Here is a 72089-nt window from a genome sequence, read left to right as displayed (position 1 = left end):
ATTAAGCAAAAGGCACTAGAAGCAGGTCACAGCAGAAAAGATCCAGCACAGTTAACTTAGGAGGATTTTGGGTCTTAGAATTAGAAGGCTTCATTTTAAAATATTAGACCTCCAAAATAATCTGGATAGTCTGCACAAAATGTTAGAAACTTTAGTGGGGGAAGAGGCCCATAATAAGATCACAAAGTTCATAGTTAAAATTCAAATGGCTGAGCATTTAAAAAGTAAGGAGCGGCAAATCAGGAAGTTTCACAACCTTTTAGTGCAGAAAAGGCGTACGTTCAGTGGGAGTATTTTTAAAGATACACCCAGACTAATTAGTGACAACAGGGAAAATTGGGTAAAGAATCTCTCCAACGGGGTTCTTACACAGACAGTCTTTTGTTCATGGTAATGAGTCATTCACGTCATCAAGGGAGCCATCAGAAAGGCATCCATCCCATCATTAGAGGGACAGCTGTCCTGTCATTAGGTGTGCTAACTAGAGCACAATAGTTGGTAACTAGAGCTATTGTTTAGTCACTAGCCTATAGCAGTCTGCCTCTCAGTAGGAGTGGTCTGGTTAGGTTTAAAACTCCAGCTTTTGTTGGCTTCTGTTTTATTCTTCTCTACAAGAGTCAGACAGAAGTCAGACTTCCAGAGCAAGAATTTTAGCTGAGGAAGCTTCTGTGATTTGAAGCGAAACGTCCTCGCATCAAGCAACCCAGTCCAGTTGAAGATTCAAGCTTCTCTACTTCCATGGAGAGTGGTACCAAGCACATGACGCACCACTTCTCCCAGGTATTGAGAACATAGCCCACAGGATAGGTTACATCTGGGCACGCAGGGTCACCCAGCCCTGATTTCCTTGTTAAAAACATGGTGTCAATAATGTGGTTCTTCAAAAAAAAAAAGTTCAAATAATTCATAGTCTGGTGAAGTTGGGACTTCTGAAGGTTGAGGCAGAGATAGAAAAACACAGAAACACAGGAGCAGCTGCCCTGCCACTCCTGGGTCTCATCTCGCACCTTCCCTGGTTTGGGGACCACCAGGCGGGGTGGCTCGTCCATCTGAATGAGCCACACTACCGGGATGGCTCGTCCATATCCGGCTGCCTGGCCCCCTGTCCTCCCCCACTGGTTTGTTCTTCCCCTGGGCTTCCGGTGCTCCTCCAGGACTGCCCGCCTCCCCCTGTCTCGTGGTTTCCCTGGTGCCTCTGCTGGGTCTGGGAGTGGGACACAGGGCCCTGTGGGCCCGGTGTGTATGGCCCGCACCCTGCATCGTGCCTCTAAATTCCGTTGGCTACTTGGGGTTGGGCCTCACATGCCACACCCTTTTAATGCACTTCACCAGCTAGTAGATGCACACACATGATATTAGTTATAAGTAGCACATTATAGGGTTCATATAGATTTGCGGTCAGGTGTTGGGGATGGGTTTGCAGGGCAGTCTGTGGCACAGCTGTGCGCTGCAGCCTCCCACAGCAATCTCCATCTGCCAGTCCTGCCCTGCCATTTTAATGCACATACTTTATTTCCACACATTTAGTAAACACATTCACTAATTTAGAGTCGGGGTCACAAGGCAGTGGTGAGTTTGCAGGGCAGGCTGTGGTGCAGCGGTGGGCCACAGCCTCCCACAGCAGTCTGCCACCTGCCGTCTCCTGCCCTGATTTTAATGCAACACTTTATCTTTGCTCATTTAGGGGGTTGCACACATCAAGGGAGATTAATTATAACAACTATGGTGGGGTTGGTAAGTAAGGTGAGTGTGGCATGTGGGGTTGGCCGTGGGTGGCTGGGGATGTCTGGGGCTCTGGCATGGGGTGTCTGCCTTGCTGGTTCTGCTGTGGTCTCGGGGCCCTATTATGGGGCTTGTAGGGCCCAGGGTCCCGTGGGCCACGGGGGAGGGTGGAGGATGCGGTGGGGCGTGGGTATTGGCACTGGGGGGTGGATGGCTGCTGAAGGGTTGGGGCCATGGTTTCCGTGGGGTGGAGTGTTGCCCCGCCTCACTTGGGCAGTCTCCTGATCTTGGGCTTTGGTGTTTTGGGTGGAGTCCAGGGTGGGGGGGTGGATTGGGGGCTGGGAAGAGTTTGGGGTGTCCTGCTGGCTGTGCTGGGGGAGTCTTAGGTGTTGGGGGAGCCTTGTGGGCTTCCTGGCCCCGGGTATTGGGTCTTGCATCTTGTCTGGGGGCCGGACCCCACTCTCATATGGCTTGGTGGTCCCTGCCCATGATTTGGGTTTAGTTGCAATGGCTCCTTTGGCCCCCATCCATACCATTGCTCGCTCCTCCCTTTGTGGGTTGTGGTCTGGGTGGTGTGGTTCTGGGGTTCCCTCTTTTTGTGGGCCCATGTTGCCATGCTGTGTGGTTCCCTTGGGTATGGTGTTGCTTCCCGTGCCTCTGTGGGGGGGGGCAGTTGTTGTCCGGACAGCCAGGTTGTTACGCAATAGCTCTAAAATCAGAAAGGTCTTGTCTCAGAGTGATGCTGAAAAACTAATTCATGCATTTATTTCCTCTAGGCTGGATTATTGTAATTCATTATTATCAGGTTGTCCTAAAAGTTCCCTAAAAAGCCTTCAGTTAATTCAAAATGCTGCAGCTAGAGTACTGACGGGGACTAGAAGGAGAGAGCATATCTCACCCATATTGGCCTCTCTTCATTGGCTTCCTGTTAATTCTAGAATAGAATTTAAAATTCTTCTTCTTACTTATAAGGTAATAATCAGGTCCCATCTTATCTTAGGGACCTCGTAGTACCATATCACCCCAATAGAGCGCTTCGCTCTCAGACTGCAGGCTTACTTGTAGTTCCTAGGGTTTGTAAGAGTAGAATGGGAGGCAGAGCCTTCAGCTTTCAGGCTCCTCTCCTGTGGAACCAGCTCCCAATTCAGATCAGGGAGACAGACACCCTCTCTACTTTTAAGATTAGGCTTAAAACTTTCCTTTTTGCTAAAGCTTATAGTTAGGGCTGGATCAGGTGACCCTGAACCATCCCTTAGTTATGCTGCTATAGACGTAGACTGCTGGGGGGTTCCCATGATGCACTGTTTCTTTCTCTTTTTGCTCTGTATGCACCACTCTGCATTTAATCATTAGTGATCGATCTCTGCTCCCCTCCACAGCATGTCTTTTTCCTGGTTCTCTCCCTCAGCCCCAACCAGTCCCAGCAGAAGACTGCCCCTCCCTGAGCCTGGTTCTGCTGGAGGTTTCTTCCTGTTAAAAGGGAGTTTTTCCTTCCCACTGTAGCCAAGTGCTTGCTCACAGGGGGTCGTTTTGACCGTTGGGGTTTTACATAATTATTGTATGGCCTTGCCTTACAATATAAAGCGCCTTGGGGCAACTGTTTGTTGTGATTTGGCGCTATATAAAAAAATTGATTGATTGATTGATTGATTGATTCGTTGGGCTGCCCGGGTGGCTCTGGTGGCTGCCTTTTCTGGCCCCTATGCCCTTCCGCTGCCCTTTCTCTCCTGGTTTCTCCTGGGGCCCTGCACCCTGGACCCATTTCTGTCTGTTGCATGCAGTCAGCCGTATGGCTTCTGACATGCCAGAGTGGTCATATGATTAGGTTCTCTACTTTTGTCTTGGCTCACCACACCAGCCACAGTAGTGATTGGATATTTAGCTGTGATCTGGGTCTCTGTGTGTGGATGGTTGTGTGTTTGTGGCCATCACCACAATTCAGTTTTGGGTGCTCTCAAGGGGATCAAGACTCTGGTGTTCTAGATTAAGGTATGGATGCTCACTAATTAGACAACAGACTGTTGCTGTCACTACTTGTTCATGTGTGGTTGTTTGTCCTGGTAAGTTGCATGGTTGGGGCCCCCTCTCCTCGGTGTCTTACTTCTCATCACTTCACAGTTATTGCCTTCACCACTTCACACATTCTTGTCTGTCTTTGTGTTGTTTTGGTGGTCAGCCCTTCCTGATAGAAGTTGTCAGTTGGCTTTGAGTAGGATGGTGTAGGCTGATTGGGAAGGGTGGATGAGGGTCACACACGCACACCATATTCACTCACACATTACATACCTTCTGTCTTGCAAGAATAAATTGCATATATGTGTATTAATGTACATAAATGGTTCTGCAAGTGTGGCATTTACCATTACTATACAACCCCAATTCCAATGAAGTTGGGACATTGTGAAATGTAAATAAAAACAGAATACAACCTATATTCAACTGAATACACCGCAAAGACAAGATATTAAATATTCAAACTGATAAACTTTATTCTTTTTGTGCAAATATTTGCTCATTTTGAAATAGATGTCTGCAACACGTTTCAAAAAAGTTGGGACAAAACACTGAGAACACTGATGAATGCTCAAAGAACACCTGTTTGGAGCATTCCACAGGTGAGCACGTTAATTGGAAACAGGTCAGTGTCATGATTGGGTATAAAAGGAGCATCCCCAAAAGGCTCAGCCTTTCACAAGAAAAGATGGTGTGAGGATCACCGCTTTGTGAACAACTGCGTGAAAAAATAGTCCAACAGTTTATGAACAATGTTTCTCAATGTTCAGTTGCAAGGAATTTAGGGATTCCATCATCTATAGTCCATAATATAATCAGAAGATTCGGAGAATCTGGGAGAACTTTCTACATGTAAGCGGCAAGGCCAAAAACCAACACTGAATGCCCGTGACCTTCGATCCCTCAGGCACCACTGCATTAAAAACCGACATCATTGTGTAAAGGATCTTACCTCGTAGGCTCAGGAACACTTCAGAAAACCATTGTCAGTTAACACAGTTCATCGCTACATCTACAAGTGCAAGTTAAAAGTCTACCATGCAAAGCGAAAGCCATAGATCAACAAAATCGAGAAATGCCGCCACCTTCTCTGGGCCTGAGCTCATTTGAAATGGACAGACACAAAGTGGAAAAGTGTGCTGTCGTCTGATGAGTCCACACTTCAAATTGTTTTTGGAAATCATGGACGTCGTGTCCTCCGGACAAAAGAGGAAAAAGACCATCCAGATTGTTACCAGTGCAAAGTTGAAAAGCCAGCATCTGTGATGGTATGGGGATGTGTTAGTGCCCATGGCATGGACAAGTTACACATCTGTGATGGCACCATCGATGCTGAAAGGTACATCCAGGTTTTGGAGCAACACATGCTGCCATTCAAACGTCTTTTTCAGGGACATTCCTGCTTATTTTAGCAAGACAATGCCAAGCCACATTCTGCAAGTGTTACAACAGCGTGGCTTCATAGTAAAAGAGTGCGTGTACTAGACTGACCTGCCTGCAGTCCAGACCTGTCGCCCATTGAAAATGTGTAGCACATTATGAAGTGCAAAATACAACAACAGAGACCCCGGACTGTTGAACAACTGAAGTCGTACATCAAGCAGGAATGGGAAAGAATTCCACCTACAAAGCTTCAACAATTAGTGTCCTCAGTTCCCAAACGCTTATTGAGTGTTGTTAGAAGGAAAGGTGATGTAACACAGTGGTAAACATACCACTGTCCCAACTTTTTTGAAACATGTTGCAGGCATCCATGTCAAAATGAGGAAATATTTACACAAAAACAACAAAGTTTATCAGTTTGAACATTAAATATCTTGTCTTTGTGGTATATTCAATTGAATATAGGTTGAAGAGGATTTGCAAATCATTGTTTTCTGTTTTTATTTACATTTTACACAACGTCCCAACTTCATTGGAATTGGATCTCTTCCCCTGACACCAGTTGCTAGAGGAACTGGATTGCTTTCTTTAAAACTTTACAATGGGGGGGCTTAATGCCATGTTGTCACATGTAGCAGAACAGAACACTTGTCTGAGATGTTACATGTCTTCATCAATTTTTTGGCATAACAAGACATTATCCAAATATGGCACACAGCACTCATCTCTAATTCCCTTTAAGACTCCCTCCATACATTTCTGAAAAGCAGGTGGTGTATTTGTCAACCCAAATGGGATCCTCACCCATTCTTAAAAGCTTTTCGATGTCTTGACACTGTCCAACAGATCCTGAACTTGTGGCAGTGGGAGGTGATCTAATATTGTCTTGTGGTTGAGCTCGCGGAAATCAACACACGGGCGCAGAGTGTTGTCTTTTTCACACACAGAAACGCACACACACACACACACACACACACACTACTGGAGAGGAATGGGTTGACACTAATTTTTTGATCCATCCTCTGTCCAAGAGGTTTTGAACGTACTCTTTTACCTCTATACAGGGACCTTGGAATGCAGTTGTATCTTTTCTGAACTGGTGTGTTTTCAGTTGTGTTGATTTTTAGCCATAGCCCAGGAATGCATACAATATCTCCTTCCTCATGGGCAAACAAGTCCGACTGTTCATAAAGCATCTGTTGTACTGGCCCTTGATCATGTTCTCGCAGTTGGTCTAAACTGACATTCAGGGATTGTTAAGTTTCTTTTCCCTCACTGGGTCCATCAACAGCAGAGTTCATGTGAGTGGAGAAGTGGAGAGGACTATTATGTTAGTCTACTGGCTTCTCAATGGTTGGGAGAATCTTTAGAGGGTTCCTTTCTGAAATTACTTCAGTGAGTCCAAGTACAGTTTATGGATGCAAGAAAATGTCATGCTTTATTGAGTTCTGATCAGCATTTTTACTAGTTTGGAAGCACCAGCAGGCACACTGAGAAGCGCTGGGAACAACTCCAATCCATCCAATAAGTTGCATTTTACAGCACCAATGTAACCTGCATCACTTTGCCCCATTTTGGGCTCAAACTCAGTCCTCCGAATGGGAGGCAGGCACTCTAACCATAAGATTAAAGCCCATGGGCTCTACTGTTTGCTGCCAGAGCATCTTTTAGCCTTGGGGAGTGAGTTTTACTTAAGTTCTTCTGCACAGCACCACCTGCCAGTGTCCGTTACATAAGGGTCCTATCCCACTGGGCTGCGACTACTTGCGACCAGCATTTGCAATCGCAAGATTTCACAGGATTCTCGTGGATTGATGCCAACTTCTCGCATGAGTCACTAGGTGTCATTTGCTTGTCACTTGAATTTTTAACAGTTCAATGTTGGCGACAAAGCCCCTCGGGAGTACTCGGGAACTCATCGCAGGTGTTGCAAAGCCCCCTGATGAAGTCAAAGAATGATAAGAGAACTTTGTGAGGGGTTGACAATGCATTAAACTACATTTTGAGTGATTGGAGACAAAATGATGATCTGACATTACTTGTGGGAGTCATGCACGAGCGGCACTGGGAGCACACCAAAATAGCAGAGATGATCGGAGAGAGACAGTGCTTCTAAAAGTACAGAGGAAGTCCGACAGCCACTGCTTAACTGCTAACTCATATTTATGTGTGATCGGGGCTGGACACACCTGTCCACAGCAGCTGGGATAGTTAACACAGCCAACGATAGTTAAACTATAACTTTTTGGAATCTATCACCAGACAAATAATGTGGTGCACTTTTCAACATAATTAGAGGATGTTTATGTTTTGACCCCTGTATAATGCTTCACTGACCCTTTACCTGGCTACAGCTACCACTTTAGGATGGCCATCATACATTTTTGTGTATGCCATGGTATACTGAGGCTAAATTGTAAGTGGTGTTTTGCCACCTTAAATTTTAAACATTACAGAAGAAAAAGAGTTTATTATAAGTCCATTGGCCATTGTAATCCACAGTTTATCTCAAATGATTGTCATTGTGATAACAAGGAGTACTTACAAAAAAAGGGGGAGGGGTAACTGTAAAGGACATTTATGTTGATTTGTTTGCTACATAAGGAAATTTTAACAGTGTAGCAGTATAAATCTGAATATAAGAGTAGCAGAGGTAACCTTGAAGATACCCCACAGTCTTAATCATCTGAAAGTAAATAATAAGAACACTGACTGTGTTCATCACACTGAGAAGGACAATTATGATGAATAATCAAATAACTGATGCTGTTGGAATCTTGTGTGATAGCGATGAGAACATTCTGCACACTAAACTTGGAATGTAAAAGTTTTTAAATCACATCCAGCGATTTCCATTGAATGTTTACTAACCCAGCATGAGTTCTTGGTTTGTACGAGGTCTGTCCAAAAAGTAACGGACCTTTTTATTTTTTTCAAAAACTATATGGATTTGAATCATGGAACTGCTCATGGCGCGGGCAAAAAAAAAAAAAAAAAAACACCTCCCTGTTGGAAACCATTCAGAAGATTCAGACGGCTTTCGATAGCTTTCAGTCGAGTGAGTATCCGAGAAATTGTGTAACAGCTGGACATGCCACAACATGTCCTGTGAGACTTCCAACACAGAGGTGTTTTTTTGTTGTGCGCCATGAGCGGCTCCGTGCCGACGCGCGAAATCCTCCGCACGTCTTTCATTACAACATCTCCTGTAACAGTGGAATGTGCCGCAAAATTGCTATGTCCAGCTCTCTTGCAATTTCTGTGGTAGTCACACGATGTCCCGGATGAACACAGCGTTCAGTTTAGAAATGATCTGGTCGTTCCAGCCTGTCGATGTCCGCTCTGTGCGCCGCGCGCCCTCCACCATTGTGGGCCGTCTTTAAAAAGGTTTTAACAGTCCTTAATCCGCGTGATGCCGACAGAATCTTCACCGATATCCATCTGAATCTTTCAAATGGTTTCCAACTGGCTGTCTCTAACAGTTTCTGAAAAAAAATTTCATGGAGCAAAGCAGCAGTCTCTCAGCCATTTCCCAGACAAAACAAATCCGACAAGGGGGGTGGACCAGTGCTCACTCAAAGCCTGCCCACAGGCGAATGACAACCAACAGGCGTGAAAAAACTCACGCATGCGCACGAAGGTTCAAGCTTGGCTGATGCAATCACACGTGAGTCAAATCCATATAGTTTTAGAAAAAAATAAAAAGGTCCGTTACTTTTTGGACAGACCTCGTACATTGCACAATGTGCACTGGCTGTCAAGTTTAGGTATCTTGGGGTCTTGATTCTAAACTGCCTACATTATCCCAAATATTTGCTCGCCAAGTAAGATTCCAAGCAGGTAGTCCATATTTGAAAAGAAACCCTGTTATTTAGAAATCCACTCTTGGTCATCACTGTCATGGGGTCATGGGTCATGTTTTGGTGTTTAAGATGGATAGAATAGAAGAATAGAGCCATTAATATCATTGTACGTATATACACTCAACAAAAATATAAATGCAACTCTTTTGGTTTTGCTCCCATTTTGTATGAGATGAACTCAAAGATCTAAAACTTTTTCCACATACACAATATCACCATTTCCCTCAAATATTGTTCACAAACCAGTCTACATCTGTAATAGTGAGCACTTCTTTGCTGAGATAATCCATCCCACCTCACAGGTGTGCCATATCAAGATGCTGATTAGACACCATGATTAGTGCACAGGTGTGCCTTAGACTGTCCACAATAAAAGGCCACTCTGAAAGGTGCAGTTTTATCACACAGCACAATGCCACAGATGTCGCAAGATTTGAGGGAGCGTGCAATTGGCATGCTGACAGCAGGAATGTCAACCAGAGCTGTTGCTCGTGTATTGAATGTTCATTTCTCTACCATAAGCCGTCTCCAAAGGCGTTTCAGAGAATTTGGCAGTACATCCAACCAGCCTCACAACCGCAGACCACGTGTAACCACACCAGCCCAGGACCTCCACATACAGCATGTTCACCTCCAAGATCGTCTGAGACCAGCCACTCGGACAGCTGCTGAAACAATCGGTTTGCATAACCAAAGAATTTCTGCACAAACTGTCAGAAACCGTCTCAGGGAAGCTCATCTGCATGCTCGTCGTCCTCATCGGGTCTCGACCTGACTCCAGTTCATCGTCATAACTGACTTGAGTGGGCAAATGCTCACATTCGCTGGCGTTTGGCACGTTGGAGAGGTGTTCTCTTCACGGATGAATCCTGGTTCACACTGTTCAGGGCAGATGGCAGACAGCGTGTGTGGCGTGGTGTGGTTGAGCGGTTTTCTGATGTCAGTGTTGTGGATCGAGTGGCCCATGGTGGCAGTGGGGTTATGGTATGGGCAGGCGTCTGTTATGGACGAAGAACACAGGTGCATTTTATTGATGGCATTTTGAATGCACAGAGATACCGTGACGAGATCCTGAGGCCCATTGTTGTGCCATAAATCCAAGAACATCACCTCATGTTGCAGCAGGATAATGCACGGCCCCATGTTGCAAGGATCTGTACACAATTCTTGGAAACTGAAAATGTCCCATTTCTTGCATGGCCGGCATACTCACCGGACATGTCACCCATTGAGCATGTTTGGGATGCTCTGGACCGGCGTATACGACAGCGTGTACCAGTTCCTGCCAATATCCAGCAACTTCACACAGCCATTGAAGAGGAGTGGACCAACATTCCACAGGCCACAACTGACAACCTGATCAACTCGATGCGAAGGAGATGTGTTGCACTGCATGAGGCAAATGGTGGTCACACCAGATACTGACTGGTATCCCCCCCCCCCAATAAAACAAAACTGCATCTTTCAGAGTGGCCTTTTATTGTGGGCAGTCTAAGGCACACCTGTGCACTAATCATGGTGTCTAATCAGCATCTTGGTATGGCACACCTGTGAGGTGGGATGGATTATCTCAGCAAAGGAGAAGTGCTCACTATCACAGATTTAGACTGGTTTGTGAACAATATTTGAGGGAAATGGTGATATTGTGTATGTGGAAAAAGTTTTAGATCTTTGAGTTCATCTCATACAAAATGGGAGCAAAACCAAAAGTGTTGCGTTTATATTTTTGTTGAGTGGACATATAACAAAATTTGTCCTCTGCATCCTAATTACAGTTAGACACAATCCAGCCACTACGAGCAGTGGGCAGCCACAGTCCTGTGCCCGAGGACCAACACCAGATGTAGAGATGCTGCCTTGGTCAGGGGCCAAGAAATGAGCAGACCCTAAATAAACATGTTTTTTGGTTGTGGGAGGAAACCAGAGTGCCCGGAGGATTATTCTGACATTCCTTCCATGTTCATTTCATGTAGCTTAATTTCCTGTTCCTGGCCTCCTGGATTCACTTGTCTCTGAATGTCCGTGTTTGAATGTACAGTAGTGTTCAGAATAATAGTAGTGCTATGGGACTAAAAAGATTAATCCAGGTTTTGAGTATATTTCTTATTGTTACATGGGAAACAAGGTACCAGTAGATACTCACAAATCCAACAACACCAAGCATTCATGATATGCACACTCTTAAGGCTATGAAATTGGGCTTTTAGTAAAAAAAAAAAAGTAGAAAAGGGGGTGTTCACAATAATACAACCCCTGGCAATAATTATGGAATCACCAGCCTCGGAGGATGTTCATTCAGTTGTTTAATTTTGTAGAAAAAAAAAGCAGATCACAGACATGACACAAAACTAAAGTCATTTCAAATGGCAACTTTCTGGCTTTAAGAAACACTATAAGAAATCAGGAAAAAAAAATTGTGGCAGTCAGTAACGGTTACTTTTTTAGACCAAGCAGAGGGGAAAAAAATATGGACTCACTCAATTCTGAGGAATAAATTATGGAATGACCCTGTAAATTTTTATCCCCAAAACTAACACCTGCATCAAATCAGATCTGCTTCTTAGTCTGCATCTAAAAAGGAGTGATCACACCTTGGAGAGCTGTTTCACCAAGTGGACTGACATGAATCATGGCTCCAACACGAGATGTCAGTTGAAACAAAGGAGAGGATTATCAAACTCTTAAAAGAGGGTAAATCATCACGCAATGTTGCAAAAGATGTTGGTTGTTCACAGTCAGCTGTGTCTAAACTCTGGACCAAATACAAACAACATGGGAAGGTTGTTAAAGGCAAACATACTGGTAGACCAAGGAAGACATCAAAGCGTCAAGACAGAAAACTTAAAGCAATATGTTTCAAAAATTGAAAATGCACAACAAAACAAATGAGGAACGAATGGGAGGAAACTGGAGTCAACGTCTGTGACCGAATTGTAAGAAACCGCCTAAAGGAAATGGGATTTACATACAGAAAAGCTAAACGAAAGCCATCATTAACACCTACACAGAAAAAAACAAGGTTACAATGGGCTAAGGAAAAGCAGTCGCGGACTGTGGATGACTGGATGAAAGTCATATTCAGTGATGAATCTCGAATCTGCATTGGGCAACGTGATGATGCTGAAACTTTTGTTTGGTGCTGTTCCAATGAGATTTATAAAGATGACTGCCTGAAGAGAACATGTAAATTTACATCATCAATAAATGCACAAGTTTACGCTGATATTTTGGACACTTTTCTTATCCCATCAATTGAAAGGATGTTTGGGGATGATGAAATCATTTTTCAAGATGATAATGCATCTTGCCATAGAGCAAAAACTGTGAAAACATTCCTTGCAAAAAGACAGGGTCAATGTCATGGCCTGCAAATAGTCCAGATCTTAATCCAATTTAAAATCTTTGGTGGAAGTTGAAGAAAATGGTCCAGGACAAGGCTCCAACCTGCAAAGCTGATCTGGCAACAGCAATCAGAGAAAGTTGGAGCCAGATTGATAAAGAGTACTGTTTGTCACTCATTAAGTCCATGCCTCAGAGACTGCAAGCTGTTATAAAAGCCAGAGGTGGTGCAACAAAATACTAGTGATGTGTTGGAGCGTTCTTTTGTTTTTCATGATTCCATAATTTTTTTCCTCAGAATTGAGTGATTCCATATTTTTTTCCCTCTGCTTGGTCTAAAAAAGTAACCGTTACTGACTGATTTTTGCCAGGGGTTGTAGTAGTGTGGCATTCAGTCAGTGAGTTTGTCAATTTTGTGGAACAAACAAGTGTGAATCAGGTGTCCCCTATTTAAAGATGAAACCAGCACCTGTTGAACATGCTTTTCTCTTTGAAAGCCTGAGTAAAATGGGACGTTCAAGACATTGTTCAGAAGAACAGCGTAGTTTGATTCAAAAGTTGACTGGAGAGGGGAAAACTTATAAGCAGGTGGAAAAAATGACAGGCTCTTCATCTACAATGATCTCCAATGCTTTAAAATGGACAAAAAACCAGAGACGCGTGGAAAAAAACAGAAAACCATCAAAATGGATAGAAGAATAACAAGAATGGCAAAGGCTCACCCACTGATCAGCTCCAGGATGATCAAAGACAGTCTGGAGTTACCTGTAAGTGATGTGACAGTTAGAAGACGCCTGTGTGAAGCTAATTTATTTGCAAGAATCCCCCACAAAGTCCCTCTGTTAAATAAAAGACATGTGCAGAAGAGGTTACAATTTGCCATAGAACACATCAACTGGCCTAAAGAGAAATGGAGGAATATTTTGTAGACTGATGAGAGTAAAATTGTTCTTTTTGGGTCCAAGGGCCGCAGACAGTTTGTGAGATGACCCCCAAACTCTGAATTCAAGCCACAGTTCACAGTGAAGACAGTGAAGCATGGTGGTGCAAGCATCATGATATGGGCATGTTTCTCCTACTATGGTGTTGGGCCTATATATCACATACCAGGTATCATGGATCAGTTTGGATATGTCAAAATACTTGAAGAGGTCATGTTGCCTTATGCTGAAGAGGACATACCCTTGAAATGGGTGTTTCAACAAGACAATGACCACAAGCACACTAGTAAACGAGCAAAATCTTGGTTCCAAACCAACAAAATTAATGCCTCACAGATGTGAAGAAATCATGAAAAACTGTGGTTATACAACTAAATAATAGTTTAGTGATTCACAGGATTGCTAAAAAAAAAGCAGTTTGAACATAATAGTTTTGAGTTTGTAGCGTCAACAGCAGATGCTACTATTATTGTGAACACCCAATTTTCTACTTTTTTTTTTACTAATAGCCCAATTTCATAGCCTTAAGAGTGTACATATCATGAATGCTTGGTCTTGTTGGATTTGTGAATCTGAATCTACTGGTACCTTCTTTCCCATGTAACAATAAGAAATATACTCAAAACCTGGATTAATCTTTTTAGTCACATAGCACTACTATTATTCTGAACACTACTGTATACCTTTATAACCTCCATTAGAACATTCTCCCTTGTCAGATTCTTTCGGTTTATAAATGCTTTAGGGCCCCTTCACACATAGTGTGAATTTTGGATGAAGTGCACACTTGGTGCGCATGATGCAGGAATCGTGTGCAAACCATGTAATGTCGTCCCTGTCGCCAACGCCTCATACACTTGTTGCTACAACTATTTGTGTACACAAGCACCTGAAAGACAAAGTGTGCGCTGTGTGAACCCATCGCACCCTCTCACAGCGCGTGCATGAACTCTCACACTGAGTTCGTGCACTCCTACCCATCGGCGCGATGTTTCATGCACTAATTTTGAACTGTTTTGAGCTGCTTTGCTGTTTTCATCCAAACACTGTCCAAACTTCGCACTATGTGTGAAGAGGCCATTACGCTTGTATAAACACATGCTTAAACACTTGGGATTCCAGCGAAGGCAGTCACATCTTCTCCTCTCTCCTCTCCTTTTGTGTTTTTCTCTATCTCTGCCCCAACCTTCAAAAGTCCCAACTTCACCAGACTGTGTATTCTTCAAACTACATTTGGAATAACCATGGAATTGATAAGCTGGTCTCGCAATGCAATTGACTCCATTTTTGTCAACAAGGAATCAGGGCTGGGCGAGCCTGAATGCCAAGATGGAACCTATCCTGTGGGCTATGTTCTCGACCCCTGGGAGAAGTGGCACATCGCGTGCTTGGTACCACTCTCCATGGAAGACGTTGAGGATTTATTCTTATTTGCCTTTACGGTAGGTGGTCTTTTGCTGCCCTGGCCTACTAGAAAAATTGGCAAGACGGCTGCTACCAAAACCACAACCCCGCATCTGTCCATCATGATTAATGAGGTGGGCAAGGCAGTACAATCTCAGACTGCATTAACTTTTGAACTTAAACACAAGTGGAACCCATCTTGGAGCAATTTGTCTGCCCTGCAAAGGAATTAATGTTGGAGACCAGTGAATATTCACAACTGATTTGATCGTTTATTTAGTCCCCATTAGTCCCCATAGTCAATTGGATCTAGACGGTATAGAGAGGCCGTATTGGAATTCTGTCTTTCTCTGCCAAACACAGCAGCCTTATCAGCTATCGAAGGTCAAAATGCCCCGCTGTTTTCCTCCAGAAGGATTTCAATGGCCTTGGTGAAGCATTTGGCTCCCTCTCCATTTGCCCTCCCCTAAAGACTCTAAACACACACGGACAGAGACTGATATGAGCTCATCTACACACATGATGCATGCCCCCCACCCTTATCCCTCCTTTATGTTTCTGTCCCTACCCCTGCCCCACCCTGGCCTCCGCTCTACCACTCCGGGAGGCCATGCAGCATAGCTGCAGCGCCCCCCCCCCCAGCTCAGCTGTGTGAGACTCTGCTGTGGCCTACACTCACTTTGCCTCAATTCAGATGACGGACTGCTTCAAACTTTATCGTACAGAAACAAATCAAATGTATATGTGCGGTTGTTTTAATTCTGATATGTGCCATTATTACGTTCAACCAGTAATAATTGTGGATTAATTGCTGTATTTCTGCGGTAATTGGGTGTGAAGATAATTTTGTTGCACTTGTAATGACAATAAATCATCATTCATTCATGCTTTCTCGCACTTAGATTTCCAGTATATTAAATCTTTGTTTCAGACCCTCATTGCCAATTCAAAGCACCTGGGTTTTTGCCTTTCATCTTGGATTTGTTTGCCTGGTATCTTAAATCTGTAGTGACCTACTGTGGTGACTCTTATATTGTAAATAATATTTGGTCCAAATAAAAGGAGTAGCACCACAGGTCAGGTCAGAGCCAACCATTAAGTCAGATAACCAGTCCATCCACACCTCTCAAAAGTAACCATCTATCTTCTGTAGGTAAGTAATATATGGGCTTCCCTTTCGCCTTCAGCATCACAATACGTATAAAATATCTTAGTTTACTTTACAACAAACAGACATCTGTATGATCTCATTCTTCTGATTTGTTTTAAGGTATAGCTATGTGGTATGTCCAGGAGAGAGAATTAAAGGGAAAGAGAGACTATCTAAAGTAAAACAAAAGGTTATTATACAGTTTCTCTTGAGAAACGTTAAGGCCCCTTCACACCTAAGTAGGAATCAGGGTGAATCACGGCGAAACAGTCCGAATGAGCAAACCCCAAAAACACTGAGCTGATGTCGGGAGGAACACACGGTCGGGAAGGCGTGAACGATCCCGCTGCGACGGAACACAGTGCAAGCAGCTGCAACGTGTGGAACCACATCACGCCGCTGATGTGGAGAAAAATAAAAATAAAAACCATCTGGAACATGTGGAACTACATCGCGCACTGCTGTGGAGAAACAAAAAATAAAAACTCCACACCATAAAAAACCACGGCAATGTCCAATTTTTAATCCCTCTTATCGAGTGGACAATACAAGTATTATCCCTCTGTGCCTCTGTATATGACCCATGGTCACAGACGTACAGTCATGAAATGACATGAATGAAGGAGTGCACTCTCATTATGTCCAGCCAGGTATATACGATGTACTCGTATTATATACTCATATAATTACTACAATCACCGGACACTAATAGATTAGATATTGGTGTATAGTGAGAATCACTGGGTTGATATAAATAATAAATAAAAGGGGACTCAATACAGAACCCTGCGGTAAATAACGGTGGTTAAATAAAAATACATGGCACTCGTGGGGTTCAAACCTGCAGTTTACAAAAGTTCTGATTAACAGACAGAAACTTTACCACTGTGCTACCATCGTTGTCTTATAACAGGAGCGTAAAATGCCTAAAAACAAAAAGGATATAAATGTTTTTTTTAACAAGAGAAATTGGACAATGTAGACCAAGAGGAAGTTTTTGTCATCTTTTATTACGGCGAAAAAAGTGCCGTAATAACTGACAAAACAGCATTTGTTACGGCGTATTTTTGGTGATACGTGACTGAAAGTGGTGTATTTGTTGCACTGTTGACTTGTAGTCCTGTGGCGTGCTGCTCATAGGACAGTCATGTCGGGCCAGACACACATGTCCTGTCAGACAGATGTGACATTCAGATCACTTGCTGCGTGACCACATGATCTGATGCTCCGTTTCACCTGGGATAGACTGTCAATGTGCGCGCCGTGCGCTCGTTCACTGCAGCCCATCGGAAAAGCAATATATGTTTTTATGTATGTCCACGTGAGGACAGCAAGCAGACACATGTACGTCACAGTGGACAGTTGTAAGGCCATGTCCGTCAAAACACAGTGCATGTTCCCCAGCCGTGACGTCCAGAACTGGAGATCTCAACAACTGCTGCTGTTGGCAGCCACACCCCCTGTCCGTTCAGTGCAAAGACCAACGTGTCACTCTCTGTTTATGTTATGTTTATGTGTTATGTGATCATTTTGGGTTATTTTGTTATGTAATTGTGTATGTAGTTATTGTAGTACTTTTTATATACCTGTCCTGGCAGTGGTCTCTGTGTTTTTAATGTGACATGTCGTGTGCACTGAGCCGTCATTTGCAGCTGTTAGTGAGTCTCTGGCTGGCGATCAGCTGTGAGGTGGCTCACTGTGCTGTGTGCTCGCAGACGTGGCTGGCCAGTCCCCATCTGTAAGTGCCCCCCACCCCCACCCCCAGCACACCACGTGTGTTGCAGGAGGGGGGTGCACAAAATACACGCATGACACGTGTTGTGGGGCACGCAACGCACGTACGGCACCATGTGTTGAAGGGGGAGCCGATACTCTGGCAAGCCACATGTGTGTTGCTTTGCAAGGCCACGAATTTCGCATCCAGCTCAAAAGTAGTCCTCTGCTCTCTATTTTGATACTAACAGTGCGAATGGCACCACATTTTCTAAGTGTCCAGCGAGCGCTGTTGGATGTTTGCATGTGTAACCTGGAATTTGGCCGACACCTGCTGTGAGAGGGATCGAACGGGCTCTCACAGGGCATGCTGTCTTTCGGCCACTGGTGTGCACAAATAGTTGTAGAGACAGGTGTACGAGGCGTTAGAAGTAGCTTAGATTTTTCATGAATGGCATGCAATTCCTCCTTTGTGCGCTCGTCGGCTTCACTCGTGTTATGTGTGAAGGGGCCCTAAAGTCTGCTTGTCTCCAGAAAACAAGTAAACTTTGTTTCTGATCTGGATGGCTGAGAACCTATTTAAAATACACACTAAAATTTTAAACCGGTGAGATGACAAGTTGTATAAATTAAGCAGATGTATGCCCTTTAATAACTGCTTTTCTACTTGAATACATTTTTAAAAAGATAATATCATCCTAATATTACTAGTGTAATCTAGTTTTAAAGTGTAAAATTCAATACCTCAAATTGTGAGTCACAATTTGAGCTTCTGAATGAATGAAAGAATAAATTGTTAGATGTTTACTCTCCAGTTCTGATTCATAATTTTTTGTGAATTCATATCAATGCCAGAATTTAATTTTTGCAAATTCTATGAACAGGCTCTCAAACACTAATAATAAGAGGAATGTTGTGAAAGTGTCGTGACACGGACCCACAACAGGGGGCGTTAATGAACGGACAATGGATAAGCCAAAAAGTAACAATTTAATGTTGTGAATCGCACAACAACGTACAGACAATAACAATATGGTGGACTGTCAATCATACACCAGGTGACGTGTGGGCAGGCTCGACGATAGAAGACGCCTGGAGAGAGAAGAGCTGGATCCCCACACAGCTTCCAACACCAACGGAGCTGAAGAACACCGGAGCCGCCAAGCCCTGCGCCCCAGGTGGCCGCTGTCTTCAGCAGTCAGACCCGGTACTGCTGGCAGAGAACAGAGACAGTCCAGATGAGTGTGAGTTCGCACACTCAGTAATCCCACAGTCTGTATTAAGTAAAGGAGGGAAAACCTCCACCTCCAATCACACACACTCGTGCAGCTCCTGGTCAACCACTTATCTGAGTTGGGGTGTGAGGCGAAGCCGTCGCTGTCACACCAAACGCCAATCCTCCAGATAAGGCAACACTCCAGGAAAACAGCTGCAATAGAAGTTCAAGTTATTACACACACAGTGTTAGTCAGCAGAGAAATTACCTGAATGGTAGTTGATTTCTCGGCGAGGAGGTGGAGTTGCAGTCCGGTCTTTGTAGTGGTGGTGATGGGTGACAGCTTGTGTTGATTAATGACAACTGTCACCTCCAGCAAAGCCAACGCCCTCTCGTGCTTGAAGCCCGCACTTCAAGCAGGGCGCCATCTTGTGGTGGTGGGCCAGCAGTACCTCCTCTTCAGCGGCCCACACAACAAGGAATGTCAGAGAACGACACAGCACTCTCCATTTACATGCTATTCAAAGAACAAGTGGAGTGAGGGAACATATCCTGATATGCCCACTTCAGTTGGCACACATATGCTGCCAACAGTTGAACTAATACTATTGCATTCACTTAAAAGGACCATTTATCATCTCATAAAAACAGTTTAGGATGTATTTGCTGTGCATTTTAACAGGTACACATCAGAAAGCATGTACTGGTGGCTAATGTCACCTTATCCATCCCACTACCAAACTGTCTTGAATCCTAGTTGGCCCATCCCCACCTCCTGGTCTTTTCCAGTTGCCGGCGTCTTCAGCACTGGGCCCCCTGCAAGTGTATCATGATCATAGATGTGTGGCACGGCTCCCATACTCTCCCTAATTAACATTTGCTTAACAAAAAGGCACTCCAACAGTATCCAAAGAGCCTCCAAAGAGACATAGGACCAATGACAGTCAACTCTTTAGGTAACTGGTCAAAGCAGTCAGACTTTAAAGATTTCAATCTTCAACAAAGTTATCAGCATTGTGAAATGCCTTTGTTCTTCCCAGGCATTTCCTAATTTCAGAAACTGAGGAACCAGAGACATGAGTGTCATTACTATGAGATGTGAATCTTTCAACAACTTTGACACTTTCAGTGCATATGCACTTGTGACTGCTGAGCCTTGGAGGTTGTGGAATGTCTGGACCTTAGTCTTGATGCAGGACAATTGCAAAAACAGACATTACAGCTTTTCACACAGCTTCTCAATTGCCACAAACAGGGCATCTACTGATTCCACAAAGATCACAGCATCTTTCACAAGGTCAAGGTCAGGGAATGTGTCCTCACTGACAATGACACCTAAGTTGCTGAATGCCAAAACACCTACCCAATACTGAGTCCATGATCAGTGGACTGATCAAAGAAGAAACCAGAACATATCCCTGATGAACACCAGAATCAAACTGGAAATGTCAGAGAGTCTACCTTTTACACTGTGCTGCACTCACAGTACCTGATATCCAGCAACGTACTGCAAATTCCTAAAATTCTCAGAAAGTGCTACAGGGTAGCTCTAGGCAACCAAATCAAAGTTGCATCATCAGCTCAAACAGCTGTCACAAAACAGCACCTAAGCAAAAAGTCTGCAAAATAAAATATGAAAAAGTGCTTTCATCTGATGGTGGTGTGATACAACCACAGAAGGGTAACAAAAACACCCTGTGACTGAGAAATCATTGCGGCATAGCACTAATCTTTTGTAATGAATAAATGTCTGAACAGAAAACTGGATCACACGTGAATGATGATTTGTAAATATATAAATGTCAGTGTGTGTGTGTGTGTGTGTGCATACAGAAGTAATGCAATAAAATTGACAGTAAGAAATTAAATTCTGATTTTTTTTTTTCTCATTACCACTTGACCATATCAGGTTCCACTTGATTGAAAAATGTGTGCATGCATGTTCTGAAGTATTTGTGAGGTATTTCCATTTCTCACTGCACATTCTTCCAGTATAAACATCACTTAATTTGTGTGCGAAAGTGCATAGATTTTTTTTTACCGTGATTTATAAATGAGGAGCCAGCCAAAGTTATTGTCTTCCCAAAATGCTTATTCTAACTCCATTAAGAAGATTTACATTTGACCTGTGTTGTGCTGTTTGCACCCAAGATTACCCACAATCCTCTAAGAGTTTTAACATACCTTGGGCAGAGGTCAAGAAGGAAGTAAAATTTTGGTGCAGATCCAGATGTAGAGCAGTTAATTATAAGCAGGGCTCCCCTCCACATACACACACACACTTTCATCAACATGGCGAGATGGAATATTTTCAGCATTTTCATCTATGTATTTCTCATAAAATAGTAGCTACTCTCACACAGAGGGGATATCTATGGCAAGTTAGTGTCAGCCATTGCCATGCTATGCTTGCCACTCACATGCCTGTACTCACTGCCAGAACCAGCGACTGCTGGCATGTTGATCTCATGGTGATCAGTTGATTACTTTTCATAGTCGACTAGTCAGGTGCAGCTGATATAAGTTAAAGCAATATTTAATTAAATATGAAATTTAAATAAATAAATACCTTAAAAGGGGCACCACTTGTATACTGCAGGAACTTAGTCATGTTATGATCGATATTAATCAGTCTTTGATCTGAAAGTCATAAGTTCTGGGTACAACTGATTAATCATCTGTCTTTAACTGGGCATGAGACAAACAACTGGCATAATATTTACAGATGTAAATGGACTACATTTATATAGCACTTTTCCATCTGCATCAGATGCTCAAAACGCTTTACAATAATGCCTCACATTCACCACATTGTCAGGGTGCTGCCATACAAGGCGCTCACTACACACCGGGAGCAACTAGGGGATTAAGGACCTTGCCCAAGGGCCCTTAGTGATTTTCCAGTCAGGCTGGGATTTGAACCAAAGTCTCAAGTCTCAAGCTTAATCACTAGACCATCACAGATGTACAGGTATGAAGAAATGTGACTGAGATTATTACTGAGACAATATGTTGATCATGAGACATGAAAAAAGTGAGAAATAAAATGAAATATAGCACTAAATATTGAAAGTATTTAAATATAGAATGTATATAATATTGAATATTAGTAGGAATAAACCTGGTTGGAATTTAGCAGTGAATTTTGGGTTCACAAGTTATTGTTATTATTATTAAGAAAATTAACAAAGACAGCCACTTTGCATCACTGACAGCAAAGACAATTGGAACACTTGAAGGTTCACTTATCTGTGTCCTTTGGATTGGGTGTAGTGGAAAGGTCCGGTCTGGTTTCCTGATCAGCCTTTTCTGGCCTTCTTTGATTGACCTGCATTGAAGTAATCCCACCCTGTCTCCCAGATGACTACAAGGTGTGGATCTGGCTTGTTTTCCAAGCAGGACCAAATGTGATAGTTTGGCGGTTCCTTAGAAGTTTGGTTCCCCGACTGACCCAGGATGAAGGTTTTGGTGTTTGCTATCAGAAATGCTTTGACAGCTTCCAAAACATGTGGAAGATCAATGATCAATTTAAAAAGTCTTTGTAAAACTTCTGAAAAAGTTCAAGGCTTTGCAAAGAAAGTTGTGGAGCAAAATTAAAGCTAACGGAAAATACATTTGTAGACTTGTATATTTGCTCTTAATTTGAAAAACTGAGCTTGGAAGTTGTCTTCAACATGCAGAGGACTTGACTCGTGCTTTAAAAGTTATTAAAAACTGGTGCATCAAACAACAAAAGTTAAGGCACAAAAAGAAACACAATGAAACAAAAGCCACGAGCTACGACTAAGGACTTAGAAATGATTGAATAGAGGAAGAGTGGAGTGATTAGTGTTTTGAAAAATTAATGTCACCTGGGCAATTCCAGAACTTAATATATGTGTGCCAAGCAGGGGTGGTGGCCAAGTGGTTAATGCGCTTGGTTTCAGTTCAGAAGGTTCTGGGTTCAAATCCCACCCCTGCCACATTTCTCCATGTAATGTGGAGTTGCGTCAGGAAGGGCATCCGGCATAAAACCTGTGCCAAATCAACATGCAGATCCATCTTGGATTTGCTGTGGCGACCCCGAGTGCAAACAAGGGAGCAGCCGAAGGGACTTACTTTAACAATATATGTGTGCCACATTTGGTGGATATTCATTCCTTCATTTTCTTTTCCCGCTTACGGCAATTAAGAGTCATTTCAGCAGACATCGGGTGAGTACACCCTAGACAGGATGCCTGTCTATCACAGGGCCACATATAGACTCAAACTCATCCACACTCGTACACCTACGGTTAATTCAAAGTTTCCACTTCACTTAACCTGCATGTCTTTAAAAGTGGGAGGAAGCCACAGCACACTGAGGGAACCTATGCGACCATGGAGAGAACATGCATACTCCACATAGACAGGACCAGGCGGGAAGCGATCTCAGGACCTTCTTGGTGGAAGGCAACAGTGCTAACCACTAAGCCACTGTGCTACCTGATGAATGGATAATGGATTGGAAAAAAAAAAAATCTTAATTTTGACCTTTGACCCCAGTGACCTTGCCTTTATCCAAAATATACTCTTTAAGGACAATTCTGTGGTCATCCATTATGCATACAGTAAGTATGGTGGAAACTGGCTCAAGCACTTTGGAGGACTCGTGGAGCAAACAAACACAAACAGAGAAATATTTCTCAAAATTATACTATGATGCCAACATGGCTCAAAATAAAATTCACTCATCCTTATCTGTATCTGTCAGAGCCCAGAATTCCAGAATTGAATATGCAGTAGCTTTTCCAGAGTTATGTAAATTTTGGGGGCTGAAAGACTCCTGACTGACTCCATTAATTCTATGCATGCCCAATGGATGCTCACTTCTGGGAAAACTTGTAGTCCAATTTTTCTTTGCTTTGGTGACTTTGATTCTCATTCATCAAAGAACTGTTCAGTCCACTGGAGCATCCTTCACAAAGGTACACTCATTTGATGGCCAATGGAAGAGTGAGGAACAATGAAAGAATAGCATTTGAATATAGCCAATAACAAGCTTAGAGTGATGAAAATCCACCTCTTCATCACTGCTGTCATACAGGGGACAGCCGTATGGAAACTGTCACTTCACAGCTTGCTACTCTCACAGCACCCGGTAGGCATCGCCTTGCTCCTGAAATTAAAAAAGAGCCTTTGTGCACGATGTGTGGCCCTCCTGTGACATTGAGCTGTCTGACAGCAAAAACATCTCAACAGATTTGAGTTTTTTCCAGGCAAGTGACTCACAGGTTTGATCTCAGGAGGGTGAGCTCACACCATGGGCCTTCGAGCTCAATTCTGAACTGCCTCTGCCACAGGATATGATTTGTGAGATTTCTATTCATATCTCTTCTGGGATGTACCCCAAATCTGCTGCTGATATGAAGTGACAGTGGAGGGGAAAAAACAGGCTCACAAAGAACAACAAAACAACATCTGTTTTAGTCACTACAGTCACTTCTGCTCTTCGCAGGTATCCATTTCACTTCACTTTTCACACAAATTATAGGAATGGAAGCATGGAAATGTTTGGCAGAGATGGCAGTGGAGTTTTTAAACAGATTGTTTATGTTGTATGACAGACTGGGAAGTGAAACAGACTCACAATGCAATGAGGCAAGTTTAAAGAAAAAAGCTAACAGATTTATTGTAATGTGCAGCTGTTGTGAATGAGGTGGAGACCTGCAGGAAAAGACACTAGAGGACGGGCCACAGGTGCAGAAATCCAGGTGAACCAGCGGAGCAATTGGCAACTGGGGACTGTTTTTCTTTTCATGCACCCAGGGGCACCACAGGGATTTTGGGCCCCATGAAAAGAAATTTTACTGGGCCACTCTCCATATTATTTAGTCAGTATAATAACTGTATTAGGGGCCTCTCTGGGTCCCTGTCAATCATGGGTCCTTAGAATCTTTCTCCTTATTCTCCTCTTTTCGGCACCCCTGTGTACCCCCATCACAAAAAGCGCCCAATTTTCGTGACAGTTTTTTATTTTGCTATTCATAAATATTCCCCTTCTGCTAACTCTAACCATAACCATAGTGTTAGTGTCTACCCTCACCTAACCATAACCCCCCAGACCCCCATCACCCCACATTTTGTGTCCCCCATCATGAAAGTGCCCCATTTTTAGCCACCCCCCGAACCCATAGATTAATGTACTTTTCATAAGCCAGTGTCACGTCAGTTCATGAGACTGGGTTGGGAAAAATACAGGGATGAGCAAAATCAAAGAATAAGCCAGACTCAGAAAATGACAACATGAGGCCAGGTTACCACTTATGATGATGGGCATCGAGTCTCTTAGCATTCTGTATATAAGTGATGTTCGTGTGGTCGGTCCAAATAATGAATAGTAGTGTAGAACCCTCCAACCAGTGCCATCACTCCTCCACGGCCTCCTTGATAGTTAACAGTTCCCAGTTGCCAACGACGTCATTAGTCTCAGTTTGGGTCAGGTGGCGAGAAAAGAATGCACAAGGATGTAATTTGTTATCAACCTCACTCTGTGAAAGAACCACCCTAATCCCGCAATCTGGGTCTGGCTGAACGAGAATGGGGGTGGTGGTGAACAGATGTTTGAGTGGTGTGAAGGTCTGAGCAGCAGCAGGTGTCCAACTAAAAGGTGACTTGGGAGATGTAAGAGCGGTGAGTGGCAAGGCTACCTGACTAATTACAAATTAATTTCCAGTTGAAGTTGGCAAACCAAGTGTCATGGAGACCATCCATGACATCCAGATCCTTTTCAGGATCTGGTTGGATTTGCCCGTGTGCTATGATAAATCCTAAGAATGAAACAGAGGGAAAATGGAAAGCACATTTCTAATTTCAATTCAATTTATTTCATTTATATAGTGCCAAATCACAACAAAGTTGCCTCAAGGTGCTTCCCACAAGGAAGATCTAACCTTACCAACCCCTAGAGCAAGCACGCAGACGAAAGTGGTAAGGAAAAACTCTGATGATTTGAGGAAGAAATCTCAAGCAGACCAGACTCAAAGGGGTGACCCTCTGCTTGGGCCATGCTACAGACACTGTTGACAATACTAATATACAGGAAATTTTGGGAGTCCATGCTGGTGCACAGGGCGGGAGGACTGCAGAAGAAGACACCTACCCCTTCTCTGGATGGAGCCGCACCTCAAACAGAGAGAAAAAAAACAGAATCAGGCAGCAGAAAGACAACAAATACAGTATAATTTGTCAGCATTAAGCAACAAGAAAAACAGAAGCAATACTAAGATGATCACCGGCCACTAGCTCTAAGCTTCACTAAAAGACCAAGACTTTAAATATAGCTGAGGTCGTGGCCTGCTCTGTTTCCTAATAAAATGAATTTGAAGGGTAGAAAGCATAGTAACATACTATGCCATTATGCTAGCCATACAAAAGGGAAAATAAGTGCGTCTTAAGTCTGAACTTGAAAGTCTTTACAGAATGTGACTTTATTGACACAGGGAGATCGTTCCACAAAGTAGGTGCACGATAAGAGAAAGCAGACTTTTTATTCACCCTAGGGACACAAAGTAGTCCTGCACCATGAGAACGCAGAGCCCGGGCTGGTACGTAGGGTTTAATTAGGTCAGCCACGTAGGGAGGTGCCAGTCTGTGAATAATTTTATAGGTTAGTAACAGAACCTTAAAATCTGAACTCACAAGGACAGGAAACCAGTGAAGAGATGCCAAAATGGGTGTAATGCTGCCAACCTTTTGCTTCCTGTCAAAAGTCTGGCAGCAGCATTTTGAACCAATTGGAGACCCCTAATGTTGGACTGCAGTAAACCAGAAAATAGAACATTGCAGTACTCCAGTCTAGAAGAAACAAATGCATGAATCAGGGTCTTAGCATCAAATAGACAGGATGGGATGCATCTTTGCTATGTTTTGCAGGTGGTAGAAAGCAGTCCTCATAAAATCTGTAATGTGGAGGTCAAAAGACAACATGGATCAAAAATTACCCCAAATTTCATCATTTTGTCAGTGTGATGTACGACACACGAGCCTAGGCTAAGTGTTACCTGGTCAAATTGATGCCGATGTCTCACTGGACCAAGAACCATCATTTCAGTCTTATCAGAATTTAAAAGTAGGACATTGCTAGACATCCAGCTTTTCACTGATGCAAGGCAATCTAAGGATTTTATGTGGATGAGATTACCAGCAGTTATTGGCATGTATAACAGCGTCATCAGCAAAGTAATGAAAGGTAATCCCATAACACCACAATATGTGTCCAAGGGGTGCTATATAAAGGGAGAAAAGGAGAGGGCCTAAGATGGACCCCTGTGGAACCCCAAATTTCATCTCACTAAGGTTAGAGGTCGTGTTATTGTACAAAGCACAGCATGAATGACTGGTCAGGTATGACGTCAACCATGCAAGGGCATTCCCAATAATCCTAAAATGATTCTCCAGCCTTTCGAGTAGAATATGGTGATCCATGGTATCAAATGCAGCACTGAGATCTAACAGCACCAGAAGCATAGTGGTGTTCAAATGCATTGCAAGTAGAAGATCATTCACCACTTTAGTGAGAGCTGTCTCTGTGGAATGATATTTTCTAAAAGCAGACTGCAGTGGCTCAAAAAGATTATTCGCAGTAAGGTGGTCCACGAGCTGCTGTGAAACCACCTTTTCCAGAATTTTAGAGCAAAATGATAGATTTGATATCAGCCTATAGTTTTTATACAAGGGTCAAAATTAGACTTCTTAAGTAATGGTTTAATCACTGCAGATTTGAAACATTTAGCAACTGATCAAGATGTTAATGAGAGATTAATAATTTCCAGCACAGTTGGCCCAAGAGTGGGGCACAGGTCCTTAAACAGTTTTGTTGGTATAGGATCAAATAAGCAGGTTGTGCTTTTTGTAGATGTTATGAGTTTCATCCGCACGCCTAGTGAGATACTATCAAATTCTGTAAATCTATGTAATACCTCAGTGATGGCACCCACCTCAATAGCAGGGTGTAGTGGTTGAGTTAAGGTATGCTGGGATATGCTTAACCAAATGTCATCTATTTTCTTCTCGAAGTAATCCAAGAAATCTTGTGTTGTAAAAGGAGAGCAACTTACAGGTGGTTGTCCATGTATAAGTGTTGCCACCATATTGAACAAGAACTTTGAGTTATGCTTGTTTTTGTTGATCAAATCAGAGTAATAAGTCCACTTTGTAGCCAGTAGTGCACACTTATAGTCTAAGATAGCATCACACCACGCAAGGTGGAATACTTCTAATTTTTAACTGTACGCCATTTTCGTTCTCGACCTCTAGTCTTATGCTTGAGGTCACGCAAATAATCATTGAACCAAGGTGACCATGTGGTTTTAATATATAGTTCCTTCACTATCTTGTCCATTTCGTCAATCGCTCCTGGATTCAGCAGGTATTGTAGCACTGGTGGATGTACTCCTCCCTCAATAACGTCGACATATTTAGCCCCTAAATCCCCATAGTCATTTTTTAAACCATGCCACATTAGCTTTAGCTATTATCACCCTTAGCTTCTCCTTTCCTGCCATGAAAAAAAAAAAAAAAAAAAAATCACTCTTGGATCTTTTGCTCCATGGTTGGTATGTCCACCTCCTTATACCAGCCGGATGAAGTTGCCACATTTGGGGCTGTGGCTGTTTCTATCTGTACGGCTCTTGCTTGTAATTCATCCAGGTGACATCTCACTGATCATTGTACTCTTTTGGCCGAATGTACTTCTCTTATTGTTATTAAATTATAGGGGCCTTTCACCCATACCACTCCCTTCCATATTCAGAATGGCATCTTTTCCGTAGATCCGTTGGCTAACAGAACCTTTAGGTGTCCTTTTGTCTCAAAGCATCTGCAGGTCATTGACACCTCTGCCCCTGAGTCTACCAGGTTCCCCATCCACCTGAGTGTAGATGTCGTCTCCCACCCAGTAGACATGTTCCAGGGTGACCTGCGCCTTTGATGCCATTACTTTTTCTGTCCTCCAGCTGCAGCCTGGCAAACCTCCTGGAGGGTTTTCTTTTGCTCTGGTGTTAACTTGCTGTTCTCTACGCTAGGTAGAAACCCACCATCTCTGGGTGTAGGCATGGGTGCTGGTCTTGATTGTGGGGTGCTTTGCGGGTTTCTCGGCTGTGGGTTCCATGAGACCTCTGGAGCTCTTTGGGGATTTCCTTGCAGTGTCCGGTATTGCTGGGGAGGTGGTTTAGGGGTCTTGTTCAGGAATTCCAACTCTCTTCTCACCTGATCTTTCTCCTGCTCCCTGCTGGTAACCACCATGATCTCCTGTACCAGAGCCCCATATGGGGGTGCGCATGTGTAGGTTTCTTCCCATGGCATATTTCCGGACCATAATCCATCAATGCACATTACTATCCATCAGAGTTGGTTCTCTCTGGCCTGGTCTACTGCCTTGCCCAGGGCCCTCAGCATTCTCTCTGTGTATCCTGAAGACTTATGCTTTCCCGGATAACTTTGGATAGGCACATGGAGGATCATGTGATAGGGGAGATTTGCACGACTCAATATCCTCACTCGCCTCTTCTCTTCTGACTCCCCATCTTCTCTTTGTTCCTTCAGGTAATGTATTTCCTCTTTATAGTCCTTACTTGCTCTTCCTTTGAGTTCTGCTTGGAATTTTTGGTTCGCAATCTTTAATTTCTGATTAATGAAGAGAATGAGCCCATTGCCATCGATCTCCCATAGACTCCCATAATAGTGGTATGCCCGGCATCCCACTTGCATTGTCATCCTTTGAGTCCCTTCAGGGATGGGTCTCAATACTTTCATCCAGTCCAATTGTTCTAGCCTGAATTTGTTGGTTTTTGACTTAGCCTTTGGTTTGTGTTCTATACTCTCCCATAATTGTCCCTCACTTTTGGGGCAATTATCTGGGTTTTCATCGGGCTTTTCAGTCCTGAGATGGCTCAACTTCCTGCGCACGTTAGGCAATAGACCTTGCAGACGGAAGGGTCAGCCATTGGTAACCAAAGCTCATTTGCATTTGACCAGAGCTGTCAAACCCTTGCCCCTTCTTGGGCCGATCCTCATCCGAGTGATCTGATTTCAGGTTTGACAGGTTCTCTGCACTTGGTCCAGGTCGTGACTCTCCTCCGTCTCTCTCCGATCCACTTGCAAGCTCAGTTTTCTCTTCAGCACTGCTTAGATCATCCTCTGTATTTTGGCTCATGGTCCTGTTCTCATCTGCTTTGGGTTTACTCTGAGGTTTTTCCCCAGTTCTTTCAGCTGATTTGCCACGCATTTAATCTCCTTATACTGGCTAGTTGCATCTATTTTCAGCAACCCTGCTGTCATCTTTACTATGGAATCATAGTTCTTTCCTGGGCTTATCAGGGCAGTTATCCTGCCTTCTTGCCACCTTTCTAGTTCCTCACACCACCATTCAAGCCACTCCTCTATAGCCTTTGGTTTTTGGGCTCGTGGGCACTTCAGGACTATCAGCATCTGCCCCTGTACCTTGAGACCAGAGTGGAAGAATCCTGATTTTGTCATCACCTCACATATCCCTTTCTTCAAGAGCTCCTCAGTCATTCCCACAGCATGGCTTTTGACATACCTCTGGACAGGATCCGTCTAGGTGTTGTATCCATCTCCGCACAGCACAATTCTGTGGGGTAGCCAGAGGGCTGACAATGTTGGCCAAGAATCCCCTGCTTCTTCTCCTGGCTCTCACTAGTCATCGGGGTTCTACATTTGACCTGATCCTCCCTCAGCGTCAGGCAAGGTCTGAGCGGTCACTGCGGAACCTTCCTCCATGGCAAGTTTACTGGTAGTTCCTTCTTTTCTTCAGTAGTCCTCAGCATTCACACAGTTGCTGAGTTGGTCGTTGATGCTGCCACTGGCCTTATCACCCACACAGCTACGGTCTCTGTCATCTCGAGTCGTCTGTCCCTCAAAGTCTCTCACAGTACCTGGAGTTAGGGATGAGTGACAGACTAGTTGACTATTCAACACCAATCTCAGGATTCAGCTTGACTGTCCCTTCTCAGTCACTCCTTTTCCCACTTCTCCTTGGAGACTCTCACGGGGCTGGTGACAGTGTCCTCGCAGATCACCACACAGCACTGCTTCCCTCACAGAGCTGTCTTCCTTCTGACACTCCAGCAGTCATCTTCTGCTTCACCTCCACTTTGCTGGGGTGGTTCCACATGACCGGCAATACTTCTCTGCCAGGGTTCTTCTGTAGACCCAACGATCTACAGAAGGGTTCCTGTTTGGGCGCCATGTGTCAGGTCCCCGAGTGTCACCCCTGTTACAGGAAGCACTGGACCAGCTCTCCATCTAAAGGGTCTGACCCTCAATCCCTTGCGGGTATCACCCGGGAGGGTTTAGACTGAGGGCTGTTTAAGCTGGTGGTGAGGAGACTCATCTAGCTGCTCACTGCCTTCATTCAGACGTCAATTCCCGCTTACGCCAACCTTGCACCCTGGCCTTAAAAACAACCAGTTCTCCCACAGCCTCTGAAGAACCTGACAAATGTGCATCGGGTGTTCCTCTTTGTTTTTGGAAAAATATAAGGATGTTGTCTTTGTAGAGGACCACAAATTGGACCAAGAACTCACGCAAGTTTCTGGAGTGTTGGTAAGCCTGAAGACAAAAAAAAGTATAATGCCTGGAAAAAATTTGAATCTGTTGAGATGTTTTTGATGTCAATCTATGCTTTGTGAGCCATGATGGATCCAGAACAATCGCTCGGATACCAATCGTCCCCTGTTCGAACACTTTGCAAAGTTCCCTGTATAACTCCTCATACGAAGTTAGGATCAAGGACCTGCCCTTCAACAGAGCTGTGATCTATGCCAACATCTCCCTCCAGAGCAAACTTGTAAGGTAAGCAACTTTACTGTGGTCTGTACTGAATTTTGAGGGATGTTGAGAAAAAAAAAAAACAAAAAAAAAACTTTTGAGCATTGCAGTAAAATGGATGAACAGGTGGCAAACCTGCCTGAAAAGAGTTCATGCTGGCAGACAAGGGAATCAGGTGGAGGTGTGGTTGGTGTGCTCATGGTGACTGTTTGTGGGGTGCTGGAGCTGTCGCTGGTGCTGGGTGTTGGAAAGGCTTTGGCTAATTGTTCCGTGAGTGCTGTGAATTGTGTGCATAACTGTTACCTAACTGTGTTAGCTATTGGTTGCTGTCGCAATGTTCTGAGATTTGTTGCTGGTGTTGATTAAGTAAGCTCCCCTGGGAGGAGAGTGCATGGTGGATCGATCCTGCCCCAGCTGAGTCCATGTGCTGTCCTACTCCGCATATCTTTCTGCTGTTTGACAAACTGGGAACTGAAACAGACTCACAATGCAATGAGGCAGGTTTAAAGAAAAAAGGTAATAGATGTAATGGTGCAGATAATGTGAATGAGGTGGAGACCAGGAGGTGAAGACACTGATGGGCCACAGGTGCAGGAAACCAGGCGAGCCAGTGTTTTGGGTGGTGGCTGTGAACTGCAAGAGAGGGGAAAAACACAGCGATGAGCAAAATCAACAAATTATCCAGACTTGGAGAGAAAAAAAATGCAATACCAGAAAATGGCAATGCGAGGCCAGGTTACCACTTCTGATAACAGAAAGATCTGGTGGCATCCTTCTGTTCAGCCAGGGCTTAACTAGGACACGGCTATTTGATGCAGGTGTGTCACAGCCACAGGTGTAAATGATCATCTCCATTGACAGAGAAACACGGGATGGAGGGGAAACAACACAACAGAGCCAGACAGATTCACCAGACCACAACAGTTTAATCAAATCTGGGAAAGTTAGAGGATGCCTGAGGTGTGGATGAGTGTATTTATTCTGATTTTGAAGAACAGGGTGATGTGAAGAGCTGCAGTAGTTAGAGGGGATAAACTTCATCAGCCAAAGCATGACATTATGGGTGAAGATCTGTGAGCCCCAATATGGCTTCATGCAGAGAAAGAGTACTGCAGATGCAATGTTTGTTCTAAGAGTGCTGATGGAGAAATAAAGAGAATAAAGAGAAAGAGTTGCATTTTGTGTTTGTGGATTAAGTGACAGAGCATTAACAGAAGAGTTGTGGTATTGTATAAGGGAGTCTGGAGTGGCAGAGAAGTATGTGAGGACAGTGCAGGATATGTACAAGGATAGTTGACAGCTGTGAGATGAGCAGTAGGAATGACAGATGTGTTCAAGGTGGAGGTGGGATTACAGTAAGGACCAGCTCTGAGTTATTTCTTGTTTGTAATAGTGATAGACAGGTTGAGGAATGAGATCTAATGGAGTATGATGTCTGCTGACATTGTGATCTGTAATGAGAGTAGAGAGCAGGTTGAAATGAGCTTAGAGAGATGGAGATATGATCTGGAGAGAAAAGGAATGAAAGTCAGTAAGAGCAAGACTGAGTACATGTCTGTGAATGAGAGGGAGCCCCATGAAATAGTGCACTTACAATGAGTAGAAATAGTGACGGTAGATCAGTTTAAATACTTCAGCTCAGGTACCCAAAATAATGGAGAGTGTGGTAGAGAGGTGAAGAAGAGAGTGTAGGCAGGGTGGAGTGGGTGGAGAAAGGTAACAGAAGTTATTTGTGACAAAAGGGTATCTGCAAGATTGAAAAAGGGAAAGATTATAAGACAGTAGTGAGACCAGGTACATTGACAGGAGGCAGAACTGGAGGTGGCAGAGCTGAAGACCCAATGTATTTTGCGTCAAGGATGAAAGCTGCCAAAATCAAATCAAATCAATTTCATTTATATAGCGCCAAATCGCAACAAACAGTTGCCCCAAGGCGCTTCATATTGCAAGGCAAAGCCATACAATAATTACAGAAAAACCCCAACTGTCAAAACGACCCCCTGTGAGCAAGCACTTGGCGACAGTGGGAAGGAAAAACTCCCTTTTAACAGGAAGAAACCTCCAGCAGAACCAGGCTCAGGGAGGGGCAGTCTTCTGCTGGGACTGGTTGGGGCTGAGGGAGAGAATCAGGAAAAAGACATGCTGTGGAGGTGAGCAGAGATCGATCACTAATGATTAAATGCAGAGTGGTGCTTACAGAGCAAAAAGAGAAAGAAACAGTGCATCATGGGAACCCCCCAGCAGTCTACGTCTATAGCAGCATAACTAAGGGATGGTTCAGGGTCACCTGATCCAGCCCTAACTATAAGCTTTAGCAAAAAGGAAAGTTTTAAGCCTAATCTTAAAAGTAGAGAGGGTGTCTGTCTCCCTGATCCAAATTGGGAGCTGGTTCCACAGGAGAGGAGCCTGAAAGCTGAAGGCTCTGCCTCCCATTCTACTCTTACAAACCCTAGGAACTACAAGTAAGCCTGCAGTCTGAGAGCGAAGCGCTCTATTGGGGTGATATGGTACTACGAGGTCCCTAAGATAAGATGGGACCTGATTATTCAAAACCTTATAAGTAAGAAGAAGAATTTTAAATTCTATTCTAGAATTAACAGGAAGCCAATGAAGAGAGGCCAATATGGGTGAGATATGTTCTCTCCTTCTAGTCCCTGTCAGTACTCTAGCTGCAGCATTTTGAATTAACTGAAGGCTTTTCAGGGAACTTTTAGGACAACCTGATAATAATGAATTACAGTAGTCCAGCCTAGAGGAAATAAATGCATGAATTAGAGATATTGCGCAAATGCAAAAAAGCAGTCCTACATATTTGTTTAATATGCGCATTGAATGACATATCCTGATCAAAAATGACTCCAAGATTTCTCACAGTATTACTAGAGGTCAGGGTAATGCCATCCAGAGTAAGGATCTGGTTAGACACCATGTTTCTAAGATTTGTGGGGCCAAGTACAAAAACTTCAGTTTTATCTGAGTTTAAAAGCAGGAAATTAGAGGTCATCCATGTCTTTATGTCTGTAAGACAATCCTGCAGTTTAGCTAATTAGTGTGTGTCCTCTGGCTTCATGGATAGATAAAGCTGGGTATCATCTGCGTAACAATGAAAATTTAAGCAATGCTGTCTAATAATACTGCCTAAGGGAAGCATGTATAAAGTGAATAAAATTGGTCCTAGCACAGAACCTTGTGGAACTCAATAATTAACCTTAGTCTGTGAAGAAGATTCCCCATTTACATGAACAAATTGTAATCTATTAGATAAATATGATTCAAACCACCACAACGCAGTGCCTTTAATACCTATGGCATGCTCTAATCTCTGTTATAAAATTTTATGGTCAACAGTATCAAAAGCAGCACTGAGGTCTAACAGAACAAGCACAGAGATGAGTCCACTGTCTGAGGCCATAAGATCATTTGTAACCTTCACTAATGCTGTTTCTGTACTATGATGAATTCTAAACCCTGACTGAAACTCTTCAAATAGACAATTCCTCTGCAGATGATCAGTTAGCTGTGTTACAACTACCCTTTCAAGAATTTTTGAGAGAAAAGGAAGGTTGGAGATTGGCCTATAATTAGCTAAGATAGCTGGGTCAAGTGATGGCTTTTTAAGTAATGGTTTAATTACTGCCACCTTAAAAGCCTGTGGTACATAGCCAACTAATAAAGACAGATTGATCATATTTAAGATCGAAGCATTAAATAATGGTAGGGCTTCCTTGAGCAGCCTGGTAGGAATGGGGTATAATAGACATGTTGATGGTTTGGAGGAAGTAACTAATGAAAATAACTCAGACAGAACAATCGGAGAGAAAGAGTCTAACCAAATACCGGCATCACTGAAAGCAGCCAAAAAGAACGATATGTCTTTCTCTCTCTAATAGTTAAAATTTTATTAGCAAAGAAAGTCATGAAGTCATTACTAGTTAAAGTTAAAGGAATACTCGGCTCAATAGAGCTCTGACTCTGTCAGCCTGGCTACAGTGCTGAAAAGAAACCTGGGGTTGTTCTTATTTTCTTCAATTAGTGATGAGTAGTAAGATGTCCTAGCTTAACGGAGGGCTTTTTATAGAGCAACAGACTCTTTTTCCAGGCTAAATGAAGATCTTCTAAATTAGTGAGACGCCATTTCCTCTCCAACTTACGGGTTATCTGCTTTAAGCTGTGAGTTATACCACGGAGTCAGGCACTTCTGATTTAAGGCTCTCTTTTTCAGAGGAGCTACAGCATCCAAAATTGTCCTCAATGAGGATATAAAACTATTGACGAGATAATCTATCTCACTCACAGAGTTTAGGTAGCTACTCTGCCCTGTGTTGGTATATGACATTGGAGAACATAAAGAAGGAATCATATCCTTAAATGTAGTTACAGCGCTTTCTGAAAGACACCTACTGTAATGAAACTTATTCCCCACTACTGGGTAGTCCATCAGAGTAAATGTAAATGTTATTAAGAAATGATCAGACAGAAGGGGGTTTTCAGGGAATACTGTTAAGTCTTCAATTTCCATACCATAAGTCAGAACAAGATCTAAGGTATGATTAAAGTGGTGGGTGAACTCATTTACATTTTGAGCAAAGCCAATCGAGTCTAACAATAGATTAAATGCAGTGTTGAGGCTGTCATTCTCAGCATCTGTGTGGATGTTAAAATCGCCCACTATAATTATCTTATCTGAGCTAAGCACTAAGTCAGACAAAAGGTCCGAAAATTCACAGAGAAACTCACAGTAATGACCAGGAGGATGATCGATAACAAATAAAACTGGTTTTTGGGACTTCCAATTTGGATGGACAAGACTAAGAGACAAGCTTTCAAATGAATTAAAGCTCTGTCTGGGTTTTTGATTAATTAATAAGCTGGAGTGGAAGATTGCTGCTAATCCTCCGCCTCGCCCGTGCTACGAGCATTCTGGCAGTTAGTGTGACTCGGAGAGTTGACTCATTTAAACTAACATATTCATCCTGCTGTAACCAGGTTTCTGTAAGGCAGAATAAATCAATATGTTGATCCATTATTATATCAAAACAGAATGTTGATAGGACTAACATTTTTGGAGAAGTTACAGATATTAGCTAACAACAATGAAGAATGGACACTGCAGTGGCGACTGGCCCATAGGGGGCACTAGGGCGCTGCCCTCCTAGATGTGGAGGGGAAAAGTCATAATATATATATATTTAAAAAGTATTATCAGTGTCAGTTTTACTTAATAGTATGTGCCTACATGTAATATGAATGATTCAAACAACACTTCCTCCAACTGACTCTCATTCAACAGTGCATTTCCACCGACGGAAGCAGAGAACCTATCATTCCTCGTCTTGGGCGGTTATTCAAAGCGCCCTTGAAGTGCAGCGAAATAACCAATTGTATGTAGTTGCTAGGGAAAATTAATAAATATTTGGCAAATCAACATTGCCAAAATTAGTGGCTTTGGGGCGCCGGAATTTTAGTCCTTGCTACAAAAATGCGGGAACGTTAGCTTACAGTCAGTGATATATGTGACGCTGCAGCTGCTGCTGACAGTCAGTCAGGAAGAGATGATGGTGACGATGACGTTTGGGTTATATTTATTTATTTTTATTTTGTCTCCGTGTGTTTTGCTGGAGTAAGTTGAAGAACTCTTCGGAGGTTTAAAACGGGACAAAACTAATCAAATCAATGACACCAAAGGTTGGCGGGGAGCCTTTTGGAGGCGCATGGAGGTGCGCACATCAGATCTTTCTCGTGGTTTAATGACAGTTGCACATCCCGGTTGGAGGAGAGACATTTGTCTGACTCGTTATAAACCGTGTCAGGCTTCATTCACACTGTCAGCGCGCACACGTCACGGAGGCAGCTGCTCGGATTTATTACCGAATGTTGCTCCTGGTGTGGAAACGAGGATGAAAATTTAAGATAAAACGAATGAGTGATTTTTTTTTTGTTTTTGTTTTTGTTTTTTTAGGGGGTCAAAGCTGTGATCTTTTTTGGGACAGAAGACCAGTTATAATGGTAATAGGGGAGGCTGGGGCTGTTTGTAACAGTGTTCAAAGCTGCAGCCATGCTGGTATTTTGATTTCATGTTACACGTTATGAGGATCAGTTCACAGAAGTGAAATATTCTTTGGAGTATTCCACAGTCTAAAACAAATTATTTGCTCAGTTTAAAAACAAAACAAAACCCTAAAATAGCAATTTGCATGTTTTTTTTAAAGAAATTCTAATTCAGCCACTGAGTACACACAAGACATTTATAGTAAGACAAACCCAGGTTTAGCAACGCATTTAATTAAGTGATTTTGTATACTTAATTTGCTTTGTCCTCTACACTGTTAATTGATTTTAACCAATTTAATTTAAAGGTTTTGGTGTTATTAGTTAGTCAAGTTATTTAATTTAAGTTTTTCTAGCTTCTTTAGTTTGCCTCCATTCCACTCAGTAATGTTCATGCAAAATATTACCTTAATTTTCTCTCACACACACACACACACTCTCTCTCTCTCACACGCTCTCTCTGTCTCTCTCACACACGAACACTTTCTCTCTTTCTCTCTTGCTCTCTCTCTCACACACACACACAAACATTCTCTCTCTCTCTGAAGGTGGTGTGAACATTGTCTTATGTACATAATGTTCTTTTGTCAATTGAAGAATTTTTCCATATTTTGAAAGAGTGTAAATTTGGTGATATTTTCTATTCTGTTATGGTCGGTGTCATTGTGAACCCCAGGATCTGTTTGTCTGAAGATAATGGCAGTGCAGTACAGTTTGTGTACTATGTGTGTAATTGGTGACAAATGGTGAAATGTTCTTTGCTCAAGAACTTGAGTGTTGTATTTGATATTGTTCCTTTCCAAAGTAGAAATGGGGCCTAATATAGCTGTAAATGGTTAACTTTATCTGTGAAACTGCTGATTTTGAGAAGGACATGAAATGATTATTGTGGAATTATAGTAATTTTCCAACTGTTCACTTGAATGCCTGTACTGGACAAGGCAAGGGAATCTATCGGCACAGCAGCCCCACCAAGACTGTTTTTCACCAGCCGCCACTGGGACATTGATAATTACATTCAGATGCCATTCCTACAGGGGGTGGTAAATCATCAATATACTAAAAGTGTGTGCATGATTTTATTTAGTAAGATCAATGTAAGTACATAATATAATTGTAAATATGTTAAAAATACATGGATGACCCAATAAACTGAAAACACTTATTTCCATTGTGGCCCATTTAAAAATCAAATGAAAAAATAGAAGCAATAAGAACCTAAATATTATGATAGTAAATTAACAGGAAATAAAAGGGTTGAGCTCCTTTTCTAAAAACTGTTGATGTCTAAGGTTCTAAAAATATTCTAGACTCAAAAGCCATTCCAAATCATTATACAAGTTTTTATTAATTTATTACCACCCTTGAAAAATGTCCACTACCGATTTTATAAACACTACCCGATCTAGAGCCCGTGGATCCCCACAGGCAACACGCTAGTATAACACAAACATCTCCCTCCAAAAACATTCTCTTGTCATTATGACGAGGATGCTTCAATGTTTCGTTTTGATTCCGATTTGTTGCAGATCAAGGCTGACTTTACACTCTGTGAACTGGAATTGTATGAGAATGTATTATTGAGCTCACTGAGTCTGACTCTGTAAAATATTAAAGTGACAGGGATCTCATCTGTGTGCGTGCTGCAGCACTGTTATGTGATTTAATACAAAAAATACTCAGGTGGCACAGTGGGGAAAAATGTGATAAAATGTGATCAGTGTGGTGCTAAATTCACTCGCTTTGGATCAGAATGAAGGAATTTCTATCATGTTGTACGTTTGCTGCACTGATCTGTCTTGACATAACTCCTATTTTAAATTAAGGCTTTGGGTTGGTTACCGGGTGGGACGGGCAGAGCTTGACAGCCAATGTTGGAAGGATTTAACAGGAACACCTGAGGTGCATTCAGCGTGAAACAGCTCTCACCATTTTTAAAACTCCTTGGTATCACACAGATGGCAACTTTTTGCAGAAGCCTGAGATATTTGGCTCCTTTTTAGTTGGTATGATGTGGATGGATGAGATTTATTGTCATTGTCATTACAAGTGCAACAACAATGAGATTTCATCCACACTCACATTTCCACAGGCAAGATACAGCAATTAATCCACAATTATTACTTGTTTACCGTAACAATGGCACACATCAGAATTAAGACAACACGTATACATTTGGCATTGTTTATGTGCACTAAACTTGAAACAGTCCCGTTTTCCAAATTGAGGCGATGTGAGTGTGTGGTAGCCACTGCAACAGGAGTCGCACCGCCGTTAGCTTGGGGAGAATGGGGACCTGCCACAGCTAAAACTGCGCAGCCTCCAGAGGGGAAAAGGAGTGGTGTGAGCGGTGGCTGGGATGGGGTGTGTGATGGGGGGCAGGAGGGGAGGTAGGAGGGAAAGTGGAGCATGCTTCAGTCTGTCTGTCCTTGAGTACTGGAGTAAGAGAGATAAGGAGGCAGCCAATCTTCCCAAGGCCGTAGAGATTCTTCTGGAGGAAAAACAGTGGGCATTTTATCCTTGAGAGGCTGATAAGCCTGCCGTGTTTGTGGTTGAGCAGTGAAAAACACTTTTCCAGCTTCACATGAACAAACCAGATCTCAATTATGAAAATTCCCTGGCCTCTGAAATCTTCACCTTCTCCTGCAAGGCACGCATTTGCTCCAAGATGTTATCCAATTTGCGTCTGAGTTCAAGGGTTAACACAGTCTGAGAATGCATCGCCTTGCCCAACTTTTGTGGTTATAATACTAAAATACACTATATAAACATAACAGACAAATCAGAACCACACACTGACCATGGAGTCGCTGCACCACCACGTTCATATTACAGTACCAGAAACAGCAGCACTTTGATTTGGGCTTTCCTTATTGTTTTCTCACACTGTCAGTTATGTGCAGTTGTGGGCACAGTTATGCTAATCTGCTAACTACTAATTAGCAAAGCTAAATTTTTGTTTGCAGATTAGCTTTTCAGCTAACTTTGGAAACCATCAGCAGACCAATTTGACAAATTTAGTTCCACTAACTTTCAGCCCGCTAACTTTTTGCTGGCATAGTGAGTAAAGTTTTACAGTCTAAAACATTTGGAAACACTAAAATCATACATAGTTGATTTAGTTAGTTAGTTACTGTCTGTTGCACGTTTTGCAACAGTCAGACTGCTGTGAGGAGCTCAGTCCTCCCCCAGCAGAAGGGGAAGGGCCAGCTTCCCCCCCCCCCCCATCAAAATGCATAGAACACTGCCATCTACTGGATGGGACTGTGACCAACACACATTACTGTAATGTGTGTGATGGTTTTTACAAATAAATAAACCAATCAACCAGTGATTGAGAGGAGACTCATTTCCCATAATGCCTTTTGGAATGTGTGTTGGTTAATGCTCAAACCTTCAGAGTCAGTGCAATACTTTAAGATATGTGCGATATTTTCACTTTGTAAAAATGGCAGAATTGCCATTAATGTCAATAAACTGTCTTGAATTAGTTTTGTTTATAAATGAAACCATGAGTTATTTTGTCAAAGTGCCTTGATTTTCATGTTTCCTGCCACACGTCTGTGTCATTGCATGTGGAACGTAAACAACACTTCGTTACAGCAGCGAGCAGGGTGCATAAACACAGAGGCTCTGGCTCGTTGTTTGTTTTGTGTTTGTGATGTCTTGCCAACCACTGGTTATGTGTAACTGACAAAAAGAAAAAAAAACTCTCATTTCGACCTGTGCATAACTTCAAAATCTCACAGATGTTGAGAGAGACAAAGACAGAAGAAGTGTCTGCTTTTGCAACATTCATACAAAATCCTTTACACTGGGTTGTGTGTACGTCTGACTGTGATATTTGACTTATGTCATGTAACCACTGTTAAACAATCATAAAATAATTTAATCTCTGATTTTGAGTGAAAGTCTCTCTCACAGATGCCAATAACTCAGTACGTCACTCTACCATCTCCCTCGTTCTCATCTTTCATGACTAAATAAATAAAAACTTCTTTCTGCAGGGTTGTGTGGCATTATTATCATGTTAATTGAGTTCTGGAAGTGCACAGTGTGAAACATTCAGAAAGTAATCGTTAGCTTCTCTGATTTATCATATTTCTGTGCAAAAACAGTCTCTTTCACACTGACAACCACACCTGCTCCCAATCCATCATTAATCCATCATCCACTAACAAACCAGGAGATGGCACACGCATCTGGGTGATTCTTAGACTACGGGCACTTATTATGACCTTTGATCATATTGTATGAAAAACAGAAAAAAGGGGAAATTTCACACTTTGAGTTATCTTTACAATGAAAGTGTGTTAAGAAATTTGTTCTAGTAGTCTATGATGACTTTTTCACCTTTTTTCAGCATCATTATATGCAAATATTGCCGTTTTGTGTTTGTCCCACACCCAGACTTTTGATCTTCAATGATAAAAATGAATGGTAAAGAAACGTTTTTTCTAATGTTTTAAAATATCAGTAAAATAATCAAAACATAATTGGGGTATTCAATGTCATAGAACTGTTGTGATTTTTTTAAACAAAATGTAGTTGTCCCACACTATTGCCGTAATTTCCACCACAACACTGTAATGTCCCTTTAAACAGCTTGTATGAAAGATTGTTTGGGTAGTTTCTATGGAGATAAACAGTGACATCAGAGCACATGTATATAGCGCCAAATCACAATAAACAGTTGCCCCAAGGCAATGGTGTGGTGGAAATTACATTTACAAGGCCAATAGTGCCCGTAGTTAAAGAATCACTCATCTATGGAATATTATATCAGCAAATCACAGTTGTTTCTCCTTGTTAAGTGCCCTTTTAATCTGGTCAGTTACAAGATGGCATCATTCTGTGTCCTTTATTTATTTACTTATTGCCTTGTTGTGTTAACAAACTGGAGTTGGACTCAACTACCTATCTGTTCAGTCACTGCACTGTATATGTCCAAGATCTGAAAAAGCCTCTGTAGGCACTCTGGACAGCCACAGGCCTATCCTCAACTCACAAACGTACCTATCTATCTGTCATAACAAGGAGATACATGCGTGTCCATTTGGCCTTTTCCATTTGGCAGAAAGCATAAAAGATTGACTAACTAGCAAATTCAAACAACTAAGCCACATTAAAAAGTGATGTTTTCCTTGTGGTGATGTTTCCATAATCTGGTGCTGCAGTAGCATATTGAATATGGAGCTGGATTAATCTATCTATCACTTCCCATTTATCAATAATTTCAGGTTAAGTCAGGGAGCATGCACTGGTACCATGCACAGATGCATCCACTACACCACAAAACTGACTGGGGTCTAGGATGGCAACTACTCAAGCAAACAGCTGGTCCATCCCCACCTGTTGAAATGGACTATCTACTGTATCTGCCACAGCCAGCTGAAACACAGATATCACCTTGGATTTCGCCAGCCACTGTGGTCCACAACACTGACACACCTATGTACTGGATCAGGCCCAGAGAACCACGGCAAATGTCCAAAATGTCATAGCTGACATTACCTCACAATATAACTGGCACAAAGTCATTCCAGAGGTACCCAAGGAACCTCCAAAGAGACCTGAATAATAATAATAAAAATAACCTGGATTTCTATAGCACCTTTCATGATATTCAAGGTCACTTCACAAGAGTGGGAGGAGGGAGGTAGAGCGCGGTGAGAGGGGGATTTGGAGATAGGCAAGAGAGAAGAAGTGTGTTTTGAGGTGCTTTTGGAACTGTGTCAGAGAAGTGGCAGAACGGATGGGAGGGGCAGGCTATTCCAGAGGGTAGAGGTAGTTACAGAAAAAGCCCTATCTCCAAAAGTTCTGAGTCTGGTACAGGGAATGGAGAGTAGGTCCTTGCTGGTGAAGCACAGGGACCGTAACTGGGAGTAGGGGTAAAGAAGGTCAGTGGTGTACTTGGGTGCCAGTGAATGGCGTGATTTGTATGTAAGGAGGAGGATTTTGTAGCTGATGCGTTCTTTGACTGGGAGTCAGTGAAGTTTCTTGAGGATGGGAGTGATGTGCTGCCAGGGCTTGGTGTAATTTTGCACCCCAGCAGCTGAGTTCTGGACATACTGCAATCTGTCTAGGGCCTTGTTAGGCAGCCCTGACAGGACGCCATTGCAGTAGTCCAGATGGGAGGTGAGGAAGGTACGGATGAGTATTTCGGTGACTGAGTCGGTAAGTGACGGTTGGAGTCTTGAAGTGTTGCACAACTGGAAGAAGGTAGATTTGGTGATGCTCTTGATATGGGAACTGAATGACAGTGTTGAGTCCAAAATGACACCCAGGTTCCGCACTTTGGATGTTGGAGAGGTGGTGCAGCCATCAATGACCAGGGTGAGGTCTCCAACCTTCTTGAGCAGTGGTGCTGGGGCCACCTTGTGCCAAAGATGTCCACTAATCAACAAATTGTTATCTGCCAAAACAAAGTTCAAGAGGAGCATTCCAGACTTGTTTTACAGTCTGCCACCTCAAAACTTCTACAAGTGACTGCTAATAAAACAGGAGCATTACACTATGTGGCTGTGATGAAACCTGACAGTGTGGGGCATCTGAATACATTAGAGATAATGAGTCTTCCTTGTGGGACACCGCTGGCCCATGCACAAGATGGTGGAGTGACAGCATTTTCAGTTTCCTGCATTTGTATTTTTCATTTCCTTGCGGGGAGCGACGCTGTCACGCATTATGTCTCGCTGACAAATGAAAAACACGAGCTTGATGACAACTTCTTTGTTTTACATATTTCTCTGCACTTTCTCCAGTAATTTAGAAATGTCTATGCAGGACCCCACATTTGCTACCTGCTCAATATGATGACTTAAATCATTTTATCAAGACTGAAGGTTTCCTGAGACAAAATTCAACACGACGACAGACATATATGCTGAAATGACACGCACAGTTTGCCATCTCGTTTGTTGATTTTCTTCCTCAAATAGTTTCACTCCGAGTTTTACCCCTGCAAATTTAAATGTGTCTCCAGCTGTGCAGCTTCACCCAAAATCAGGTTTCACACAAGATGATTTCCAAATGTCCATGAGTGAGTGATGCTACCGCTGTGTGACGCTCTCATCCATGTCGCCATACTTCGGCTCAGATTTCTGTGTGTGGATCTCAAACAACACCACCCATCTCGGAGCAACACCCTTGTTTACTTCAACCAGGGAGCGGCGGCAGCGGGTGTCTGGCGAGCACAGAGGAGGTTCTGCTGCATCCGAGAATAAGTCATTCTTGATACTGATGCCAAACCTCCGTACCTTTCCTGTCCGTTTTCACACATCCTTCACCACTTTCTCACCCGAGTTTAATTTACCCGACTTTCCAAGGCGGCGCTCGCATTCTCCTCCGTCCTCTGCCCATTTTCTCTCACACCTCCTGCACCTTTCCCATCTATCATTCTATCACCATCTAGTTATCGTTCAGGAGTAATCTCTTTTTGCTGCAACAACCTCTCACTTCCACTTCACTCGCCCCTCTCTCACCCTCCAAACTTGTCGTTCTCATCCGAGCCGGGCATCGTTCAAAGCCAAGCTTGCGCCTTCACTCAATTTGCCTCACTTCCTTATGAGTTCTGACTCTCATCTCAATTTTCTAAGCTCAGTTCTCTCTTCCTGCTTCTGCTGGAGGACATGGAACAGCCATCATAGAGCTGATGTGGTGAAATAGGCCTGTGATGAATATTCAATCCATCCCGTCAGACGCTGTCGCCTTATCGCTGAGGCCTCTGGCCAGTGCCACCATCTATTTGTCATGGACCAGACGGGACCGAGAAAATGATTTCTTGCCCCGAGGCCGAGATGGAACAGCTGAGCAAGACATCTATCCTCTTACATCAGAGCCCAATCACAGCAGCACTTACCGTTTGTAATCTTCCATTAGATTTTTTCAGACCGACTTCCCAGTTCTGTGTTGACCCACAAGTTTGACACGTGCAGTTTTATAACCTTTTTCTGAAGATACTTTCTTTTAACTTTAAATCTGTAGCTCCTAAACTTTGCATCTTTTGACATCTTCCAGTAAAGTAGTGTCAACTTGAAACCCTCAAAGTCCAAGGTGGGGTCTACATTGTTCATGATCAACTGTTTAAAGCAAAGATATTGTGCAAAAGGCAGAATTGTACTTGTGGTAGATAGACAGTATGGCAATGAAAGCAATCATATCTACACTGATTCACCAGTACTGCCGGTGACATTATGGTAAAAACAACAGAATGCCTGTGAAGGCCTGAAAGAAGCAGGACGATGTACTGCATATATCGTTGACTGCATACGTATATACTGGACCAGTGTTGTATAAAGTACCGGAAAATCACACTTAAGTAAAAGTACAGATACCCATTTAAAAAAAAAATGACTTTGGTAGAAGTTCAAGTAACTGATTGAAATGCTACTCAAGTAAAAGTCTTAAAGTATCTAGTATTTATTGTACTTAAGTATTACAAGTAATGTACAACTAAATGTACTCAAGTATTGAAAGTAAAAGTACAAGTAAATGTTAATAATCGAAAATGGGCTGATTTTTTTTATAAAAGTTTATGGGGCTTGTAAATGACTGGTAGTATTAGTCAAAATACTGAAAATTGTGCACATCACACAAAAACACTTCAGAAACAAGGTTTCAAAACCTAAACGAGAGTCGGCTACTCACTAGGTGTTCACAGGAAACAGTTATTTCTATATATATTTATTTATTTTCATTGTTACATGGTTTTATCTTTTCTGTTGTGTTTTGTTTCATTAGGTTCTTTTTGTCTCTCTCTAAAATTGTATTGTAACATTAATAGTCTATTATTATTGACTATTATTGTCTATTATGTAGACTATTATTGTTGTTGCTATAATATATGAATAAAAATAAATTAAAAAAATTACAATTTGACTCTTTTACGACAACGAACACAAATCAACACAAATGTGCTGATGCGAACAGCTTAATGCTACCTTTAACATTGAAAATGCCGTAGACATGCTAACGCATTAGCATCGGTCCCATTTTTAAGTTATAAAATATATCTATCAACTGTTTCAGAAGACCATAACAGGTCGGTTTAACATAAAAATATTAAATATTACTCAGACATATGCTCTTCAGGGTTTTAGCGGGAAACAATTAGGATAAAGTGAAATAAAATCCATGAATCGTAGATCAAAGCACTGCTTTGACCTGCGAATCACTGCTTCGATTGGTTCAAGGTTCAAAGCAAAGCTGCGCGGCAGAAAAGTTGATTACAGACCCGCTGCAGGTCTGTAATCAATGTAGAACAATTATCATTTTCCTGACAAACAAGTGCGCAACTGCAGAAAAGCCTACCGGACATGCCTCATGACAAATCGGCCTGACTTCGTTGCAGTCACTAGTAATCAGTGGTGTCTCTGGGTGAAAACACGACTTTTCGTGTGTGTGTGTTTTTTTTTTTTTGGAACGAGTAACGGCATAGCACATAGAAAATGTATCGGAGTAGAAGTATGCAATTAAGGTCGGAAATGTAGTGAAGTAAAAGTGAAAGTAAGCTGAATTTAAAAAAACTCAAGTAAAGTACAAAGTCTTCCAAAACGTACTTAAGTACAGTAGTGAAGTATTTTTACTTTGTTACTATACAACACTGTACTGGACAAATCAAAGTGTTGATTGCTTAATTACTGCGGCTGTGCATAACGAACACACACGCACAGTCAGCTGTATATATTAGATTGTACCATTTTTACATTTTCAGCTATGTTACTGTTCTGCTTTGGTTCGTACACAATTTTCTCAACCTTAGCCTACATTTTGTTTGATAACTTGTAACAGCGACTCTTCTCAGATGACCGTCACATATCATTGGAAAGCTGAGATTCCAGGCTTTCAGAGAAAGTATGGTAGCTTTTGCCACTTTTTCAGGAATGACCAACTCCTCTGGCTGAGGGTGTGTGTGTGCACGCACATGTTGAAAAAAGCTTACAGCTTGTACTGAAAAATACAGATAGAACACAAATAAGTGTTTTCATGGTTGCGATTCATAAACACACAGAAGAGTTTGCTTCCAGCACAGCTGATTTTTTTCTCTCTTTCTCTCTCTGAAGTGTCTACCAAAAATGGTGATAATGGATATAAAGAGAGCAGGGTTAGGTGGGGTAGCGGGGTTATGGGACATGATTGACAATTCTGCCCAATTAACTAGAGATCACTTAAATGTCTGGCGAGCTGAAGAGGTCATTATCCTGAAGAGCTCTGGAGAAGCCCATTAGGGATTTCCAAAGCGGGACCTGTGACTCTTCCACTTTGGTTTTATGTATCTTCAATAAAAAAAGGCACATGGCTGCCTCCTCCCCGTGGAGGCCACCGGACTGTTTGTTAAGTGCAAAGACTTCGCCACATCCACTCATGCATGTGTGTGTGTGAGAGCCCGTGCACAGCACACACTCAGCACACACACAGAGTAAAGCTCACGCTGTAAGCCATAAGCTGTGAAGAAACTGCATCACTTAATGCCAACTTAAGCCAAAAGCAAAACACGAGACAACAAATCAATGTTCTCCACAAAGTGAGCACTGCACACTAAACAAATGTAAGAAATATTGACTTTTACGTTAGCTTTACAGAAGAGATGGCAACAATGTGCATCATTTCTCTGAACAAGAGAAACACTGAGGGCAACATCAATGTGCACATCATTCTATGAGAAGTGCACTAACTAAAGTGGAAAATGAGCTTTACTCACTATGGATTCATTGCTGCTATTGTAGGCTGTGTTATTGTTTGGGGGAGGTGATGGTCTAGTGGTTAAGCTGTTGGGCTTGAGACCAGAGGGTCCTTGGTTCAAATCCCAGCCTGACTGGAAAATCACTAAGGGCCCTTGAGCAAGGTCCTTAATCCCCTAGTTGCTCCCGGTGTGTAGTGAGCATCTTGAATGGCAGCACCCTGATATCAGGGTGAATGTGAGGCATTACTGTAAAGCACTTTGAGTGTCTGATGCAGATGGAAAAGAGCTATATAAATGCAGTCCATCTATCATTCAAAACTATTTTAACATTTCTCACTCGGTTCTTGCTTGGTTCACATCATATTTATCTAAATGCATACACAGTACCTGCGGCCCGGTCCTGGATAAGCAGGTGAGTGAGTGAGTGAGTGCATGGTGTCTTCTAAAGTACTTCTAATAACTCAGCTGTGAAATATGGAGTACCTCAGGATTCTGGTTTAGGTCTTTTGTCAGGGATGGATTGGCCATTGAGAGTTACCGGGATTTTTCCCAGTGTGCTAATCAATAAATGGACCGATGGCTGCCCAGTTTTGTTTAATTTTTTTATTTTTCATGGTAACTATCCCGGTCCGCAATATTTTTTTCATAGGTTACTTCTAGCATTATGTACATTCCTCAGCCAATCAGAAAGTCAGAACTCATTGTATAAAGGGGTGGAGCATGTTGATGAAAGATGCCCAAGCACGCCTCTCTATGAAGTCCGAACCACCTAACCTGGGTTCGGGTGTTTATTAAATCCTATTTTGGGGACTGCGCAGTTTGATTTGTCATGGGCATTAAAAGTTATGAACCGCATATTTTTTCCATTAATTACACACTGAGTGGAGCTAACAGGTGAAGCTACCGACAGCTACTAAAAGTGCTAAAAAGTAGCATACAACATTAAATCCAATGAGGGTTTCACTGAGCATGTCTACTGCAATAGAGGCTTCTTATCTGTTAGGACATTTGCACTCTATGAGCATTTGGAGTATTGCATCTACCCGTGCACCTAAAACAGGTGATCTCAATAATTAGCTCATCCACCTGCCTGAAGAGCTGAGCCAATTACAATCAGCTGGTTTATTAGGAAGATGGAAAAAATATATAATTGGACTTGGACACCTGGAATAATCTGGCTTGTTGTGCGGTGAAACCTGCAGTTGTCTTCCTTGCTGCCAGTGTCCTAGTGTTTTAGCCAACATCCTCCTTGTAAGAGCAATACACTTACTTTCCTCTACATTTACTTTAGACAAGACTTGACAACTTGCATGGATATTGTTCAGTAATCATCTTTTGTTGTCTGTCTTTCACAGGGCTCTCTATTTGTGTGATGTGACCTACAGTACCTTGCTGCCAGCCTGTCAATGCCATGACAGTTTTCACCGCCTATGAGTGAGTGATAAATAAACACTGTTGAATCTTAAATCTTTTCTGCAGTATCCTTCTTAAGACCAAGTGAGCAACATACTGTGTAGTCATCATTTATTGCATTCAAGTCTCCAGAATCTAAAGAGATATTGTTCAGTATAGTAGTGTTATTAAGGGCTTGTGTTGTTTATATGTACTTCAACAGGGGGCGACTTGGCACAGTATCTGCACGTGGATTGTATTGGTGGGCCAGTCTGGACCAAAAAGTCCAAGGCCGAATTTTTGTCCAAGTCCAGCCCTGTCCTTTGTTGTTTTCATTTTATATCGCACGTCTTGAATATTTAGTGAGAAACTAGAACTAGTTTTCATTGTTTTGCCTATGACATTCAGCTTTACTGTTATGGTTAGAGATCCGGATTGGTACAGGCTATGGACCCAAATGCTGGGAGCAAGGAAACAGAGCTGGTTGTGAACAAAAAGGTATTTATTTACAATAAGGAAAATAATAATGCTTTGCTGGGGGTGCCCGCATAGTGGAGAGGCACTGGAAGCCTTTAACAATTAACAGTTCAATGAAGGCTAAAACAGAAATGTTCACAGTTCTGGGAATAATGTTCTCCATTTAGGAAATAAGGTTTGGTGTTCAGGAATCATTCCCAGTTCAGGAATTATGTTCAGAGGTCAAGTGCTGTGCAGTAAATTTAAGCAGGACATGACATTAGAAACTAATTGGAAAGTTCGTAGTAGTTCAAACACTTCTTAGAAAACAGTTTGTGGTAGTAGTTCTAGGAACAGATCTCACCAAACATGAAGGAACGTAACTGAAGTGTGGCAGAGCTATGCGCTCTGAGAGCCGGAGCGTTCCAAAGTGTCGTGGTGCAGACAGTGGTCAGGTTACCTTGAGATGAGCTGTGGAAAGCTCAGCTGTCAGAGCACATGGAAGCCTCCATGTAGACAAGGTCATGGATTTCACATGGAGAATCAACGTGTAGAATCCGGCAGTCACTAAGCTCCAGGCTGGGGTTTAAGTAACCCACTCGTGATGAGCTGCAGATGAGCCTCAGGTGTGAGTAGCTGATGAGCAGCAGGTGTTCCTTGACTCTGCAGAGCACCACCTTGGGGGAAACAGACAAACTACACACAAGAGGTTAAAACGGGAAGGGGAGAGTCAGCCAAAAGGCTGCAAATATTCTCTCTCACATGCAGAATTTAGAAGACTGCTTTCAGCGAAAAACTGGAAATCATGCAATTTCCTGCTTCTAAATTCAAAGAAGACTGAGATGATGGCCTTTGGTCCTGCAAGTCAGAGACACGAGAATAATCTGTTTTACACTATCATTAGTCCACAGGCCACACAGGGTCTCACGCGGTATTTGGACAGTGACCTTTTGTAATTTTGAGATTGTATAGCATCGCCAGCTTTGTGGTTTTCTGGAGGCAAAACTGAACAGAATAGGTGGAACATGCATTATGTTTATTTTTTTTTTAATTTTAATTAGAGATGTGACCATGTGGTCTCAAACATGTATTATCTGGTTATTTTAGTTTTAGAGCACTGTCTTTAAAAAAGTCCAAATAAAAATGGCAGAAAGTGCATTTCTAACTTGTTTGTTTTGGGGTAGACTGCACCACAGACAAATTATGGTATGTTTCTATGTAATATTGTGTAATCTAATATGATTACATGAAAAAGGCCTCTTCAAGTTCAAAAGACATTAAAATGAATTTTCTGCTAATTTTCTGTATTGTCCCAGTCCACCCAGCTGTAAATGGGTACACAGTAAAATCACCAGTATAAAACTAACACTGACAGTGTTCAATTAACACTGACAGTGTACATATGGTCCCATTCTGGTCAGAGTGGGACCATATGTTCACTGTCAGTGTTAATTTAACACTGGTGATTTTACTGTGCACCTGCCTTGGCTGGGGGAGTAACCTCTGATGGACTGGCACCCTGTCCACAGGATCCAGCGGGAGTCATGGACTTTGCTTGATGTTACAGTCTCTGGAGATAAGCTACAGCCTGATGAGCCGCAGGGTCTGTATCAGACTTAGTCTCTCCCACCGCTTACAGCCGAGCCCCAGTAGAGATGTTGCCATATGACCCAATTATCTTTCATTAGTAGCCACAGTAATTAAAGAGCCTTTTACAGCTCTATCTCCTCCGCCTCACATAGGATGGAATTTCAATTAACTTTACCTTGCAGCTCTGCCTCGCTCTTACAGCTAAGCCATAATGTCACCTGTGTAGCCGAGCATAGCTGAGCAGCAGGCGGCTGGGAACTCACGAGGTACTCCCACAGAAAGCACAACGTCTTCTCTGGTTTGGTTTTATTCTTTCCATATCATGAACCGTATCTGTGGCAATAAGACAGCTTGTAGACTTCTCTGCATTCACTGAAGACCAAAACTAATTTTTAATGCTATCTTTTATAAGCTGCATGACAAGAAAATATTTTATATATATATATATATATATATATATATGATGCATTGCACCACATGGTCCTGTCATATGTAAACAGCACAAAACATGTAAAATCACAGACATCTGAGTGACAGGAAATGCCTCCATCAAACTGAATTTGTCAAGCAAGAGCAGGGAAAAAAGACTGATTGAAAGATGGAATCATTGGCCCTTACAGTCATCTGCTGAAAGCATGGTTGGTTTCACTAGGAAGGGGAAAAAACAAGAGAAAAATAAAGACAACTGCAGAGGATCCAGCACAGCAAGCTGGAACATGTTTAGAAGGGACACAGATTTACTTGCCATTCCCCACCTTCTAATCATTTATCTTTCCAACCCTGGTGCCAAATCATTCACCCTAATTAACAGGCGAGGATGAAAACACCAATCAATACAGCAGAGGAATAATTAACCCCTTGTGTACTCGATCATCTCTACAAAGGCGAAATTGAAATTGATTGAGTTTGCTTTTTGGTGGTTAATTGCGGGCTTCGGCTGGGTGAAAGAGGGTCACCTCACAGTCTGCCTGTCGTTATCAGGAATCAGTGGGACTGATGTTGGTTGGGGAGTCAGCAAAGAGACACTGGAGGAATGTCTCCGCTGAATATCACCATTACATTGAAATATGCACAGACACTAAGCAGGTGCAGGACAATTAACAAATTTATTATTGCTAATTTAGACTTATCACCGCTCAGTGCGCACGCAGCCTAAATGTTGCAAATGGATTTTCACAGTGTGCCTGATCCATCTTTCTTGTAGGTTGCAAACAACCACATCCTTTACAAGTGGAAAACAGGCAGCTCCACAAACCAAACGGTGCAGTGCAGCCTGGTGATCACCGTTCAGCTTTGTGTCAACATTGTTGCCATATGATATAAAAGAGATGCATAACTGTCCGTCTGACAAGTCTCTGATTTACAGAGAACACGAGGTTATAGCGGCAACAACGTGTTCACTTTTGATTTAGCGTACATAAAAAATGATTGTAGTTAATTTCACCAAGTCAAGAGATGGATACATGAACATTTCAAAGTTACTGAATATGTCTTCAACTTTATTTACATCAGTTATGAAGAAATACAGTATGGAACTCTGAAGAAAACTGGCAATAAAACTGATAATTTACAGATATTATACCAAAATGTTCCATTACGTATGCAACCCATCATCTTGGCGTTTATATTTTTAGTAAATTTATATCAAGTTGTAGAGATTTGCTTTCAGATTGAGTTTAAGAAAGATACAACCCCAATTCCAATGAAGTTGGGACGTTGTGTAAAATGTAAATAAAAACAGAATACAATGATTTGCAAATCCTCTTCAACCTATGTTCAATTGAATACACCACAAAGACAAGATATTTAATGTTCAAACTGATAAACTTTATTGTTTTATGCAAATATTTGCACATTTTGAAATGGATGCCTGTAACATGTTTCAAAAAAGCTGGTATGTTTACCGCTGTGTTACATCACTTTTCCTTCTAACAACACTCAATAAGTGTTTGGGAACTGAGGACACTAATTGTTGAAGCTTTGTAGGTGGAATTCTTTCCTATTCTTGCTTGATGTACGACTTCAGTTGTTCAACAGTCCGGGGTCTCTGTTGTCGTATTTTGTGCTTCATAATGTGTTACACATTTTCAGTGGGCAACAGGTCTGGACTGCAGGCAGGCCAGTCTAGTACCCACACTCTTTTACTATGAAACCACGCTGTTGAAACACGTGCAGAATGTGGCTTGGCATTGTCTTGCTGAAATAAGCAGGGACGTCCCTGAAAAAGACGTTGCTTGGATGGCAGCATGTGTTGCTCCAAAACCTGGATGTACCTTTCAGCATTGATGGTGCCATCACAGATGTGTAAGTTGCCCATGCCATGGGCACTAACACACCCCCATACCATCACAGATGCTGGCTTTTGAACTTTGCGCTGGTAACAATCTGGATGGTCTTTTTCCTCTTTTGTCTGGAGGACAAAACGTCCATGATATGTCAGGAAAGAGCAGAGGGGGCGGGGTCTGTCTGCTTGTGAATGACAGCTGGTGCAGGCACTACACCATGAGGGAGACCACGTGTACATCGGATGTAGAATTATTGTGTCTGTCACTGAGGCCCTTCTATCTCCCGAGGGAGTTTGGGAATATAATTATTTGCGTTGTTTATGTTCCACCCAGTGGGAATGCAGTAAGAGCAGCAAGCCTTATAGCTGAACGTATTCATAAACAGCTGCAACGTACACCGGCAGCTCCAGTGTTTGTTTTGGGCGATTTTAATCATTGTAAATTAGAACTATCCCTCCCTGGTTTTCAACAATATGTAAAATGTGACACACGTGGAAACAAAGTGTTAGATAAATGCTATGGCAATGTGAAAAATGCTTACACTGCCAAATCAAAGCCCCCACTCTCAAATTCGGACCATAATATTGTCCAGCTGATCCCGCTCTATAAGACCACTCTCAAAAGGAGTAAGCCAGAAACAAAAACAGTGACTTTATGGGACAGAGACAATATGGAGACGCTTAAAGGATCTTTTCTCTGCACTAACTGGGAAATATTCCATGAAACGGAAATAAATGAAGCCACTGAAACAATAACAGATTACATTAAATTTTGTGTAGACAGTGTTATGAGTAAGAAAGAAGTTACAGTGTATCCAAACAATAAGCCGTATATAACTAAACAGGTGAAAGAGTGTATTAACAGGAAACAAAATAGCATTTAAGAACAAAGACAGAATGAGTGTGAAAGCGGTACAAAGAGAACTTAATACATTGCTGAAAAAGGCCAGGATACTGCACAGGGAAACTATTGAGAAGAACTTTAGAGAATCAGACACTAAAAGGCTGTGGGATAACATCAAGACAATAACAAACATGAACCCAGCTAAAAAGACACTTGCAACAAATGATGATCAAAAAGCGCTGTAACTAGGTTTAAGGATACGATTCCTTCTTTATGTTCTCTAATGCCATATACCAACACAGTGCAGAGTAGCTACCTAAACTCTGTAAGTGAGATAGAGTATCTCGTCAATAGTTTTACATCCTCATTGAAGACAACTTTGGATGCTGTAGCTCCTCTGAAAAAGAGAGCTTTAAATCAGAAGTGCCTGACTCCGTAGTATAACTCACAAACTCGCAGCTTAAAGCAGATAACCAGTAAGTTGGAGAGGAAATAGCGTCTCACTAATTTAGAAGATCTTCACTTAGCCTGGAAAAAGAGTCTGTTGCTCTATAAAAAAGCCCTCCGTAAAGCTAGGACATCTTACTACTCATCACTAATTGAAGAAAATAAGAACAACCCCAGGTTTCTTTTCAGCACTGTAGCCAGGCTGACAAAGAGTCAGAGCTCTATTGAGCCGAGTATTCCTTTAACTTTAACTAGTAATGACTTCATGACTTTCTTTGCTAATAAAATTTTAACTATTAGAGAAAAAATTACTCATAACCGTCCCAAAGACGTATCGTTATCTTTGGCTGCTTTCAGTGATGCCGGTATTTGGTTAGACTCTTTCTCTCAGATTGTTCTGTTTGAGTTATTTTCATTAGTTACTTCATCCAAACCATCAACATGTCTATTAGACCCCATTCCTACCAGGCTGCTCAAGGAAGCCCTACCATTATTTAATGCTTCGATCTTAAATATGATCAATCTATCTTTATTAGTTGGCTATGTACCACAGGCTTTTAAGGTGGCAGTAATTAAACCATTACTTAAAAAGCCATCACTTGACCCAGCTATCTTAGCTAATTATAGGCCAATCTCCAACCTTCCTTTTCTCTCAAAAATTCTTGAAAGGGTAGTTGTAAAACAGCTAACTGATCATCTGCAGAGGAATGGTCTATTTGAAGAGTTTCAGTCAGGTTTTAGAATTCATCATAGTACAGAAACAGCATTAGTGAAGGTTACAAATGATCTTCTTATGGCCTCAGACAGTGGACTCATCTCTGTGCTTGTTCTGTTAGACCTCAGTGCTGCTTTTGATACTGTTGACCATAAAATTTTATTACAGAGATTAGAGCATGCCATAGGTATTAAAGGCACTGCGCTGCGGTGGTTTGAATCATATTTGTCTAATAGATTACAATTTGTTCATGTAAATGGGGAATCTTCTTCACAGACTAAGGTTAATTATGGAGTTCCCGAAGGTTCTGTGCTAGGACCAATTTTATTCACTTTATACATGCTTCCCTTAGGCAGTATTATTAGATGGTATTGCTTAAATTTTCATTGTTACGCAGATGATACCCAGCTTTATCTATCCATGAAGCCAGAGGACACACACCAATTAGCTAAACTGCAGGATTGTCTTACAGACATAAAGACATGGATGACCTCTAATTTCCTACTTTTAAACTCAGATAAAACTGAAGTTATTGTACTTGGCCCCACAAATCTTAGAAACATGGTGTCTAACCAGATCCTTACTCTGGATGGCATTACCCTGACCTCTAGTAATACTGTGAGAAATCTTGGAGTCATTTTTGATCAGGATATGTCATTCAAAGCGCATATTAAACAAATATGTTTTTTGCATTTACGCAATATCTCTAAAATTAGAAAGGTCTTGTCTCAGAGTGATGCTGAAAAACTGATTCATGCATTTATTTCCTCTAGGCTGGACTATTGTAATTCATTATTATCAGGTTGTCCTAAAAGTTCCCTGAAAAGCCTTCAGTTAATTCAAAATGCTGCAGCTAGAGTACTAGCGAGGACTAGAAGGAGAGAGCATATCTCACCCATATTGGCCTCTCTTCATTGGCTTCCTGTTAATTCTAGAATAGAATTTAAAATTCTTCTTCTTACTTATAAGGTTTTGAATAATCAGGTCCAATCTTATCTTAGGGACCTCATAGTACCATATCACCCCAATAGAGCGCTTCGCTCTAAGACTGCAGGCTTACTTGTAGTTCCTAGGGTTTGTAAGAGTAGAATGGGAGGTAGAGCCTTCAGCTTTCAGGCTCCTCTCCTGTGGAACCAGCTCCCAATTCAGATCAGGGAGACAGACACCCTCTCTACTTTTAAGATTAGGCTTAAAACTTTCCTTTTTGCTAAAGCTTATAGTTAGGGCTGGATCAGGTGACCCTGAACCATCCCTTAGTTATGCTGCTATAGACGTAGACTGCTGGGGGGTTCCCATGATGCACTGAGTGTTTCTTTCTCTTTTTGCTCTGTATGCACCACTCTGCATTTAATCATTAGTGATCGATCTCTGCTCCCCTCCACAGCATGTCTTCTTCCTGGTTCTCTCCCTCAGCCCCAACCAGTCCCAGCAGAAGACTGCCCCTCCCTGAGCCTGGTTCTGCTGGTTTCTTCCTGGTAAAAGGGAGTTTTTCCTTCCCACTGTAGCCAAGTGCTTGCTCACAGGGGGTCGTTTTGACCGTTGGGGTTTTGCGTAATTATTGTATGGCCTTGCCTTACAATATAAAGCGCCTTGGGGCAACTGTTTGTTGTGATTTGGCGCTATATAAATAAAATTGATTCATTGATTGATTGATTGATTGAAAAGCAAATGAGCTAAATGACTTCTTTTTGAGGTTTGAAATACAAGATTTTTCTGATGATTGTAAGAATATCTTGGAAAACCTTCCTGTTGACCAAAATACCAGGATTGCAATCGACCCATGGAGAGTTCAATCAATCTTTAAGAAGGTGTCTACAAAAAAATCCACCGGTCAAGATGGCATCTCTGCAATGCTCATAAAAGCATGTGCAGAAGAATTGGCCCCTGTTTGGTGTCCTGTGTTCCAGCAGTCTGTAGACCTTCATACTGTACCAACCCTCTGGAAAAGATCCGTTATTGTTCCAATTGCCAAAAAATCGTGCTCATCTGGAAAGAATGACTATAGGCCAATAGCTTTAACATCTGTTGTAAGCAAGTGCTTCGAAAAGATTATGCTATCTTTCCTCAAGACGGATGTTAATCCCGTAATTGACCCATTCCAATTTGCTTATAGGCAGGGTAGAGGCACTGATGATGCCATTAACAGCTTAACCCACCTTTCACTTAAGCACTTGGAAGATCCTACTGCATATGCACGGATTTTATTGGTTGATTTCAGTTCAGCCTTTAATACATTACAACCATACCTGTTGCTGTTTCAGTTAAAGGAAATGAATGTCAACCCATTTTTAATTAGATGGTATCATTCTTTTTTTAACTAATAGATTACAACAAGTCAGAGTTAACCGAGCTCTTTCGGTACTCAAATCATCAAGCACAGGTGCACCACAAGGCTGTGTCAGTTCTCCTGTCCTCTTCACTCTTTATACTAATAACTGTACAAATAACTACTGTAATAACTTTGTTTTAAAATGTTCTGATGACACAGCCATTTTGAGCCTACTGCACAAAGACTCAAGTCCAACAAAGTACTTCTCTGAAGTGAAACACTTTGTGCAGTGGTGTGATGACAACCACTTGGTTTTAAATGTTAATAAAACCAAGGAAATGATTCTGGATCCAAGGACTGTTGGGGACCATACTCCTGTGGTCACACATGGTACTCCTATTGACCAGGTCAGTTCATACAAGTACTTGGGGCTGCACATAGACAATACTCACAGCTATACTGTACATGTGGACAGTTTGTGTTCTCGACTCCATCAGAGACTTTATTTCCTTCGTAGACTTCGTTTGTATGGAGTCAATCAAAAAATAATGTTGTTTTACCAGGCAGTTCTAGAGAGCCTAGTCAGATATGGCATGACTGCCTGGTACGGCAACCTCTCTGTACAACTTAAAACAAAACTTAACAGACAAATTGACAATGCAATGAAGATAATTGGAAAGAAACAATATCAGTCCCTCAGCTCACTCTATGAAGAGTCTGTCTTGAAAGCAGCTCAGAGGATACTGATGGATTCAGCTCATGTCCTTCACACAGAGTACACTCTCCTTCCCTCTGGGAGAAGGTATAGAGTCACTCGGAGCAGACTGAATAGACTCAAAAATTCATTCGTCCCCATGTCCATTAAATTGCTAAACAATAATGTCTAAAACTGGAATTGTGCAATACTTATGGTGTTTCTCCTGACTTCCTGTCATGTTAATTTGTTATGGATACGGTTGTGTTTGTACTTGTATCTGTTTGTTTTCCTTTTGTAAAGGCACTTAGCATGAGTCCAAGTCAAATTTCCCTGAGGGGACAATAAAGTGTATCGTATCGTATCATATCGTATCGTATGATTCCCAAAAACAATTTGAAATGTTGACTCATCAGACCACAGCACACTTTTCCACTTTCATTTCAAATGAGCTCGGGCCCAGAGAAGGCGGTGGCGTTTCTGGATGTTGTTGATGTATGGCTTTCGCTTTGCATGGTAGAGTTTTATGGGTTTATTTCTGAAGTGTTCCTGAGCCCACGCGGTAAGATCCTTTACACAATGATGTCGGTTTTTAATGCAGTGCCACCTGAGAGATCAAAGGTCAAGGGCATTCAATGTTGGTTTTCGGCCTTGCCACTTATGTGTAGAGCGTTCTCCAGATTCTCTGAATCTTCTGATTATATTCTGGACTGTAGATGATGGAATCCCTAAATTCCTTGCAACTGAATGTTGAGAAACATTGTTCTTAAACTGTTGGACTATTTTTTTCACGCAGCTGTTCACAAAGTGGTGATCCTCACCCCTTCTTTGCTTGTGAATGGATGAGCCTTTTGTGGATGCTCCTTTTGTACCCAATCATGACACTCACAATTAGTGTCCTCAGTTCACAAAACACTTATTGAGTGTTGTTAGAAGGAAAGGTGATGTAACACAGTGGTAAACATACCACTGTCCCAGCTTTTTTGAAATGTGTTGCAGGCATCCATTTCAAAATGAGCAAATATTTGCACAAAAACAATAAAGTTTATCAGTTTGAACATTAAATATCTTGTCTTTGTGGTGTATTCAATTGAATATAGGTTGAAGAGGATTTGCAAATCATTGTTTTCTGTGTTTATTTACATTTTACACAACGTCCCAACTTCATTGGAACTGGGGTTGTAGCTTTAGAATTTATTTATTTATTGTATTTTTTTGTTTGTTTTTGAAATGGCACAAATAAATTAATCTGCCATTTGATGGACAAACATTTTTATAATTAATGGAATATCTGAATAACAATTTCACAACAGTGCTGTGAAACTGAAGAACGTTTGTAATAATTTTTTCTTTTTTTTTTTCTTTTTTTTTTTTGCAAGGTCCTGCAAGTCTCTCACTGAAATTGAGTAATACAGTATAAGACTGAGGCAGAGAAAACATTTACAGTGAAACATGAATCAGAGCATTAATTATCTTCAGACGCTTTAAAAAAAAAATTACCTTGTATTTTCTTTTACAAGCTGAAAAGGAGCAGTTCTTCTTCAGTCAAATGATATTTTGAAATCAAAGTGTTCAAATGCTTTCAAGTTGTATAATTCATGTTTACCAGCAAAAACTCATTTTGTGTGTGTGGGGGGGGGGGGGGGGGGGGGTGAAAGATGAGCAAAGGCAAGCCTGAAAACAGTGGCGGAAATAATATGACTGAATGAAAATATTAACCAACTTTAAAAATAGGTATTAAAATCAAAGAAAGTACTTGATGATAATTAGCACAATGATCACCTGTTTCTTTCTCTCTCTCTCTCTCTCTCTCTCTCTCTCTCTACCTATCAGGTTTGAAAGGACATCAAATATCTGACAGGCACGGCTTTGAAACCTGCTATAATGAGCTGTGACAACTGGAAAGCTGTAAACATAAATTTCTCTTATTAAGGCTCAATACTGCTTTCTGCAGCAGCCAGCAAAAAGTATCTTGGGGTTGATGGATGGCGCCCACCTTGTTAGCACAAATTACAGACCCATCCTCACTGTGAATGAGCAATATAAAAATGAAAACAATGAGCTACATGTTCTTCTTTCATTTGACATCATTCTGGCTACAAATCAGGAATGTGTCTCACTTACATCTCACGAAAACCCTGTTGGTTCCATGATCTTATTGAATTATAACTACAAGCTCACACAGCGAATTTGTGCATCGTTACTGCGCTCTTCTCAGATCCCTGTTTCTCGATTGCAGGAAGTACAAAAACACTTGGGGCCTAATTTACTCAAGGTCTGCATACGTACAAAACATGCGCAAACACCGCTGCCATCGCAAATAAACCTGCATGCTGATTTAGAAACACGGCACAATGAGGACTGCAGCTGTCAAATGCACACAATAGCATCTATTGGCCATTTAGTGCATTTACCATTATGTAATTTGAGGTTTGTCCACATGAGACCGCAAAATTCTAGGAGGGAACATCCAAATAGCTGAGGTTTGCACCCGCAACATTATTTATGAAGGTCAAAAGGAAATTTAGCATAATTATGGCTTTTAATGGTTAATTTTTTTTAAGAATAAATGTCTCTGAGTGTAACAGGTAGACCAGAGTGCATTTTGGTGCAACTCATGATAATTACAGTTATTGATGTGTCACGTTGTGTCACACAAATAAACACACATGCACATCTTGCGGTCTGCGTGGACTGAAACACCCTTCTGTGCATTGAGAGGCAAATAAAGAAAAATGCTTAAAAAGGCGCCCCCCTAGAAGCTGAAAGGTTTTTGCCATGCTAATACTTCCTTGAAGCATTTACTCAAAATAAAGTCTGAAAGGCCTAAATGATATGACATTGCAACCACTACACATTTCACTCATGGTACCAACATGAAACTTAACTCACTCATGGTAAGAGCAACATAACTAAACTGACTAAACCAACTGAATTACAAAAACACAATAAATCAATAACAGTAACAACACTGTTAAACTAACATGAACCACACTAATAACATTTAAAGCCTTATAACCCTGAACTCCCATGGTGCATTGCAGCACAATGTCCATTGTTTACTGGTTAGCTAAAATTGCTCATTTCTCCAAAAATATTTGTCCTATCAACTATCCGTTTTCGCAGTGTTCATCCTTGACCCAAAATACATAAGCATACCAAACGGCGAATGTCAGCTCTCCCTGGTTTTTGAGTGATGAAAGCCACACACACATACAAACACACAGAGGTCACTTGACCATTCTAATATATATTATTATTACTACTATTATTATTTATATCTGTTTATTGATGTATGTGAGGAGGGTAAAAAGAAATTTTAAGGATAAAAAAATATGAGCTACATGGAAATTATTCTTCCAGCAACAATCTGTTTTTCTGTTTTCTTGCTGGAACTTCATGGAGTTGTTTGCAACAAAATAAATAACTGCCAAGAACATAACATAAATTATATCCTGATTGACAGAGAGACATGTTTTTTTCACTACTCTGTGTATTATTTCAAGTTTTATTAAGAAAAAAACATTTCTGCATTTCTGTGAACACACACAATAACAAACTTTAGAACATCTCAAACCACCTACAAAAATACCTACAAATGACTATGCAGACAAGTGTATACAATTATTAACAAAGGAAATCAACAAATGTTTGCCAACAGGAGGAATGAGATTTAAGATGTGAAATAAATATATTATAAAACAACCAAATTGTATGTATTAATTATTTTTGTAAAGCTGGAGATGGTAAAAACATATGTCTTATTTTCCTTGACCAGAGCAGGAAAGAATGGTTTTATTATTCTGAACTATGCTTGGATGTGGATTTTTTTTTTCTCTCTCTCTTTATTTATTTATTTATTTATTTATTTATTTATTGGGGGGGGGGGGGGGCTTGATTTATTATCACCCTCACTATTTAGGTTGTGTTTTTCTTTTTGTTTTGTTTTCAAGCAATAGCAGCATAAGAACTACAGCGTATTATTTATGTGAAACAACTCAATGCAAATTATATTAAATTCATCATATTTCTTTAAGCGCCTCTCTCACTTCTGAAGAAACAGTGATTTGCATTAGTTTGCAGATAACACGTCTGAAATTTCCTAAACTAAAACAAACTGTATGTCATCAGTGTCAATGAAGTTTTAAGCTAATCAGGGCAAATTAGAGTCATTACAGGGGCGGTTCTGAGGCTATGAAAGCAGCTGCAGTGCCTGACTGCAGGCAGATAAGTCCCACAAGGATTTATGGTCATGTGCTTCTGGACATAGTGATGTGCAACACCGGAGAAAGTCAGACTGAAATTCTAACAAACCCACCCCAAACCCAGTCATCAAATGAATGATGTCAAGGCGGCACCTTGTGACTTTGCACGCTGTCATGTGAAGTTGAATGCACAAAGGGTTATGAGATATGTCCTCAAACTATTACAGCGCATCAGAATCAAATTTATTGCCAAGTGCTCACATACAAGGAATTTTATCTGGTTTCACTGGTGCATAAACAACAATAAAAGGAAAGGAAAAATACTTCTGTAAGAAGTAAAGGACTCAAATAGAGAAATGGGCAAAACTAAGTTTACTTACTGTCAAATAGATATAGTGGAATGGTGGAATGGGGCTGTGCAGGCATGCAGATGAACAGTACAGGGATGATCACTCTGTACATTGTGGGAGTGGTGGGGGCAGGGTAAATGGGGTCTCCGGCATTATATGTTAGTCTAGAAATAAGCTGTTTTCGTGTCTTGAGGTTTTAGTCCTGATGAACCTCATCCATGGTGACAAAAATTTGTGTCCTGGGTGAGAGGGATTGGCTACTTCCTTGCTCACCTAAGGGCCCTGGAGGTGTACAGGTCCTGTAGGGATAGCAGATTGCAGTCTCTGCTGTGTGGATGATACTCTGCTCCTGTCCTTAGCAGTGGCAGCAGCGTACCAGACGGTGATGGAGAAGGAGATGATGGATTCAATGATGGCAGTGTAGAAGTTCACCATCATTGTTTTTGGTAGCTTGACATTTGTAGAATATAAGTGACATTACAGCAACAAAAGTTAAGAAAAGTATTGGGGAGTGGTCTTCAGTTTGTGGATTGGGTCCATTGACAGAGACTCTAGGTCAGTATGATATAATGTATTCCTGGTCAAAAAGCTTCAAACATCTCAGAGAATCATTTTGGAGGTATCATGATTTGCCTTTGTATAAAGTGTGATTGGTCTGAGGGCCGTCTTTGGACTTACAAGCACAACAGATACTACCAGTTGCATATCTGTCACAAATTCTACATGAAACTGCACAAACAGAACATATCGACTGTATGTGCGTGGGTAATGTTTGCCTTCACTCAATGAGTGTCATGCCCGGCCCAGTTCCAGGCTTTAATCCTTATTTTCCCTCTTTATTTGGTTCATCTCCTTCTGCCCCAGCCTTGTTTTATTAATTGTTATTTTCATGATGTGATTATTCTCTGTTCTAGTTTTGCTTTGTCACTTTTTTCTTTGTTACTTTTATACTTCAGCCATGTTTCAGTTCCGTTCTTATTTTGTTCAGCTAGTCTGTGTTTTCATTGTTTATCATTTAGTTATCATCTGCTTATTTTTGCTGTTCTCATTTCTGTTATCTGTAGTACTTTAATATCAGGTTTTGTTATCACTTGGTCTCTGTTTTACTTATAGATTATTTCTCAGTCTGTTCCAGTTTAGTTTTGTCTTAGTGTTTTATTTGCTATTCTCTGATCAGTTTTTATGTAGTTTATCTTCTGTGTTTGTTATAATCTGGTTTGCTTTTCAGTTTTGTTCTCGTTTGTATTACCAGTTCATGTTTCCTTTATCATTAGTTGTCATGTAGGTAATTCTCTTCACTGCTCACTTACACCTGTCTGTCTTATCCTGTCTTCATCTGTCCGTGTCTGCACTCCTCTCAGTTCTCATGTATTCACGCCTGCTCTCGCACCTGCTCACATGTCTTTGTCTAGTTCATCACTCCACTTTGTGCACTCCCTTCCTCACACTCTTGCCCCATCCATACTCTTTATCCAGAAGCCACACCCCCTTTCTAGAGCTTTCCTCACATGCACCTCATTAATGCCGCCTGTTCCTCATCTCACATCCTAATTAGTCCACCTGTATTTAAAACTCACAGTCCTTCACTTCCCTGCCAGATTGTTGTCTTCGTACACTTTCCAGCGCCCATTCACAGTCCTGATTTTTGTCTTGCCGTGTTCCGTATCCTGCTCTGTATTCTTCCACCATGCCTCTTGCCTCATCCCAGATGTCCATGTTTGCTTGTGCCTCTGAACCCTACTTGTTTATGACTGCGTCGCAGCCTGACCCTGCTTGTACCTCTGCCTCGCTGACTAATTACATGTGTACCAAACCCGAGCCTGGAATAAAGACCATGATTTCCTCCACACCTAAGCCTACTCTGGGATTCTGTATTGAGAGTCCAGCCGGTCCTGGTGCCGGACTGCCGCCTGTCCTGACAATGAGTCATCGCTCACAGAAATGATAGGATTTCTGTTCCATCTGCATTGCCTTATATTAAGGGCTTCACCACAGGCTTGGTGCTTTCTTGGTAGGGGGTGATGTCTTAAGACAGCAAAAAGACCCCACAGAGTAAATATTACAAGTTATAAACCCATATATAAACCTCCTTCAACACAGAACTTTGTGGTTGCCACTCTTGTGTCACAGTAAGAAGGTCTGGGCTTCAATTCCACCCAGTCCCTTTCTGTGCTGAGTTTGCATGTTCTTGCATGGGATTTTTTTTTCCCGCCCACCATCAAAAAAGCATGCACATTACACTTTGCTCTTTTCTCTGCCATTGACCAAATCAGCATCTCTACATCTGGCTGCCCACTACTCCTCGTGGTTGGAGTATGTCTAACTGTAATTAGGATGTGTTAAATGCAGAGTAGAAATTTCATTTTATGTACCACAATAAGAGCTTATTATGTGCCTTTTGAAAGGCACATTTGTGTCTGTTGGTGGTGGAAATATGCTGTAAAGGTGCATCGTATCAGCTTCACTACATCAATGCCCCTGCTCAGGAATATTTTTTATGCAAATTTACCAAGAAATCCTGTCTTTTATATAACTTTTATATCTTTTATGATGTGTTGAAGGAAAAACACATCATATTTGGAAGGTATTTTAAAAATCCAGTTTAATGTGATATATGAATTGAGTATCTATAGTTAATCAAGAAAATAATGTTTAGCTATTTGGTGCATCCAGGGTTTTCACGTATCCCATAATCCCTTGCGCGCCAGAGAGTCACTGCAGTCAAAACAACATAGAGAATCCACATGATGACAATTGTAAATGAATATTATACTACAAAAATGTAATTTTTATGCTTTTTGTCACGTTAATAAGAGACTGCATGTATGATACCCTGAAAACTTGCTAAAACAATAATAACCAATAATCCGTGTCTGTTACGTTTAATCTGCGTGGAATTTAATAAACGCAAACCCAATTTCAGACATATTATATATATTAGTCTGGAACAAAGAGGACAAACAGTGTTGAAAAGAACAATAATCAAGATGTTAAACAGCAAACTTCACTTTCCCCCAGAACGACATGATCAATCAATCAATCAATCAATTTTTTTATATAGCGCCAAATCACAACAAACAGTTGCCCCAAGGTGCTTTATATTGTAAGGCAAGGCCATACAATAATTATGTAAAACCCCAACGGTCAAAACGACCCCCTGTGAGCAAGCACTTGGCTACAGTGGGAAGGAAAAACTCCCTTTTAACAGGAAGAAACCTCCAGCAGAACCAGGCTCAGGGAGGGGCAGTCTTCTGCTGGGACTGGTTGGGGCTGAGGGAGAGAACCAGGAAAAAGACATGCTGTGGAGGGGAGCAGAGATCGATCACTAATGATTAAATGCAGAGTGGTGCATACAGAGCAAAAAGAGAAAGAAACAGTGCATCATGGGAACCCCCCAGCAGTCTACGTCTATAGCAGCATAACTAAGGGATGGTTCAGGGTCACCTGATCCAGCCCTAACTATAAGCTTTAGCAAAAAGGAAAGTTTTAAGCCTAATCTTAAAAGTAGAGAGGGTGTCTGTCTCCCTGATCTGAATTGGGAGCTGGTTCCACAGGAGAGGAGCCTGAAAGCTGAAGGCTCTGCCTCCCATTCTACTCTTACAAACCCTAGGAACTACAAGTAAGCCTGCAGTCTGAGAGCGAAGCGCTCTATTGGGGTGATATGGTACTACGAGGTCCCTAAGATAAGATGGGACCTGATTATTCAAAACCTTATAAGTAAGAAGAAGAATTTTAAATTCTATTCTAGAATTAACAGGAAGCCAATGAAGAGAGGCCAATATGGGTGAGATATGCTCTCTCCTTCTAGTCCCCGTCAGTACTCTAGCTGCAGCATTTTGAATTAACTGAAGGCTTTTTAGGGAACTTTTAGGACAACCTGATAATTGTTGGGAAAGTGTAAGTACACGGACCCACAACAGGGGCGCAAATGAACGGACAATGGAATAGGTCAAATAACAACACTTTACTGTTGCGAACGTGCACAACAAACACAACAGATTACACAATAGATCAAAGGTCAAATTACAAGGTGTTGTGTGGGCAGGCTCGAAGATAGGAGACGCCTGTCCAAAGCAGAACCGGAACCACACGATTTCCTCCGCCACCAGACCCCGGGAATACTGGAGCTGCCAAGTCCCGAACTCCCAGGTGGCCACTGCCTCCGCGTGTCGGACCTGGTACTGCTGGCGAGGAACAAAAACACAATTAAACGTGGGTGCGTCTGCACCCAGCAATCTGCACGGCAGGGAAGCTACCTCCACCTCTCGTTGGAGAAAAAGTCTGTTATCACTCACAAAAATCACAAAAAAAGGCTTTCTATCAAGCAGTCAGGCTGAGGATATTACCTTTCAGGTAGAACGATATCTCGGCAAAGAGGTGGAGATGACGTCTTGCTGATATACCGATGCAGATCAGATGAGTGGTGACAACTGTCACAGGTGATGAGTGTCAGCTGTCACCCCGGCTGCTCCTGTGAGGCGGCAGCGCCCTCTGGTGCCTGGAGCCCGCACTCCAGGCAGGGTGCCCTCTGGTGGTGGTGGGCCAGCAGTACCTCCTCTTCAGCGGCCCACACAACAGGACCCCCCCTCAACGGGCGCCTCCTGGCACCCGACCAGGCTTGTCCGGGTGGCGGCGGTAGAAATCGGCCAGGAGGGCCGGGTCCAGAATGAAGCTCCTCTTCACCCAGGAGCGTTCTTCAGGTCCGTACCCCTCCCAGTCCACCAAATACTGGAAGCCCCGGCCCATCCTACGGACATCCAAAAGCCGGCGCACAGTCCAAACCGGCTCGCCATCGATGATCCGGGCAGGAGGCGGTGCCGGCCCCGGAGTACAGAGGGGTGAGGTGTGATGTGGTTTGATTCGGGACACGTGAAATACAGGATGGATCCGCAGTGAGGCCGGCAGCTGAAGCCTCACTGCGGCTGGACTGATGACCTTCTGGATTTTGAAGGGACCGATGTAACGGTCCTGTAACTTGGGGGAGTCCACTTTGAGGGGGATGTCCTTTGTCGACAACCACACCTCCTGCCCTGGCCGATGCGCAGGGGCCGGGGTCCGCCGACGGTCTGCATGGGCCTTTGACCTCATCCGGGCCCTCAGCAAGGCAGAACGGGCGGCACGCCACACCCGACGGCACTTCCGTAGGTGGGCCTGGACCGAGGGCACACCGACCTCTCCCTCAACCACTGGAAACAAAGGCGGTTGGTACCCCAGACATACCTCGAAAGGGGAGAGGCCGGTGGCTGACGACACCTGGCTGTTATAGGCATACTCGATCCAGGCCAGATGGGTACTCCAGGCCGCCGGGTGCGCGGCTGTCACGCAACGCAGGGCCTGCTCCATCTCCTGATTGGCCCGTTCTGCTTGCCCGTTGGTCTGGGGATGGTACCCGGATGAGAGACTCACCGTGGCCCCCAGTTCCCGGCAGAAGCTCCTCCAGACGTGCGAGGAGAACTGGGGACCGCGATCTGAGACAATGTCTGTTGGGATCCCATGCAGCCGGACGACGTGGTGAACCAGGAGGTCCGCTGTCTCCTGGGCCATCGGGAGCTTCGGGAGGGCCACGAAGTGGGCCGCCTTGGAGAATCGGTCCACTATCGTGAAGATGGTGGTGTTGCCCTGGGACGGCGGGAGACCCGTGACAAAATCCAGGCCGATGTGGGACCAGGGGCGATGGGGCACGGGCAGCGGCTGGAGCAGACCCGAAGCCCTACGATGGTCAGCCTTGCCCCTGGCGCAGATGGTGCAGGCCTGGATATAATCCCGGACGTCGGCCTCTAGGGACGCCCACCAGAAGCACTGCCGGACAACTGTCATGGTTCTTCGCACCCCTGGATGACAGGAGAGCTTAGAGCCGTGACAGAAGTCCAGGACTGCAGCCCTAGCTTCTGGTGGGACGTAAAGTCTGTTCTTCGGCCCAGTTCCAGGGTCCGGGCTTCGTGCCAGGGCCTCCCGGACGGTTCTCTCTACGTCCCAGGTGAGGGTGGCCACGATAGTGGACTCCGGGATGATGGGTTCCGGTGGATCCGACAACTCCGTTTTGACTTCATCTTCATGTACCCGGGACAAGGCATCCGATCTCTGGTTCTTGGTCCCGGGACGGTAGGTGATCCGGAAGTCAAAACGGCCGAAGAACAGTGACCAGCGGGCTTGCCTGGGGTTCAGTCGCTTGGCGGTCCTGATATACTCCAGGTTCCGGTGGTCAGTGAAAACCGTGAATGGCACGGACGTTCCCTCCAACAGATGTCTCCACTCTTCAAGAGCCTCTTTCACCGCAAGGAGTTCTCGATTGCCGACGCCATAGTTCCGTTCGGCCGGGGTCAACCTGCGGGAAAAATAGGCACACGGGTGAAGGACCTTATCGGTCTTCCCGCTCTGGGAAAGCACAGCTCCTATCCCTGAGTCCGAGGCGTCCACTTCAACCACTAACTGGCGACTAGGATCGGGCTGCACCAGAACGGGTGCAGACGAGAAGCGCCGTTTCAACTCCTTGAACGCGGCATCGCAACGATCCGACCAGGTGAAGGGAACTTTTGGTGAGGTCAGGGCTGTCAGGGGGCTAACTACCTGACTGTAGCCCTTAATGAACCTCCTGTAGAAATTAGCAAAGCCGAGGAACTGTTGCAGCTTCCTACGGCTAGTGGGTTGGGGCCAGTCTCTCACCGCCGCAACCTTGGCCGGATCAGGAGCGACGGAGTTGGGGGAGATGATAAACCCCAGGAAGGACAAAGAGGTGCGGTGGAACTCACACTTCTCGCCCTTCACAAACAGCCGGTTCTCCAACAACCACTGCAGGACCTGACGTACATGCCGGACATGAGTCTCAGGATCCGGAGAAAAGATGAGTATATCGTCTAGATATACGAAGATGAATCGGTGCAGGAAATCCCGCAAGACATCATTAACTAATGCTTGGAACGTCGCGGGGGCGTTGGTGAGGCCGAACGGCATGACCAGGTACTCAAAGTGACCTAATGGGGTGTTGAATGCCGTCTTCCATTCGTCTCCCTTCCGGATCCGAACCAGGTGATACGCATTTCTAAGATCCAGTTTAGTAAAGATTTTGGCTCCATGCAGGGGGGTGAACACGGAATCTAATAATGGCAACGGGTATCGGTTGCGAACCGTAATCTCATTCAGCCCCCTGTAATCAATACATGGACGAAGTCCGCCATCTTTCTTGCCCACAAAAAAGAAACCTGCCCCCATCGGGGAGGTGGAGTTCCGGATCAGCCCGGCAGCTAATGAATCCCGGATGTAGGTCTCCATTGATTCGCGCTCAGGTCGTGAGAGGTTGTACAGCCTGCTGGACGGGAACTCAGCGCCTGGAACCAAATCAATGGCACAATCGTACGGACGGTGCGGGGGAAGGGTGAGTGCCAGATCCTTGCTGAAGACGTCAGCAAGATCGTGGTACTCAACCGGCACTGCCGTCAAATTGGGAGGGACTTTGACCTCCTCCTTAGCCTGGGAACCGGGAGGAACCGAGGATCCTAAACACACCCGATGGCAGGTTTCGCTCCACTGAACCACCACCCCAGACGGCCAATCGATCCGGGGATTGTGCTTTAACATCCATGGGATGCCCAAAATCACGCGGGAGGTGGCAGGAGTTACAAAAACTCAATCTCCTCCCGGTGGTTTCCAGACACCACCAGAGTTACTGGTGGTGTCTTGTGTGTGAGTAAAGGGAGGAGGGTGCCATCTAGTGCCCGCACCTGCAATGGCGTAGGAAGCGCCACCAGAGGGAGCCCTACCTCCTTTGCCCATCTGCTGTCTAGCAGATTCCCTTCTGACCCCGTGTCCACCAGTGCTCGGGCTTGAAGGGTTAAATCCCCGCTCAGGATTGTGACTGGGAGTCGTGTGGCAATTTGTGTGTGTCTCACTTGAATGTCTTGACCCCCCCTTAGCCCAGTCTCTAAGGGTGAGTGTTGACGTTTTGGCCGTTTGGGGCAGTCTCTCTGTGTGTGCTCTGTTGAGCTGCAGAGAAAACACTCTCCACGGATCAGCTTCCCCATTTTGGCCCTGTACGTCTCCCTAACAACGTCAACAGGGGGAGCTGTTGCCCCACAAAGCGCTGCGGCTGTGGAGCGTGGGGAGGGCGGCCCCTTTTCGAACCCGGAAGGGAGAGGGGCGGCGCGTATCCGGTCACGTCCTTCGCCTCGCTCCCGACGGCGTTCCTCTAACCGATTGTCTAATCGTATAACGAGATCAATAAGCCCGTCTAAATCCCGCGGTTCGTCCTTAGCCACCAGGAGCTCCTTCAGGACCAACGACAGTCCGTTTACGAAGGCGGCGCGCAGGGCAGTGTTATTCCAGCCGGACCTCGCAGCCGCGATGCGGAAGTCGACTGCATAAGCAGCTGCGCTCCGGTGCCCCTGTCTCATTGACAGCAGCACGGCTGAAGCGGTCTCTCCTCTATTTGGGTGATCGAACACTGTTCTGAACTCTGTTCTGAACTCCCTCACAAACCCATCATATGTCAGAAGGAGCCGTGAATTTTGCTCCCAAAGCGCTGTAGCCCAAGCGCGTGCCTTGCCGCGAAGCAGATTAATTA

The 72089-nt window shown here is 42.8% G+C and overlaps 1 long non-coding RNA gene across 1 annotated transcript; it reads left to right on the top strand.

Annotated features, from left to right (window-relative positions):
- The first annotated feature begins 49493 nt into the window (after positions 1-49493).
- On the top strand, positions 49494-49720 carry LOC117500913. The gene is made up of 2 exons (XR_004557892.1): positions 49494-49537; positions 49642-49720. It is a non-coding gene; the product is annotated as an uncharacterized LOC117500913 (long non-coding RNA).
- The last annotated feature ends 22369 nt before the right edge of the window (positions 49721-72089 follow it).

The sequence above is a fragment of the Thalassophryne amazonica genome, chromosome 19 (genome assembly GCF_902500255.1).
Source record: "Thalassophryne amazonica chromosome 19, fThaAma1.1, whole genome shotgun sequence".
NCBI lineage: Eukaryota > Metazoa > Chordata > Actinopteri > Batrachoidiformes > Batrachoididae > Thalassophryne > Thalassophryne amazonica.
This window is presented reverse-complemented; position numbering and strand designations above follow the sequence as displayed.